Source organism: Heteronotia binoei, chromosome 6 (assembly GCF_032191835.1).
Source record: "Heteronotia binoei isolate CCM8104 ecotype False Entrance Well chromosome 6, APGP_CSIRO_Hbin_v1, whole genome shotgun sequence".
Classification (NCBI taxonomy): Eukaryota; Metazoa; Chordata; class Lepidosauria; order Squamata; family Gekkonidae; genus Heteronotia; species Heteronotia binoei.
In genome coordinates this window covers 112,179,046-112,250,465 of record NC_083228.1, presented here as the reverse complement: position 1 = coordinate 112,250,465, position 71,420 = coordinate 112,179,046, and the positions used below count along the sequence as shown (strand labels likewise).

Below are 71,420 nucleotides of genomic sequence, written 5' to 3'. Positions count from 1 at the left end.
CACAAACAGTTGCAAGTATCTTCTAAGCCTGCTGAAGTTTAAAGGCACATGGTAGCTGGTGGGAGGGATTTTTTCCCCTGCTGGCCAGCTAGCTGATGGTGGGGAAGAGCCTGCCAAACTGAGGACCTGAGGACTGGGCAAGCCTAATGATGTTCCCAGTTCAAACATCACCACCATTTGCTGGAACTTTCTAGATAACCTTATACAAGCCAGTCCCTCTCAACTTCTGTCCTCCCAGTCTGTAATATAGGAATAACAATACTATCCTTACACCAAGATAATGTATATGCTATATAAATGTTAAGTATTACATGGGAATCCGCAAAAGCTCTGGGAATGGCTTGGTAAGGGAACACTATGTTTCCAACAATGCCTCCCCCCCCCCCAAAAAAAAAAAGATTGAAAGGTGTAAAGGCCAATATGGAATACTTCTTCCATATTTTCTTCTGTACCAAATGTAGCCTTCTGTTCTTTTACCTTTATAAAATTTTATTAGAATGAAGTTTCTAATAGAAACTTTCTAATAAAAGTTTCTAATTAGAATGAAGTTTCTAATTTTTATTTTATTTATATTCCACCTTAGCTTGGAAGTGGGCTCAGGACAACTTACAATACATAGAAATACAGTTTTAAAAAGGTAAAGATAGTCCCCTGTGCAAGCACCAGTCGTTTCCGACTCTGAGGTGACGTCACATTATGACGTTTTTACGGCAAACTTTTTACGGGGTGGTTTGCCACTGCCTTCCCCAGCCAAAAAGATTATAACATAATACTAATGATGTGTTTTAAAAAATTTTTAAAAAGAAGAAAAACCCAAAATACTATAAAAAGTTAAAATTCAGCTCTAAACAAAAAAAATTCACAAGATGGAGACAACATAAGTAAAGTGCTCTCAGAGATTTTCCTTTGTATGTGTGCTCAGTTGCATTGGTTATTAGCAAGTGGCCAAATTCCCACCAGTCAATACATAAAATATCTCTTCCTTGTGCAATGGGTAGAGAAGGAGAATAGATGGATGGGGCAGGTGGGTAGGGCAGCAAGGCCAATCTAATATGGTGTCCACCACCTCAACCAAAGGCCTGGAGGAACAACTCTGTTTTACAGGCCCTGCGGAATGATTGTGAGTCTTGCAGGACCCTGATCTCATTTGGTAGACTGTTCTGAAAAGGCTCTGGCTCTGGTTGAGGCTAAGCAGACACCCTTTGGGCTGGGATCACCAGTAGATATTGATCTGAAGACGAATGCAAAATTCTCTGGGGGACATAGCAGGAGAGATGGTCCTGCAAATATGATGGACCCAGACCGCACAGAGCTTTAAAGGTCAATACCAAGGCCTTAAACTTGATCCAGTACTGAACTGGAAGCCAATGCAGCTGGTGGAGCACAGGTTGTCTATTTGCTCCTACTGAAGTCCCTCTAAGGACACACTCAGCTGCATTTTGGTTTTCAGATCAGTCTCAAGGGTAGCCCCACATAAAGTGAGTTACAGTAGTCCAGCATGGAAGTGATCAATGCATGGATCACTGTAGCTAAGTCATGGGGGGGGGAGATAAGGGGCCAATTGCTTGGCCTGCCAAAGGTGGTAGAAGGCTGATCTGCCAACGTCCATGATCTGGGCCTGCACGGAAAGTGAGGCATCCAGAGTCACACTCAAACTCATTGTTGACACTGGCGCTAATGGCACTCCATCAAGAGTGGAGAGCTGGATCCCCAGTCTCACTTCCTTAAGGTTCAGGTCCTCTGTCTTAGATGGATTTCATTTCAGTTGACTCTGCTTCAACCAGTCAGTCATGGCCTCCAGTGCCCTGGCCAGAACCTTTGGGGCAGTACAGGAACTGATGATACCCCAGGCCAAACCTCCAGACCAGCTGGCCAAGAGGGTGCATATAGATGATAAATAACATAGGGGGAAGGATTTAAATCAGTTTAATGTCTGAATCTTTTTTAAAAAAAAATCCCTGACATCATAATTTTGTTCCAGAATTTTCCAATTTGTTGTTAGTAATATTTTTAAGAGCTGAAAGTATGAATTTGTGTTGTTCAAAGAAAAGAATATACTGGTCCTTGCCATAATGGCTTACAATCCCATTTATGCTGAAGTGGGCTGCTCAGTTGAGTTTTACAAGCATATTCATGTCTGTTGAAAAGCATTACCCCATTTTTGATTATCTTTTGGGAGCCCACAAAGAAGATTCAAAAATGGCCATGAGAATGATTACTGCATACTGATGGAGCTTAAAGCCTTTTAAGGTACATTACCCCCCAAACTACAGGATTCTAAAAAGAATTGTGCACATCAGATCATAGTACCATGGGTAAAAAGAAGAGCTTCAGGGAGCAAAATGGGAGGGGGGATGAAAGAAAGCAACTGAGGAGGAGGAGCAGTGACTGCAAATATTTATGAACAGATTTTCCCAAAGACCAAAAAGTAAGTTTTTTTGGTGTGTGGATCTTTTCACGGTCCCTGAATTTCACGGTTTGCATAAAAATCGACATCACAAAAATGTGGTACCACACTCTTGTTTAATGGACATGTTATTAAAGAAAATGAGGAGTTACATAATCACTGGAAATCAAACCACACGTGACCCTGGACATCTGTGACTGGTTTCTCTAACATCTAACTGGAAAGCTCATAAAGCTGTATCACCTTTCCCCATGTAATGATTCCTATGCAACTTCCTGTGGAAATTAAGGGGCCATTTGTCGTTATCTTATGGCAGGGTTTCCCAAACTTTTCTTTCTCGTGGCCCAATTATTTTTACACTTCTCCTTCATGGCCCACTAAAATTTGGGGGTGGAGCCAGGAGACAGAAATTATGTCATTTCCTGTGGTGTCAAGGACCAAATGATGTCACTTCCGGGGCACACTGAACCAAAACACCACCTTTTCCCGTGATGTCACTTTCAGGGCACTGCCCCAAACCTGCCTCTTCTTTGGAAGTAAATTCATTTTCAGAAAAATCTCTAAAACTCATGCTGAGCCAAAATGTGGGTGGAAAGTTGGCGGTGCTCTCTTTTTACCCCCACACCTGCATGCACCTATTTTTTTGTGTATTTTTCTCCAGCTTGCAAGCACTCCTAATGCCCATGTTCAATTGCCTGCACCACCTACACATCCCTTCCTCAACAGCACTGGCCACTGTATGCATTTGGGAGTGCTGTTGCCATTGCCATCAGGAATGCCAGCACTGTTGTGCAGATACTTAGCCAGTGAACTACTTTCATCCTTTTTAACATCTACAGGAGGAGTTTAATTTTGGTGTCAGACAGCTGTTAAAAGCAGGACCAGTAAAAAGGTGCCAAGTTCATAATACCATCTCTTCCAGTGCTGTTGAAATATACCGCAGTAATCTCCAATAATCTCTTTCTGCCCCACATCTCTTACTCTCACCCACTCACACAGAAATATCATAGAAGGCCACCTGGCTACAACTGGGGGTGCCAACTTTTCACTGGCAGAGCTCCTAAGTCTGCAACAACAGTCTGATGAACAGAAAAGTTTCATCCAGCAAAAATGGAAGGAAAGAAAGAAAGAGAAAGGGAAATAATGAAATGGAAGGAAAGGAAAGGAAAAGAAAAGAAAAGAAAGACATGGAAAGAAAGAACATAAACATAAGAACAGCCATGTTGGATCAGGCCAGTGGACTACCCAGTCCAAAATTCCCTCATACAATGCCCAAAAAGCACCAGAATGTCCACCAGTGGGGCCAGGGCACCAGAAGCCCTCCCACTGTTGTTTCCCACCCCCAGCACCAAGAATACAGACAGAGCATCACTCGCAGGGAAAGAAAGAAAGAGGGGGGGGGGACAAAGAAAAAAAAACCTTCCTCACCATCAGATGACCCCAGCCAGCAAACATTCTGCCCAGGGGTTGTTGGGTTAAAAAAAAAAAGCTACTGGAATGCCCACTCCTCTCCCCTCCTGGCTGAAAAAGACACACACACCCTTCTTTGCCACACACCTCCCCAAAAGAACATACTGCAAGGCACATGAAAGCTCATACCTTGAAGAACACTTCATGGGTCTAAAGTGCCAATGGATGCCAGCTCTTCTCTCAAACACTGGGAGCGGGGGAGAAGAAAGGAGAGGCAGCCCAGCTCCTCTCTGCACAACACAGAGATGGGACGGGGCTAGCTTTGCTGGGGGTGGGGCTAGCTTTGGCTTTTCTTGTGACCCAGTAGTGAGGCTTCCGTGGCCTGGTACCGGGTCACGACCCTGCAAATGGGAAACACTGTCTTATGGGATCTCCAGAGCTGTATTCCACTGTCAATACAACTGATTCATCTCTGGTCATGTTAGTTTCCAGTGGTATCTTTAGTTCTGTGGGAGTACCTTTAGAAACAAGTTACTTGATGGAATCCATATTTGTAAGCACATTTCTGCAACTGCTGGCAACCAGATTCATGAATGTTATCCATTCTTTCTGGTTCTTGTATCCCATCTCACAAACATTGATTTTATATAAGAAATTACATTAGTGGCTATTGTGTTTCCCAAGGGACAGAAATCCATCATAAGAAAGTAAATCTTTCCTGTCTGTATGAACAGATCTATGGTCACTTAAAAATCATGGTTTCTGGTAAAAATTTGAGGCATTTATGGCTTCTTCTATGTCAGCATCAACACTGGGCCAATATAAACCATCCTGCTTTTTTATACTTTTCTACACTTAAAATCTCTCTTTGTATCATGTTTTTTATAATGATTTGGGCACAATTAATCTTTTAACAAAATGCCACCTGGTAAAGTTTTTCCTTAAACTGGTAAAAAAAGAGTATGTGAATATCAGATCAGTGATTGCCAATGGCTTAAAAAAAATTTTTTTCTATTTTTTATCTTGATTTTCGGACCTGTAAAATGTCTGAGTACATTTTATCCAAGACTGGAATTAATTTTTGAATCAGATTAATAGCCTCCATCTGTCCCAGTAATCTGTCTTTCTGTTCTGTCAAAAGCTCTGGATAATACATCTGCAATCAATAGATCCTTCCCAGGGTTGCTTTCTATAGTTAGGTCATTAACTGCATTCACTAGAACAACCTCGGAGGTTTGTCTGTTAGTCATTTATTTTCTATTGAAATCAATAGTCTAAGATAAGTTTTAGCGAGCAGATAGCTTTCATAAATGAATAAATGCATTTTCTTGCACACATATGCCAAAATGTTTATTTCTATTTGCGTGCATATGTTTCATTTATTTATTTCATTTGGCTTCTAGCCTGCCCTCACCCACACAGCAGGCTCAAGGCAGGTTACAACAGTATTAAAAACATACAACATTTATAATGAAATATATGGATTTTATTTCTATTCTGCCCTTCCCACAAATAAAACAATTTCCAAACAGTATTACCTTATAAAAACCATAAGAAGTGCCAGCAAAACAATGTGCTGAATTGGATGAAGTTCCCATTGTTATATATCTGCAGATCTAAACAGTACAAGGGAAATGGGAGATGGGGTGAATAAGCAATTCTGATGAACCAAAATGCTGCTAGACAAAGCTCAGCTAAATAGGGCAAATCAGAGCAGGGGAGGCCATCGTAGTTGGATTGTCATCACCCTGACCATAGGCCTGGTGGAACATCATTTTTTTTCAAGCCCTGCAGAACTGCATTAGACCCCTTACAGCCTGAATTTTATTAGGCAGAGTGTTCCACCTGGCTGGTGCCAGAGCCAAGAAGACTCTGGCTCTGCTCAAGGCTAGGCAGACATCTTTGGGGCTGGAGATGACCAGTAGATGTTGAGTGGAAGTGCGCAATGCTCTTTGGTGGCAGTACAGAGCTGGTCCCACAGATAAGTTGGTTCCAATTCACATAGGGCTTTAAATGTAAAAACCAAGACCTTGAACTTGATCTGGAATTCTGGGAGTCAATGCAGCTGGTGCAGCACCAGATGTATATGTACTGTCAGGGGTGTCCCTGTGAGCATACACCACTACATTTTGGACCAACTGAAGTTTCCAAATCAGTCTCAAAGGTAGCCCTGCATAAATCAAGTTGCAGTAATCCAGCCTGGACGTGACCGTTGCATGCATCACCTAGTTTGTGGGGGGAAAGGTTGGGATCTGTTGCTTGACCTTCCACAGATTAAAATATGCAGTTAAATGTTGTGCATACATAAACCACTTGTCTTCAAGGATCCCATATTTCTGCATTAAACAGCCTCTGAGCCTTGTTCGGAATATTTCCTTTCCTTTCCAATTTTGCCACCATTGAAATTTGGAAATGATTTTAAGGAGAAGGTGAGAATGTTTGAAGTCCGATGGACTGTCAGTCTTTTGGAAGCATGAACCACCTTTGTACGCTTGCTACATTTATATGTTTTCATCATCCAGTTGTTCTGGTTTGACAAACAGTTCCAGAGCTTTGTTAAAACTATGAGCAGTCTTGATCACCAATGGAATATCCAGGTAGGGATCAAATGTATCAGAATCTGCTTTGCAGTTCATGCACTTAGGGCTGTCAAACTTATTTGTTATGAGGACCGGATTTGACATAAATGAGACCTTGTCGGGCCTCATAACATAATGTCAGGCAGTGGAGATATAAACTTTATAAAGGACACACAAACACTATTAAAGATTTTTTTTAACATGCATGCAATATTTTGTTTATTTAACAGTCTTTGATAACTGACACCTCTTGCTCTGAATTATTGCATCAAAATCTGGAGACAGTATCTGTGCTGCAGCAATCTACAGTATGCTGTTCAGATGTGTATCTGTTCAGGTGTGTATCTCTAAGTTGCAAACCTGCTTTTGACTTATTAACATTGATTACAGAAATCTCATGGTCAACGCATTGAACCTAAGACCCAGGGGGAAACATGAAATGGCTGGGCATTGAGAGCTTTCATACATAAGTTGCTTCTTGTGCTGGTTAAGAACATGTGAAGGCACCATGACACAGAGGGCTATGTGTTTTTCTACAAAACTATAGTCTTCCCCGGAGAAATTACTACAACTCCTATATGGCAGTGCAAGAAGTCAGCAATGTGTAGTGGTCAGTATCTATCTATATTGGGAAGTCAGAATCCCCAGTCTAAAAAGGAAATGTGCTGGGTGAACTTTGTCTGGACACACATTCTCAGCCTAATCCACCTCACTGGCTTGTTGTTATTCCTCATCTAAACAGTTCACATTGCATTCCTACTGAGAAAGACTGGATCATATAGGCATGAACACAGTGAAAACCCAGTTGCACCCAGGAAAGTCCTGTCATAATGAGCAAACAAAACTCTCTTTCTCTGTGGCACAGCAAAAAGCTCATACCTTGAATAAAAGGTCTTAAAAGTGCTTTGTATCTCTCCCATGAAATTGAGGGAACTGGGCAAAGGAAGCTCTTGGTCTTTTCCTCCCTTTCTCTTTCTTCCTCCTCAGTGGACAAGGAGGGGGAGGAGTTTCAGCCAATAGAAGGAAGAGAGGCTTGGCTCAAAGCAAGCTCTCCCTCCCTCATTCCTCTCCAACGGAAGAACCTCAGCCAATGGAGAAAATAGATGCTTTGCTTTGTGATGCAGAAGGAAGCAAGAGAAAGGAAGAAGGGAGCAGACAACAGTTAGTTGCTCATGGGCCTGATAGGAACGCTCCAGGGGCCTGATCCATCCCTCAGGCCACACATTTGACACACCTGCTCTAGATCTCAGGTATCCTCCAAATATTTGATAAATGAGAGTAGTGGCATGTGTGTATCAATCCAACTTGATGCTTTCTGCATAGTATCAACAGTATACTGGAAGAATTCATGTGCATCTTCCTAACTTCCAAAACAGGAATGCTTTACTATTCATCTGAGGTCATTGATGAGAGCCATCAGTTTGATGGTGTTGCTAGAATTGGAAAGGGCTAGGTTGATGTGAGATTTCATGATACATATCATACAGAATCCTTGTTGGTGACAGTTTTTGGAGGGTTCCAGAGAAAGCATGTAATTGGTTGTGGGGAGGACATATAAGTCAGACTGCAGAGCAGAATTGACAAAACATGTATCACCATGGTTTTGGAGACCAGTTTTGACTTGGTGCATTTTTTGCCATTTCATGCACAGCTTCTCTGATGGAAAGAGGATCTTCTGTGGTGGAGTGATGTCATCACTGAGAAGTCTTTTGAGCAGAGGATTTGGATTTATCTGGAACTGATGAACTGGAATACAGGGCAGCTCTTGGCAATAGTTTCAAGGAGATCTTGCATTTCAGTGCTTCTAGAGAAGACACAGCACTCCATCCTGCAGAGCCTGATTCCCTCTCTCCAGAAGCCAGCACCAGATGTTGTCAGGCTATTGGTTTTTATATGACTGTATTTAATCCACCGTTATAAATCACCCAGAGCCTGACACTAGCTGGGATGGTGTCCTATTAACATTCTTCAATTTCAGATTTCCGGATGCTGCATGAGGAGAGGGGGAGAACCCCATAGAGGTGGAAGGTATACCAGCTTGGCAACTGTTGCTGTCCTAAACAAAAGCCCGGCAGAACACCTCTGCCTTACAGGCTTTGCAGAATTGCTAAAGATTTTTCAGGGCCCTGATGTTCCCTGGGAGAGAATTCCACCAGGTCGGGCCAGGACTAAAAAGGACAGTCGGACCTCTTTGGGGCTGGAGATCACTAACAAGTGTGTTCCCAGTCCACATCCACTGGTGTAGCAGGACTACACAGTGGTTCATTACTCTTTGACACGCCATTTGTAGCTCTTTGCACTGTTCACTAATGTAACACCACCCCATGTTTGAAGGGAAGTAGGCAGAGCCATTGCCAAGTGGGCCTTGTGGCTGCTAGGTGGATTCCACTGGAAGAACTGGAGGATGGATAAACTGTGGGCCTCATGCTAGGAATGGCATTAATGTGCGTATTCTCTGCAACAACCCCCACCATTCTCCGTGGCCTCTGTGCTCTAACCCCAGAGGTATCTGCCAAAAGGAGAGCAGGCTGGCTGCAGAGAAGAGAGAACAAAACCACCACCACTACCATGGCAGTCACCCAGGAAAGAAGCAAGCCAGCCAGCTGTGGGATGAGTGGTAGTTTTTCTCCCTAGTAGGGAGAATGCCCATGGCCTGACCCAAGCAGGTCCATGAAGTAGGAAGCCTGAGCACCCTTTACTTCCATTTCTGCCCTCTTGATCTTTATCCTGCAGAGCATGCATACGATGGTCACATGACTCTTGTTGGTAATTATGAACATGGCTCTCCATGAGCCATGCAGTGAATACCAGTGTTTTGCAGGAATGTTTTCTGACTCTGGGTATAAACTTCCATATGAAATTAACCATGTTGAGGATTTTTTTCATCTGAACTAGTTCTGTTAACTTTTCTTCAGTTTCCAGCCACTCTCAAATTCTTTATTTATTTTTAAATAGACTGTATGACTATAAGAAACTACCTTATACTGAGTCAGTATAATACCATGTTGCTCACCACAGCGCTCGAGGATCTCAGGCTGATAAGACTTCCAACATTTGTTACCTGAGATTCTTTTTTGCCTGGAGGTACTAAGGATTTAATCTGAGACCTCTTGCATGGAAAGCAGGTGCTTCCTCTTCTTTAAAGACTGCTGGGACTATGTTTTATGTCATAAATGGCACTGAAATCAGGAAAATCCAACAAGTGATGGTTTATTAACAGTTCTTTAGGGTTACAGAAGGTGAGCACTTCGTCGTCTTTCTTGCAATTCTTGGAGCCTCTGTCTACTGCACTCAAAGGGTGTAGGTTGATCCTGGAGGGCTGGGAATAATTAACTGAGCGTCACCTGTTGACTCAGGGCTGGAAACTGTCAGTGGCTCTGCAGCAGCTGTTGGCCGTAACTCCTACTCAGCCTGCAGTTTTCCTACTTGCTAGCTTCTGCTGGCTCAGAGCTGGTTGTAGGTGGCTCCTCTTCTGAGGAGTCCTCACTGGACCCTGACTGACCCACAACACTAACGGCTTGCCAAATCAACTAATTCTGCCAGGCTCCTCCTGTTCTCTTTTGTCACAAGTCCTTGTTCTCTCCAAAATCCTGAATAAAATGTGCTAATGTAAATGTAATTAACTGTGAACAATTCTTAAAGCTAGTTTCAGAGGGTAGCCTTACTAGTCTGCAGTAGAACAGCCAGGTCTGAGTCCAATAGCACTTTAGAGGCCAACCAGATTTTCAGGAAATGAGCTTTTGAGTCAAATCTCCCTTTGTCAGATAAGCTCACACCCCAAATATTTTGTTCATCTCTAAGATGGTACTGAGCTTGAATCTAGCACTTCTTAAAGCTGTATCACCACACTGGTCTTTGGTACAAAAAGGACTACAATCATCCCTCAAAACAATGCAGGTTGATACCATATCATTCACATGCTTAATCTTTTTGCAGAAATAACAGTATGGTTGGGCACAAATTGGGGAGTGAATGAAGCAGGCTTAATATACTAAGATTACCAGGAAACATGCTTAATATACCAAGATTAATTAGGAAAAAATAATAGTTCCTGGGATGTGCTGAGGATCCTGGGGCATAACTGATGAGAGTGCAGATGAAGAAATCCTAATAAAGGGGGTGGTGCAAAGTGCCGTCAAGTTGCAGCCAACTTATGGTGACTTCACATGGTTTTTGATGCAAGAGACTAACAGAGGTGATTTGCCACTGCCTGCCTCTGCACTGAAACCCAGGACTTCCTTGCTGGTATCTCATCCAAGGACTAACGAGGGCCAGCCCCACTTAGCTTACAAGATCCGGCTAGCCTGGACGATCCAGTTCAGGGCAAACAAATATATATTATCAGGTCAATAAATACAATATGGTTAATCATATATGCCGTTTACTCTGGATTATAGCACTGGAATTACAAAAAGCAGGTACTTTTGGGACTAAAAGCATTTCAGGTTAAAGACATGCATTCTATTCGTGCATTTCTGTGTTTACTCACTAGAGGCTGCTGGTTGTCTTATTTTCAGAGATGGAAAAAATCCTCTCATATTGTTTCCTTCCCCTTCTTCCAAAAAAAGCTCAGTCAGAATACACTATTTTGTCTCCATTTTTGTCTAGATGATGAAAATGACCCCATTACTGTGTGTGGTCTGTACATGTACATGTTAAGACATGTTTCCCATGTGACTGAACCTGCTTCCCAAAATGGACTCAGAATAACACAAAATAAAAATGGAAGAGAAAGCTCTCTTCTACTTTCTCACTTCCTGTCATGGCAGGAGCTGCTGTAGGTCTCAAACCTGGACTTTTTCCACCAGACAGAATCATCAAAGAAAGTTCCTTGACAGGAAACCAAAGTACAGTCTCAGGGTCAGAGCAATAGTCTTGCAGTACAGAAATATTAAGGAGCCCACAGATACCTGTACCCAATCCCATCACTCACAAGATATCTGCACTGTGCAGCACGTACCTCAAAGCACAGAGGGCTAAGAGAGTGAGGGAGAAAGAGATGAAACAGCAAAGAGAGTGGAGGGAGATACTATTCTGCATGGGGTAGCTTATAGTGTTTTGGGGTCTAAAGATCCACAAACCAGGGATTTAACATTCTAGAAGGGAACACTTGTCAAGGGACCCAATCAAAAGTTTATGGGCAACAGTTCTTGTGGTAAATAAGGGAGAGCATGTGAAACAGGACTAGAAATGACAAGCCAGTCAGGACGCAGTTGAAGCTGAGCCGAGCCTGAGTTGGCAGGCAGAAGGGCAGCTCTTGCTAAAGGGAGCAGAGAATCATAGAACAATGCTTTGGTTTTCATGGTTGGAGGGAGGCAGGAAAAGGCCAAGTGAAACCAGAAACCTTTACATTGTCAAGACTAAGACCAGAGAACAAGGAATTGTGCTTTGGATTGAAATGTTTAAAAAAGCAGTCACAGAACTGACCATGCCTAATTGAATCATTCCTCTCTAGGCTTGCCTTCCTGTGCTGACTACTCCTTTCTGCAGCCAAAAAACTGGTCATTATGTTCTGTGATTAGCATTCAATTCTGCCTATTCAACTATCAATCTAGCCTCCTTTGTCTTGTGTGCACCTCCTCTGACAGAGGCTTACCTGTGTGTTTCAGTAAACAGCTCTTAGGTACTGGTGGGTCAGAATTTTCTAAGACGGCAGGACAGGTGGTCTAGTTACAGACCAAGGGCAGAGACTGGGGCCAACAAAATGGAGGCCAGATGGTCTTGGCTGTGCTGTAGTTGAATTGGTAACTGGTGGCTTTTGGTGCTTGCAATAGATTCAGGTGGATAGCCGTGTTAGCCTGAAGCAGCCAAACAAAGTTGGAGTCCAGTGGTACTTTTAAGACCAACAAAGTTTTATTCTGGGTATAAGTTTTCATATGCGTGTGCATGAAAGCTTATACCCAGAATTGAATTTTGTTGGTCTTAAAAGGTGCCACTGGACTCCAGCTTTGTTTGGCTGCTTACAACAGTTCATGTTGACAGAATAAGAACCAAGGGTAAGGCCACAAGACTGAAAAAAGCTAAGCACAAGCAGGGCTCATTTTGTAGAAAAACAGGCGGTGGAGCTCATCCAGGGATTGTTATGCAGCTGCACATATTATTCAATAGACAAGGAGGTGAAACTCTCAAAAAGGTTCAGGAGCTGTGCTCCTGTGAGTACCCACTGAATCCAAGGCCTGAGCACAAGTCTAAATAAAGGGATTTTGTCTGTGCAGGCAGAGGGAAGGCATGGCTTCAGAACCTTTAACAGTTGCACGAAAGGAAATTTCAGGACGTGAACTTTTCTCATCCCTACAAGCAAGTTGCACCCTGAGACCCTGTTGGAGGGACAGCAGCCCTACCCACCTTTCCATTAGAGCCTATTTAGCCGCCTCAAGCAGTTCTTTGGAGGAATGCCAGGCCCATTTTCTGAATAAAGAGTCATAAACATTGATTTTTAGTCTTCCGAGTGAGATGGAAGAGGAACAGCGTTGATACAGAAAGGCCAAAGACCAGAAATTGTGTCCGTGGCTTTTGCAATGCAAGCCTGCTGTTTTCTCAGCTTTATAAACTCTAGTGCCAAGCAAGGATTTAGCTGAAACGCTGCTGGACAGCTCAGTACTTAAATATCTTTTCGAACAAAGAATACCTAGCACAGCCCACACAGCAAGGCACTGATGAGATGATTCCAGAAAGCAGCAGTCACCAAGGGAACGCAGTTGGGACCTTCCCAGGCTCTACCCCCACAAATACACTCTGTGGTAATTGTAATCCATGGATACAAAGCTTGAGAAATGGTACTGCAAACCACTTATTCTGGATACATTCCATTAAAGAACTAGAAGAGAGCCAGTGTAGTGTAGCATAGCGGTTAGAGTGATCTGAAGCAAGGAGCTCCAGGCTGAAGTGTCCTCTCTGCCATGAAGCTCCAATTCTTAACCTAACCTCCCTTATAGAGATGCTGTGATAAAAGGGGGAGGCAGAATGGGAAATTAGCATCAGCCAAAACTCCTTTGGGGCAGAGTGGGATAAAAATAAACCCACTACTCCCCCCCCCTATTGTGTGTGTGTGTCTACATGTGGAAGCCAAGTTGACCTCTGGTGACTAACCCCTAATGGGGGCCTGGAGGATATTCAGAGAGGTGACTGAATAAAGCCTGCCCCTGTCCTCTTGTCTCCCATCCAAGTACTTGCCAGAGTTGACTCTGCTTAGCTTCCAAGATCCGGCTTGCCTGGGCTATCGAGGTCAGGGCTAATACACCCCCTACCTTTGATAAGGATGTATTTCATTTATGCCCCACCTTTCTATGGAGTATAAATTCTTCTCCTGTCCCCAGAACAGCTCTGTGAAAGTAGGTCAGGTTGAGAGTGTTTGACTGGGCAAAAGTCACCCCGTAAGCTTCCATGGCACAGAGGGAATTTGAACTGGTTCTCCCAGATCTTAGTATAACACTCTAACCCAGAGGTGTCAAACTCATTTGTTATGAGGGCCAGATCTGACATAAATGAGACTTTGTAGGGCCAGGCTGTGTGTGTCACAAAATGTAATGCCAGGTAGTGGAGATATAAACTTTATAAAGGACAGAGACAAACACAATGAAAGATTTTTAAAAAACTTAAAATATGCTTAAAAGATTAGTGCTCTTGCATTTTTTTATTTAACAGTTTCTGATAACTGACACCTCTTACTCTGAGTTATTGCATCAAAATCTGGAGACAATGCCTTTGCAGTAGCAATCTTGAGTATGCTGTTCAGGTGTATGTAAGTTGCAAACCTACTTTTGATTACAGAAATCTCATGGTCAGTGCTTTGAGCCTAAGACCCAGGGAAAACATGAAATGGCTGGGAATTGTGAGCCTTCATACATAAGTTGCTTCATGCGCTGGTCATCCAATGGAGAAAATAGAGGCTTGGCTCTGTAGTTCCTGTGCAATTGAGCAAGCCCGGCAAAGGAATCTATGATGCAGAAGAAGCAAGAAAGAGGAAGAAGGAAGCAGATGACAATGAGTTGCTCATGGATCTGATAGGAGCCCTCCAGGGGTCTGATTTGGCACTCAGGTTGCACATGTGATACCCCTGCTCTATTACATGACCCTGTCTCTCATGACTACCTAGGTTCATTGATTTTCTGGGAATTATATCCATGGTTAACATTACAGATATAGGAATTTGTCAGCTGTTTCAAGATCCATGGTTAGTTGTGATTCAGTGCTATAAACGTTTCCCTGAGAAGGGATTCTTGTATGGGAAAACACCTTTATAAACTTTAGATTCAGGTAAGTAGCCATGTTGGTCTGAAGCAACAGAACAAAATTGGAGTCCAGTGGCACCTTTAAGACCAACAGTTTAATTCTGGGTATAAGCTTTTGTATGTGTGACGGAACCGGCCCGATTCTGCCTTCAGACCCGGTCCCGTCAGCTCCCTATTGAGTCGCCAACTCCTGGAGGGAGCTATTTCTCCTCCTGCCCCTTGGGCTCGCTGCCACCACCTGCTCAGTCCCGGGGTTCAGATTGAGAGGAACAGGACTCCCAATCCCCCTCTCCCGCTATGAGGCCAGGCCTCAAGGTCCTCTGCCACCCTGTACTTGGGTTTCACAGAGACCTCAGCACTTCTTTGGGGCACCCCTGGAGGATTGGCACCTTATCCAACTGCACGCCTTCCTCCTTCCCCGGGGCCCCCTTCTTAACACAGCGTGGTCTAAAGCGGTCTGGGGATCTATGTGGTACAGAGATTGACTGCCAGTATTTAAAACAGAAAAAACATTTATTTAAAAGAGAAAAAGATAGGGAAAGAAAAACAAAACAAAAACAGTTGCCTTTAAAAAGTTAGCACAGCACAGCACACGCACAGCATAACAAAATAAAGGTGGTTTTTAAACGCATCGTATTGTCCCTGGTCTACACTTGCCCTGTCTATGAGAATGACTTACTTGGTCTGACTGCCTGGGGCCTCCCAGGCAGGAGCCTCCATTGCTCACCACATGCTCGCTCGAGCGCTGGCTTCCAACTCCCCTTCTCTTCCTGCTAACACACATGCCAAGAACAAAAGCACTTCCTGCCTCTCTAGGAGATTTCCCCCCTAGCGTTGTTGGTTTGGCTCTGGAAGGGAGGGGGGGAGTGAGGGGAAGGCTACAAAGCCTGCTGAGGGATTTACTGACCCCTGCCAAATGAAGCACCACCCCTGACTAAAATGGCGTTTCTCCACAGTATGCATTAATTAAACTTTGCTGACTTTCAAGGTGCCACTGGACTCAAATTTTGTTCTTTATAAATGTTTTGGGAGACCAGGAAGAGAATAATTAAGTGGTGTGTTTCATAGTAAATGAATAAGAATACAAAATCCCACAGGGGAAACTCTTTAATCAGAAACAACAAGCCTTCTGCTGTATATAATACAAAGTAAGACAACAATATCATCCATCACAAACTTGCAGTTCCTGTGCATGAATGAACACATTATTTCTACATCACACAAATCTAGCCTCCTGAGTTAGACTGTCATGTTTGTTTACTGGCTGGATTCCTGTATCTTCAAAAGCCACATGTTAACAGAAAATGCAATGTGACATTTTATCAGTCAACTTCCACATCAGGAGAATGCCTTATATCTGTATTTATTAAATATGGGTCTGTCAGGAAAACTGGCTGCCAATCTGCTTGGTAAAGCAGATGTACATGCAAATTTGCAGTGGTTTTGTCCTGCAATCTTAACCAAAAGTTACTTGGAAGTATACACTGCTGAAATCAAGGGAACTTATTACAAAATAATATTGACTTCAGGTTGAACTTTCTCTGTGCTCTAAACAACTGGAATATTCCTGGAACCAATCCAGTGTAGGAGACCAGGGTTCAGATTTGTATGCAGCTATGAAACTCACAGAATGACCTTGGACTGGTCTTCTCTTTGTCTAGTCTGCCTTACAGGAAAATTGTGAGGATTAATAGAGGCAAGAACCAAGTGTGCCACCCTGAAGTCCTTGGAAAAAGAGCAGGACTAAAATGTGACAGTAAGCATGACTAGAGTTGTGAACGTCACAGACTGGGAGAGGGTGAACAAAGAGAAAGCTTTTAGGTGGAAATAATGAACAGGTGAGACACATGAGTCTGCCTTATACTGAATCAGACCATTGGTCCATCAGGATAATTACTACCTACTCAGTCTGACAGTGGTTCTCCAGGATTTCCAGCAGAGGTTTTTCACATCACCTCCTACCTAATCCTTTAAACTGGAGATGCCAGGGATTGAACCTCAGATTGCTAGGTTTACCACCACCCGGCCACTAGCGGGGGCAGCAGGGCTTGGGTGTGGAGGAACCTGGGGAAGACAGGGACCTCAGTAAGGTACAATGCCATAAGGCCAACCCTCCAAAGCATCCATTTCTCCCCAAGAGAAGTGTAATTCTAGGAGATCCCTATGCCCTTCCTGGAGGCTGGCATCCCTGGGAGAGTGCAACGAAAAGGTTGCAAGCTCAGTCAGAGACGGTTACTTGGGCATGAGCACCGACGAACTAAGTTGGATTTGCTTCTGGGGAAACAAAAGAACCAACCATACACGCATAAGAAAAAGATGTAAAGGACGGCAGCTCACAGAGTCGGAAAATATCGAGCATTTCGCTCTTTCTCTGGTTCTACCAAGCCCCGCAGACGACGCACGTTCCTACGACTCGACCTTAAAAACGACTAGCACCAGAGACAAGTCAGCGCTGCCATACAACTTACATTTCCGGCTTCCATGTGCTTGTCTCACTTTGCATGGACCGGAGCACAATACCGACGCTCAGAGGCTCTCTGGCCTCCAAAGCTCTATGGCGCCCCGTGCTAACCCTTTGCATCTCTTGCCCCTTGCCCGCGCTGAATTGGAAACCGGAAACGTGAGTCATTGATTCCGAAACCCTTTTGCCCGGCTGAGCCCTATTTTCTCAGCCGGCCAATACTGTCCTTTGATAGGGCAATCTCTTCATGACGAAACCCCTTTTCTGCCAATAGGATAGGACCACGGCTACCTGGAATTTTTTTGGAGGCTTAGCGGACCTTATGGATGAGTTCTTGTTTCCGGTAGGGAAGCTTTTACAGGTGGACTGGCCCGGATTGCGAGGGACGAAGGACTGAACATTCTTGCTACTTGAATTCGGGACTTGGGTGAGGCGAAGGAAGTTCTGTGACAACGAGGAAGAAGCCGCTTCGTCCTTCTAGCGCTGGTTCGTTTCCCAGCCGAGGTTTGGGGAAAGCTTATCAACTCCGAGCGGCGAGGTTTACCCAGCAGCGGAGCCTTGGCACTATCGCATCGCCTCGTATTCTTCGTCATCCCAGGGCTGTGTCGGTCTCAGCTGTCCTTGAAAATGACAAGGGCCGGAGACTAGTTTCGAAGCAGGGAAGGCTGCCACATGGACAATTTCCCTCTCTTTCAGGTGACCTGCCTTTAATGAGAAGTTCCCCTTGAGGGCTTGGCTGCTGCTGGGGCTTGGCGAGGCAGCTTTGGAGGTGTGAAGCAGCTACTGTGGAAGGACAATCTGTTCCCCAAAACAACGGCGGCGGATTACGTGTGTGACATGTCACCAACTATCTCACTCAAGGACAGTAGTCGACAGCGCCGGCCTGGAAGCTACCAGCATCCTCTGGATGTGATGAGGAGTGAATCTCCACCCTTGGACCTCTATGAGGATAGCCATGCTGAGACATTTGGTGGAGATGACAGAGAAGCTCTGCTTCAGGAACCAAGTTCTAGGCCCATTGGGTCTCCCCGAGGCTATCGGGCCGAGCTGGGCAGTATTTTGCTTCTCCTTTTCCTCTATGTGCTGCAGGGTATTCCTCTGGGACTTGCGGGCAGCATACCCCTCATCTTACAAAGCAAGAATGTTAGCTATACAGACCAGGCTTTTTTTAGTTTTGTTTTCTGGCCCTTTAGCCTTAAACTGTTTTGGGCCCCCATGGTGGATGCAGTGTACTTCAAGAGATTTGGTCGCCGCAAATCTTGGCTTGTGCCCACTCAGTACATCTTAGGTCTTTTTATGATGTACCTTTCCCGGCAGGTGGACTCTCTGCTTGGGGAGACAGAAGGCAAAAGCCCCGATGTGATGGCACTTACTGTGACTTTCTTCTTATTTGAGTTCCTGGCAGCCACTCAAGATATAGCTGTGGATGGCTGGGCATTGACTATGTTATCTAGGGAGAATGTGGGCTATGCGTCCACTTGTAACTCTGTGGGCCAGACAGCTGGTTACTTCCTGGGGAATGTCTTGTTCTTGGCCCTTGAATCTGCTTCCTTTTGTAACAAATACTTGCGCTTTGAGCCTCAACCACGTGGGATTGTTACGCTTTCAGGTATCACCTGTTAAAATGCAAATATCATGAGAGCACCCTATATTTCTTTTGCAAGGTTAACTGTCAACCCTGTTGAATGTTGGTCACATGTAGAATTATGAGAAGTGATGAGAACTCCTAACTTGGGCAACCTTGGATAGAGCCATGGTGCAAAATGGCTATATCCCTGAGTAGCATTTAGCCTTCAATACTGTCATACCATCCCAGCTTGGTAGGGTCATAGTTTGTCAGATCTTTTAATATGTTCTTTGTGGAAAGGCCAGCTTGGTATAGTGGTTAGATGGGTGGTCTCTTATCTGGGAGAACTGGTTTTGATTCCTCACTTCTTCACATGCAACTGGTGGGGTGACCTTGGTTTAGTCAGAACTGTCCTGCTCAAGAGTGTCTGTTGTGGGGAGGAAAAGGAGATTGTAAGCCACTCTGAGACTCCCAGGGAAGGGTGTAAATCCAGTCTTCTTCGTCTTAAAAAGTAACTGAAGAGGTTTTGACATCTGCTTTTTTGCCATTTTTCATTTCTTTGAAAGGTAGCAGTTCTGCACTTGCATATTTCTCTTCATGTTATTGTGAAGCTGTTGTAATATTTCATAGGTAAATGTTCATTAAGGAGCAACGTAAGGTAATTGCTCTTGTCTGAGCTTGCTTACTTATTGCTAATGAGAGAAGAAAAATACTTTTCATGCGCAAGGTGCAACGTCTTAAATCCAGTAGTTTGATGTTTTCACTTGTTTTAACCATTTAACCTGCTTCCTGTGATTTTACTAAATTTATGATGGCCAATGGCTATTCACAATAAACTACTACTGTATAGAGCAATTAGAGCAAACTGTGAAATCTGCGAACAAATAATGTTGAAATGCAGTGCTGTCATAGAAAGGTCTAATACTAATTGGGAAAGCAGTTGCAGTCAAGTCAAGTTTCAGAACTGGAAGTGTGGGGTGATGAGTTAAGTCGTTTTCTCAATTTCTTCTCTCTCCTTCTCCCAACTTTCTGTTTATCTTATGGACCATTGTATCAGGCAGAGAAAGGATATAGCCTGGCCCACTTTGCCAAGGCTGGCCCTGCATCAAACTGAGCTTCAATGAGATCATAGCAAATGGTTCCTCCACTCAGTGTACTCTTGTGTCTTCCACATGCTTCCTAAACCTGGCTTCTGAGGGAGGGGGGGGGTGCGGGAATCTTTCAAAACTCTCTTCAGGAGACATGGTGCCCCCCCGCAATGCCTTGTGGTCCCAGTTGATGGAGTCCAAGCCACTCAGCGCCAGGGTGGTAGATCTGTTTTGCTCATGCCAAGTGGTAGAACTTTGACTTTTCCAGCATGAATTTGTGACAACCATTCACTGTTAGAGGAAAACATAAAGGCTCAGGGACTCAGCTGGAATGGAAGTTGTACCTCTTCTTTATTCTTATTCTAATGTTTCAAGTGCAAAACAGGTTTTTCCTCTTCCTCATTGTGTTTCAGACTGCAGCTGAATGAAAGGTATTGAAAACCAAGTTGGCACTTGCTTGCTTAGCTCTCTAAAGCAGCATTAATCAGACTATAGTGCGCCCAAAAGTTGGGAACTGGCCATGTATTTTTATAATCAGTTTTCAAACAGTCGGAAACAAATGTGAACAATGGCTTATGTCATGTGTTGGACAGACTTCAGAAGTAGAATTTATATAGCAAGCTGATCCCTGTAGAAATAGTATGGTTTTTTGCTACTGACAGCTTTCTCAAGTAGAGGAAGTTTACTATGAAGTAAGCCCCAGTACATTAGTTGGCATTTACAACCAAGTAAGTGGTTACAGTCACCAACTAGCTTGAACTTGTAAGGAGCTAAGCATGGTCAACTATGGTTATTACTTGAATGGGAGGCCACCAAAGAACTCCAGGATCATGGTGCAAAGGTGGACAGTATTAAACTACCTTTGCTCATCTCTTGCTTGGATAACCCCAATGAAGGGCTGCCATAAGTCAGTTGCAACCTGACTACATTTAATTGTTAAGTATGCTTAAGACCAGAACCTTGGAATCCAGTATTCCTTCTCTTCGATTGTTGTGCAACTTTCTGTGTTTTAATCTCTCCTCCCTTAACAAAATTAATTGGCTTCCTAATAATCACCCTACCATATGTCATCTTATTTTCTTTAGTAGTTTCATTAGTATCTCCATCTTAATCTGCTTAGTTAAAGGGATCTGTGTATATCGCTAGCAATTTCAATATTTTTCCCAATACTAATTAATTCAGTTGGCAAAGCCGCTATCTAATGTAATTTTTGTAGCCTTTGAAAATCAGTATTTACATAATTAGATTATGGGGACACTTCTGCAGCAGCATTGTATTAGCTTTGAGCTTTGTTTTAATCCTAAATCTGTCCAATATCAGTGCACCTGCATCAACTCTTTTCTATTATTGTATAACAGTTGCAAGTGTGGTCAGATTCCAGTAAATACTAAGGCCATTTATATGTGTAACAGGAAAGCTGAAACTTCTCAGGACAGGCAAAACCCTTAAAATATCAGAGGAAAATGCGAACAGACATAGTGTCTTTTGCTTTTGTTGTTGTTCAGTCGCACAGTCGAGTCCGACTGTTTGCGACCTCATGGACAAAGTCACGCCAGGCCCTCCTGTCTTCCACCATCCTCCGAAGTCTGCTCAAATTCGTGTTTGTTACATCAGTAACGCTGTCCAGCCATCTCATCTTTTGCCGTCCCTTTCTTCTTTTGCCTTCTACCTTTCCCAGCATCAGGATCTTCTCCAGTGAATGCTCCCTTCTCATTTGGTGGCCAAAGTAGTTGAGCTTCAGTATTTGAGCCGAAGGTGCCTTTTGCTAGGACCAAGTAGAATCATAAACTGTGAGCTGGCTTGCAAACATCACAGTACTCTTCATTAGGCTTGATATTAATGTAAAAAAGGGCAGGGAGAAAAATATAATCCTTGGCCCATAAAATTTGTGTATTTGAATAATAACCCCTTTTTTCCTTAAAACAATACGGTCGATATGACCTGGTCAAGGCCAATAAATAAGGTTCAGGGCTAAGCCAGGCTTTGATGCAGACATCCCTAGTGAAGTCCACCATTCCATTCACTGCATCTTTCTCATGCAAGGCCTTGCACAATGTAGCTGTTTTGCTACAACTCCAGAGTTTTGTGGCCTTACACTGTATGGCATGTTTGTGGTTGATCCGTATTGTTTGTTTTACTCTGCTTGGAGGTTATACCATGCTGGAAATAGTGTTTTAGTCAAGCTTTTGGTGCCCGAGAGAAAATAAATGGCTTTTTCCTGTGGATTGATAACACAGAATTCTGCATAGTTTTGGTGGTCATTTGCTACCTTGTAAATCCAGTGGGTTCAACTTATGAAGGTTATCAAAATGAGTTGTACCTGGGATTTCTTGTGTGAACTGAATGGGAACTGTACATTTGAGGAGAACTGACCCTCCAGAATGCTTGTCTTGATTCTTCTGACATATACAAATTATGAAGGCTACACTTTATTGTGATTTTTCATTGTATGCATTTTGACTTGTGCATTAATGCAGCTTGTTAACATAGGCATTGTACACATCGCATAGAGTTGGGTTTTGAGTAGCTATGTCTCTTGCATATATTGTGAATTTTTTGTAATTTTTTAATATATGGATTGAATTGCTGAGCACTATTACAGTAATTTTTCTTGTGAGTTTTTACATTCTGTATACTGTAATCCTTGTTATATCCACATATATTAGACAGCAAACAAAATCTAGCTTTCTTTTGCTAAATTTTGTTTTTATACTAGGTTTTATACTCCCGAGCAGGTTCTTCACTTGTGCTGGGCTGATTTTTATTTTTTTAAGTTATTTTATTTTTATTTTGTGAGATTCCTTGAGAAGTTCTCTCCAAAGACACCATATACATTTTCATTAATTTGCTTAATGAGCCTCTCTGGAATTAACTAGGGTGTGGATTACAGCCTAGAATAGAAAGGTAGCTGGAGATAGGGATCATTTTTGAAGAGGATTTTCTGTGTTTAGATAGAATGACTGACTTACAACTGATGGATGTTGCTGTCAGTGTATGTTTTAATTAGTGTGATGTTGGCAGAAAGTGTCCTTCATGATAGAAAAAAACTGAATTGTGAGTGGAGGTTAATGTTTGTTTTTTCCTCCAGATTTCCTGTTTTTCTGGGGTGCCATTTTCTTAATAACCACCACCTTGGTTGCGCTCTTGAAAAAAGAAAATAGGGAAGTAAGCCCATCAAGAGAAGAAACAAAAGGCATCATGGATACATACAAGCTGCTTTTCTCCATCGTCAGAATGCCAGCAGTTCTTACATTCTGTGTCCTGATTTTAACAGCAAAAGTGAGTAAGTGGGTTGTGGATACAGACTACCTCTACAGGTTTCTAATTCATTAGCATTTGAATTTATGGACCATTCCCATAAGTAGCAAGTAAATAGTAATAATGGGGCCTTGTGGTTGCTGTGCACTTGGACTTCTCAAGAGTTGTGCTGCTGTAATGATCTCGGTGTCATGTTGGTGCAGTTGCCTGTCTCACTACGGGGAGGGATGGTGGCTCAGTGGTAGAGCATCTGCTTGGGAAGCAGAAAGTCCTAGGTTCAATCCTTGGCATCTCCAAAAAAGGGTCCAGGCAAATAGGTGTGAAAAACCTCAGCTTGAGACCCTGGAGAGCCGCTGCCAGTCTGAGAAGACAGTACTGACTTTGATGGACCAAGGGTCTGATTCAGTAGAAGGCAGCTTCATATGTTCATGTGTGCTGGGCATCCAACCAGTTAATATTGGGTAATGACCTTTGCAATAGGAACTTGCGGTTGATTGTCAGCAGAGCACAGCTCCACGTGTCAAGCCCTGGATACCCCTGGCCTTTGTATTAATACAGCCAATGTTTGTACCATCTTTGTTACATATATTTGTATGAGCAACAGAGTGGCTTATGTAGCAGTCTCTATGCATCTTCATCTGTTTTAATGTTGCAGTTTTTGTAGGGACTCACCAGTCTAAACACATCCTTGTGGACTACAGATGGTGCCTTTTGTAGATTTATCTACTAGAATATCTTTTAAACAACATTTCCCAGAAATTAGGGAAAATATAGTGCTGGAATCTTTCCCTGAATAATATCGATAATTGCTTGCCTGTGACAAGTAATGACTGTGTAACGTGGCATATTCCCACAGTCCGGGCTTTATAGTTGTTTAACCTTGGCAGAGAATATAAGCCCAGTTGCTTGTGTTAAATTCACTCAAAGAGGGCTGTGCTACTTCCCTTTGTCTTACCGTATCCTTTCCCCAGATTTGGTTTTTGGTGGGTGGGGAGTTTCCTGTTCATTCTGCATAGTGCTTGCCATTTCTTCTAGAGGTAGCCTCAGGAGATCAGTGGTACAATTTGAAAATCTTGCACCATTCTCCTGTCCCCTTCTACAATTCTCTGTATTTTCTTATTTCTTCCCCCATTTTTTTTCTATTAGTGTTGCACAGTGCAGGGTCCACAGTGTGTCACTTGTGAGCACCATGGTGTCCACCAGTGCTTCCTCTGGCTTTTCAGAAAATAGGCAGGGCCTTCGTAAGTAAGGGTTTGTTATTGGCTGCCCTCATTCAAATTAAAACTTTTTCCATGGATGCAATAGCAGCAGCAGCTGCTACTGTGGAGCATCAGGACTAATAAGCATCCAGGATTGTGGTTCCATTACACATTCAGGTTTTTAAAATTTTCCCTTCTCTTTCTCTCTCCCCCACCCCTGTTTCCTGTTATTCGCCTTCTGCAATTCTTTTGCAAAGTGAGGAGGGAGAGATCCATGGCAGCTGGGCACCCCATGGCAGCCATTTTGACTTTGGGTCTTCTTCCCGTGATGGCCATTTCAGGGTGATGCACACTACCCCTCTTAAAATTCCAAGGGTGCCCACAGGCTTGAAAATGTTGGGGACCCCCGGCGTACTGATTGCTACAAGTACTAGGAGACCTAGGTTGGAATCTCCATTTTGCTGTGAAACTCACTGGGGGTTACTTTAGGCTGGCTTCTGCCCTCCCCCCTTCATATTCTCTCCTGGAGCATTTTCAGTCTTCATCATGCCATGTTCTTAGCCTTTCTCTCTTTCTATTGTGGGGTGGGGGGGGTTAATATACAAAGGCATAATTGTTTTACATAGCTGGGGAGTCTCCCACGTAGGTAGAAACCCCTACCGTGTCTGTGGGTGCCCTGATCTTGTAGCTTTCATTATAAGCACAGGGCTTAGCCAGTTTACTCATGGATGCATTAACAGTACATGCTCTTGTATTGCAGATTGGCTTCTCAGCTGCAGATGCGGTTACAGGACTCAAACTGGTTGAAGAAGGAGTACCTAAAGAACACTTGGCTCTGCTTGCTGTTCCAATGGTTCCCCTGCAGATCATATTGCCTCTGATCATCAGCAAGTACACAGCTGGCCCGCAGCCTCTGAACACATTTTACAAAGCCATGCCGTTTAGGTAAAAAAAGGCTTTTCAGTGTACACTTGTTCATACCTTGCATCATCTGTCAGTATGAAACTATAATTTTACAGCCTTTAAAACACTGAGATGCCGTGTCAAGATTTTAATTGGTAAACATTGTGTGGTGATTATAGACTTGAAATCCCTCCGCCTGTCAATTGCGATTTCTCATGAAATGAGGTAGCTTTTCTTAATTATATCGCACAAGAACTCTACTTGATCAAGAAAGCACCTATGACAGAACATTCCCGCCCCCCAAAAAAACATCTTTCACCATCAATCTTCAGCTGAAATAGGTTTACCTTTAATATTTATGCTGGGAATAATTTGGGACTACTGGGTATGTTCTGTTTGGCCTGTGAAGCTGATTCTATTTAGTGATTCAGGCTGAATGGGCTTATCAAGATTTTTATCTGAACTGTAAAAGTTCTCTTTGTGTAAGGGGTTGAGCTAACATCTGTCTTGTGTTGCTTCTCTTTCTTGAGTTTTTAAACTAGAATCCAGGGTGTCATGTTTGCAAAGCTAGAATGCATCCTTGGAGCCTCATACCAGTGATTTTTACTATGCATTGCTATTTGAGAGCAAAAATAGTGTTTGGCCAGAGCAAATCAAGTTCCAACAAGGCTAACATGCATAACAACCAGGAGGATTTAGATGGGTCCAGTTGGCCAGTGTTAAGCTCTTTTCTGATAATGTATTTTTTTTTAATCATAAACCCTGTTAGATCCTATTGCTGCAATACTGGGGGCACGGTGTTGTTTATTGAGTCGAGATGTTTCCTCTCATCCCTCTTTTGCCCTCTCTCCCCCACAGATTACTGCTTGGGTTGGAATTTGCCTTCTTGGTTTGGTGGACTCCCAGAGTAAAAAATGAAGGAGGATTTCCCATTTATTATTATATTATATTATTGCTGAGTTATGCTTTGCATCAGGTAATGTTACTATAATTTTTCTGTCATGGGTGTAGATTTTTCTGCATCAGTGTAATTGGGTTCATTTTATAGCGATTTCTTGTTTCTATGTGGGTAATATATTATGCTTGGGAATTGTTCAAGAATGCAGACTGTCCTGTCTGTTCCTCGTTCATTTTTATAGTTGCTGTTAATTCCAGGCTTCCCTAAATTATTAGATAGATTTTGCTGACAACCATCAAGAAAACATGCTATCAAAAGTAATTGTATAATATAAATTCCTGCCTTTGGATGTATTGTTTATTGAGTGGAGAGAGAGCCAGTTTGGTGTAGTGGTTAAGTGTGCCTACTCTTATCTGGGAGAACCAGGTTTCATTCCCCACTCCTCTACTTGCAGCTGCTGGAATGGCCTTGGGTTAGTCATAGCCCTCACAGAGTTGTCCTTGAAAGGGTAGCTGCTGTAAGAGCCCTCTCAGCCCCACCCACCTCACAGGGTGTCTGTTGTGGGGGGAGGAGATATAGGAAATTGTAAGCAGCTCTGAATCTCTGTTTCAGAGAGAAGGGCGGGGTATAAATCTGCAATCTTCTTGTAGCTTGTTGAACTCTCTAAAAAGAATTTTGAGTGACCAAATTACCAGAGATTTTTGAAAACCTAATAGAGCACATATTATGCCCAAACCAGACTGACTAGGAGAAGCATAGATTCAGGTGAGGTAGCCATGTTGGTCTGAAGCAACAGAACAAAATTGGAGTTCAGTGGCACCTTTAAGACCAACAAAGTTTTATTCAGGGTATAAGCTTTCGTGAGCAAGTACACTTTGTCACAGCTAACAGAATGAGATCTCAAGCTTAACTCTCACTAGGTGGTCTTAGCCAAGCCACTTTAAGACTCACTCTTCTCCCCTGCCCACCCTGAGAGGAAGCACAGGTAGCTCCTGATTAGCTGGTTAGTATTGCCTTATTGGATATAGTTGGGATGTACTATGGATCATAAAGGTAAAGGTGCAAGCACCAGTAATTTCCGCCTCTGGGGGACGTCACATTGTGATGTTTTCACAGCAGACTTTTTACGGGGTGGTTTGCCATTGCCTTCCTCAGTCATCTACACTTTCCCACCAGCAAGCTGGGTACTCATTTTACTGACCTCGGAAGGATGGAAGGCTGAGTCAACCTTGAGCTGGCTACCTGAACCCAGCTTCCGCCGGGATCAAACTCAGGTCGTGAGCAGAGAGCTTCGACTGCAGTACTGCAGCTTTACCACTCTGTGCCACAGGGCTCTTATGCTATGGATCATAGAGACACATTTAAAACAGCAGTCCTTCGCCCGGTTCCTGGTTCCTCACCCCAATAATGCTTACCATAGAAAATGCTGTGACATCATAGAGATAGGGAAAAGGAAATGTGCAATACAGTGATATCACATTCTGTATGTTGTTTACTGAAGATTACTGAAAAGAGGGGCTCTGAATGCACAGTTGGTGTTTCAGGTTGCAAGCCTTTGATCCAAGTGCTACCTAATTCTATATCTCTCTTTGTTTTGCCCCAATAAAGTGGTTGCAAAACAGCATTTATTTTATTTCTGCCTCCTATTAATGTAAAATAATCTATGTGTACCTGTTGGCATAACTTCTGAACCCACAGCAGCTCTCGGACAACTGGAACCCTTTGGCAACTCACTGTTCTTGACCAAGTTCCACCATATTTTTAAGGGAGTAGATTTAGGAAAGCTAGCTCATTTGGGTCATTTCACTAGTTCTAATCCTAAAGCAGAATAACTACTTTTTAAAGCATTTTGTTGTTAGTTTGTTGTGGGGAGATGGGACTTGCAAGTCCTATTTCTGCCCTCATGGAAATGAGAAAGCAACTCCACCATCCCACCTCATCTGCCCCGAGTGCCTTCTGCCCCATTGTACTCCTAGGGTCATTTTGATTTGTTCTCCCAGTTCTGCTGCTACCGTCAGCCTGATTATTTGGGCACCTTCAGCCTGGACATTTGAGCCCAGGCACCTTCTGCATCTGGCTGCTTAAAGGAGTAGCTCCGCTTTTTCCCCCCTCTCCTTTGCCCTTTGTATTTGCTAGTGGAGGGGCTAAGTGTTCTGACTTGAGCACTCTAGGGGAGTAGGAACCAACTGCTTCTCCCTTTCCACTCTTGGTATGTGTGCCTGAACAGAGACTTTATCGTGGAACACAGAATCCGAACAAACCTCATTCAGAATGTTAAGAAATTGAATAAGAAAATAAAAAGTGTGCACATCGTAGTTAAACAGAACAGAATGAGCAAGGATCAAATTAAAAAAGCGATAAAAACTGGCATTTCGTAATCTGTGAGGTTGTGTAGAGTGCTAACCCTTAATACACATTTTGGAATGGGCAAATTCTGGGGATTTCAGTTAATCTACTGTTTAAGCATTCTGTCTTTATTATGTTTGTGTCCTTGGTGGTTCTTCCCCTAGATTACACTGTACAGCATGTATGTTGCTGTAATGGCTTTCAATGCCAAAGTGAGTGACCCACTCATTGGTGGAACCTACATGACCCTTCTAAACACAGTCTCAAATTTGGGAGGAAACTGGCCTGCCACAGTAGCTCTTTGGCTTGTGGATCCACTTACGGTGAAAGAATGTGTTGGAATTCAAGGGCATGACTGTGGAACTGCAGCTGCTACTGAAGTAAGTTAGAGGAATAGTAGGTTTTTCATTCAAATGCTAGACTGCTTAAATATGGGGACTCTTTTAACAGTGCCTTTCTTTCAGATCTTGCAGGCAAGAGCTAGACGTATTAGTGAAACAGACATTAATTGTGCTTACTGTTGAAAAATATAATCCTGCTGTACAAGCTACTTTCTGTTTTTTGAAAGCTTGCATGCTAATAGCCCTTGCTCTCAGGGCTTTTTTTGAGCAGGAATGCAGTTCTAACTGGCTTGGCACCAGGGGGTGTGGCCTAATATGCAATGAGTTCCTGCTGGGCTTTTTCTACCCAAAAAAGACCTGCTTGTTCTATGTATTTTATGGGAGTTTAGTATATTCTTAGAACTTTGGCTGTGCCTCCACCTCTGGCAATAGCATGGCATGGCCCTATTGCATCCTTGTGGACCCATATAATGGCAAAGCTGGGCACAGCAGCTCCTGAACAAGTGCATGAACCGAGGAGGGCTTATGCAGCCCAACAGAGTGAAGAGAAAGACTGAGGCATTGACATTGGGAAGGGCTGCTGGCACTGGGAGCGAGAGGTCTGTGATGGGAGGGGGATTAGGGGTGGATGGGACCTTCATGCCAAGCTCAGGGTGGCAGCCCACCAGGAGCTTCCCTAGTAACTTATATGGTCAATCCATTGGGGGGAGGGCACCCAGTGAACTTTTCAGCAGCTAGTTGGTCATTTCTTTTGTTTCTGGTTACTTCACTTGGTAACAGTGTCTTAAACAATCCTGCAAGCTGTTTGACATTCAAAACAGTTAAAAACCATGGTCAGGGCAATCAGTTTTTAAGATACTGCATTTTTATCTCAAATGTGACTTGTTTTGGTTGTGCATATTTTAATATCTTTTTTGTTGTTGTTTCCCTCTTTGATTTTGTTGCAGCTTTGTACAAAAGAAGGTGGTTCATGTGTAATTACCCTTGACGGTTATTACGTGGAGTCTATCACATGTGTTGTTTTAGGATTTGCTTGGTGGCTCTTTCTTGGACCAAAATTTAAAAAGCTGCAGGATGAGCGACCAACTTCTTGGAAATGCAGGAGGACCAGCTAATGGAAATCACATACCAGAAACACTAGCAAAGTTTTGGCTTAGTCCTGGGACAAAGACGTCTTTCCTAAAATGAGTCCACAAGAGAATAAACTGTGTGGAAAAACAGTCAAAGTACACATGCCAAATAACTTTGCAAAAAAAGACAAAAAGTAAAGCCAGGAAAGTAATATATGGATCTGTGATAAAGTTGACCCTCCCCATGCAAAATTATCTGTAAGGTGAGAAAAAATCACACTCAAATAGCATTTTCAGACTATGAAGCTGTTTTGTCTAAAGAAAATCAGTGTCATCTCTTAGTGTAGATCTGTGGATATGATGCACTTTCACCTTACAGTAATTTAATGTAAATGAAAATGTACTGTAAGCAAGCTATAGAGAAAACAAATGGTACAGCACAAATTATTCCCTACTAATACTTTGTATGATAGAAAACAATTGAGTATCAAAGATTCTCTTGAGTATTTTCCTGGCTTCTGTAAGCTTTAAAGATTCATTCGAGGAATATTTTTTATAAAGGTAAAAATGTAGCTTTTGAAACATGTACAGACATTTATTTCAAGGCACTTTTGAGTTTCAAACAGAATTTTTTTTTTCATTGCAGAGTTGTTATGAGGTGGAGTGAATTTACTGGGCGTTATGAGGGTGGTAGCCAGTAATAAGGCAGGAATCTTATTAAGCTGCCGAAGAAGCAGCTTCCAGAATATTAAAAGTGAATGTGAAGTCAGTGTAGTCAGTCTGTATGGGTGAGATCGCAGTTTTTCAAGATGTGAGCATACCTTTTGGTAGGTTGTATGCAGAATCCAAAGAACACCAGACAAAGGAGGTATTTCACTTCCACAAAATTCATTGCATGATAATGATGGATTTGGATCCCAAGGCTTACTTCAGTTAAGTGAGTATCTTCTTCTGATGAAGGTAGGGTTTCACTTAGAGTAGTAAATATTTATTTGGATCCAGCATAACATAAGGTAGTCATTCCTAGCCAGTACCCCATAATTCCTATAAAGGTATTGCTGCATGACTATTAAGAGGAAATGGTCTCTTTAGTGCCTTAGAGATGTACAGCATGTTGTATTTCAAGTGTAAAGGGGGTGCTGTGCAGTTTGTTGGACGTAAGTGGTGCATCTTTCATGATACTAAAATACCTTCCAAAGGTATAAGTGGTTAGTGTGACTCCTGCACAGGATTGTGTGAAATACTGGTATTGGAGGCATGTTCTGTAGCTGCTTCACTAGTTATTTCCATAGGTGACTTTTTGCTGGAATATTTGTGATTCAAGTAAATCAGGGTCCCCTACAGTGCAAGTTTTCTTTTACATCTTCCTTCAGTGGCACATAAAACTTAAGTTCCTAACAGGAGGTAGCTAACACAGAGCTCCTAAGTACTCTTAATTGAGTATAAGTGCCATTGAAGTTATTGGGACTTGTTTCCAAAGAAACAGGTTTAGAATTTGGGTGTCTGATGCTATCAACATTTTTCTTTAAGACTCCCAACACAGTGTGACCATGTCCCAGATGCCTTCTTACCTCATAGCTTCCACAGCCCATCTGAAGAGCACACCAAAGAAGCAGCGCTCAGTTAAGCAAGTTGTAACCTAAACTTGGTTAGATAGGAATTTCTGGACTGAATCCAATTTCAGTTAAGGGATTCAGCTAGAGTTTTGCAGTATTAACTGCAACCATCAATCTATTATCAGCTTTTTGAAGCAGTTCTCTTTGGGATGGCAGGATGTTGGTATGTTCCATTGGTTGAACCATACATTTGGTCTTGTAATCTAATTTTCTATCCAACAAGTTTTGCTGATCCTTTGTTCCTGTACAGCTTGATCTGTAAACTTTTGGTGGTGACGCTTGTGTGCATATTGTGAAAAAGCATCATACGTTCTCTTCCGCAGATCAGGTGGCTATACAGGCTTGGTAATGGGCTGTATTGGATTCCTTTGTCAACCTTAGACTTTGAGCGTCTTGGCTTTCCCTTTCCCATTATGTCGTTCCAACATAATGATACTATCTTGTAACATAGTTTGGATAATAGTTTAAATAATCCTGTTTACTTGAATGGAAAATCTAGTGTGCTCTTCAAACATTCTCATTTTCAATAGTAGTGTACAATAAATTGATTTTTGTCTGCCTTAAATTCAATATCTTCTGGTAGCCTGGATAAGCACAAATGAAATAACATTTGTTTTAGTTAATTACCATGTATTTATTTGCCATTCCCTTGATTTTTGGCGTCACAGCATTGATAAAAACCTCCGTTCTTAATGCAAAATTTTATCTAGGCAGCATTTGGAGGGGGCTACTTCTGTGGATTATCTAGGTTGCAGGATACGCACAATACATTTCTGGTTAGCCTTTTTACATTTTACGGTTTTGTATTATTCTGCCTACCATGTGCCAAGATAAAGATAAATAAAGGTTTATTCATTTTTTTAAAAAATGGCTGATGCTCTGGAGTAAATTCTGTGAATATATAATTAAAACTAAAACCCAGAATCAATAGCAAAGCGCAATCCAGAAAGTCCATGAGGCAATAAGATTTTCCAGGTTGGCTCAGCATTCCCAAGGAAATTTAGGCTTGTCTTTCTTAAATAACAGTCTGCTGTGTCTCATATTAAAACAAACCTTTTGGCTAGGGGGCCCTGCTATATGATGGGAAGGGGAGACAGTCTTACAGGGCATTCCCATGTACTTGTGCTCAATTCAGGTTAATAGCTCTTTGGATTCTGATGGGGGGGTAGTAGCTGTTTTCAGCTCAGCTTAATTTTTTTCAATTGATTGATCTCATCTGGTAGGTAACTTTCTAAAAGCCACAGTTGTTGATTCTTTAATCTGGTTGTAGACACAAGAAACTGTAGTTTTAAAAATCCTATTTAGATATAGGTATGCTATATCACACATGCTAAATAATGCAGTTTCAATCCACTTCAGAAACTGCTTCCAAGTGGATTTTGCTATTTCACCCAATGAAATCCAGTTTCAAAGTGCATTGAAAGAAGATTGAAAGTGCGTTATTTAATATGTGTGGAAGCACTTTCTGTTGAAGGCTGTCTAGAGTGCACTACATGAAGATGCAAATGAATTAGGCTAATATTGGTGGGGGGAAATTTTCTAATTAGAGTCTGAAAGACATTCACTAAGGCCTGATTTCTACAAGGTGTTCACATAACTGGAATAAACGATAACACAATGTAGTCTTAGCACTTAATTGCTTGTCAGGTTAATGAGAGATCCTAGATAGCAATTCTGAACATTTCAGCAATTTAGTACAATTTGCTTATTAAAAGTGAAACGTGATCTTGCTCCACTGGTGTATTATGATAGATTCCTTATGCTGGAAGAAAGGCATGCTGAGCTGTGATAAGAGTATTATTTGATAACTGCAGCTTGAATTTATTACCCAGTGCTGTACTTAAAAACATTACCTTGACCTTTGTTGGATTTTAAAAGCTTAGCTACTGTTTCTGGGTATTTGCTTAGCTGTAAAGTCGCTGGTTATTTTTGAGAGTGCTGTTTGCCTGGATTTTAATTCCTTGGGAATTCTATTTGTATCTATGAAGTTTCATCAGACATATCCACAGTGGTATTGTATAATATATACTATTACCTTCTTTTGAAGAAGACCAAATCTCAAGTTACTTGACGTGAATTAACTATACAATCAGCTTCCTTTTATAATACTTTCTAAGTAATTCACTACTTGGAAAAAGGCATTATAATATTTGCTTAAATGGACCATATGAATAGTTGGCATTACTGAGAAATAATTCAGTTGTGACCAGGGACTCTCTGGAATTATTACTTCTGGTGGGGAATAGAGGTATAATGTATATGCTGAACTATTTTTAATAAATTTGGTTTTTATATCTGTTACAATATGCTGTAAATTAAAACACTGCTAATTTAAAAAACAAACAAGTTCTGTTTACTTTGAAGCGGCTATTAATCGTATTAAAGAACAGAACAAAAATGCTGGTTCATTGACAATTAAATGGCCAGCTTCTAACAGACAACATAACGATGTTTAACATCCTGTTTTACCATAAGTGTTTGCTTCTACCATCAATTTTCAATGTAAAGCTTTAAAATTATGTAAATCCTTGTTAATTATCAGAGCACAGTATGGTTTCTTTGCTATTTAAAGTGCTAAGTTCATGGAAATGCCTTATTAGAAAGTCTTGGAAGTTCTCCAGTTTGTTTCAATAAAGCAATATTCCAATTGTATTTGTTTGTATATTTTCTTAGAAGTCTGGTTGAGTTTGATCAACATTATTAAGAAGAATTTATACACTGCTACCATGTAATTGCTCATAGCAATCAAATCCATAGAATCAGAGAGAGGTTCTGCATTTTTCTGTGCCTTCTCTTCTTCTTTCTGCTACCTCAAGCACTGTGCTTTCAAAATAGCTTATATCACTCTGAGATAAAATAGATGATTACTTGACTGGGAATATCTCAGTTACTTGTACTGTTGAACTGGAAAGAGAGTTGAAGGACTGACATATAGTTAGTGAAACAGTTGTGAAATTAGTGAACCAAAATCCTGTTGTTAAATTAGCATGGGCAGGACTTTTTTTGAGCAGGATCTCACAGAAATGCAGTTTCAGCTGGTTTGGCATCGAGGGGTGTGGCCTAGTATGCAAATGAGTTGCTGGGCTTTTTCTACAAAAATATCTTCACAAAACAATAGTGATGTCAGGGGGTGTGGCTTAATAAGCAAATGAGTTGTTGCTGAGCTTTTTCTACAAAAAAGTCCTGAGCATAGGTGAGCAGAGGACCCTAGAATATTGCAGGTTTTTAAGGCCTAAGGCATTGCCTGAAACATTAGAGCACTTGTGATTGTGCATAAACTCAAGTCACAAAGACTGTGCCCTACAGATTTTGATATACAAAGGGAGAGTATTTGCTTTTCTACACAGAGAAAAAGCATGTTCCTTATCCCATGGGAAATGTGGCATGCATTTATTTTCCCAGGTACATAGAGCAACATGTGCCTATGAGTTCCTGCTGGGCTTTTTCTACAATGGAGCCCTGTATGAAACAATGGTAATACCAGGGTGTGTGGCCTAATATGCAAATGAGTTCATGCTGAGCTTTTTCTACAAACAAAGCCCTGGAGATACATGTTATCAAATTCAAGTTGTCAGCATATACCCCATATCACAGCATCCTTCCTATGAGTGGTGCACACAAAAGGCACACACCATAGTGATCTCAAATGTTTAGTTAAGATCTGAAAGATAACAGCCCCTACTTAAAATGCTTTACATTTAGAGTTTCTTCCCTTCCCCTGGAAAAGAGGCGCTGGAACAAGAAGCACACAGGAGCCCTTCAAGAACTTTTAAACATTTTTGGAGAATTTTGTTACCATGAAGAGATTCCAGAACTCCATTCTGCAGCGTTCCCACAGGGGAAAAAAGCCCTGTTTACATTGATGTTGATCTCGACCACAGTTCACAATCTTCGGTGTAAGTGGCTTGTTTATGGGAAGGCTATTTTTGTCTGGGAACAATAGTTGTTTTGAAAATCTTGCAAATATTTCTGTGATGGTCACTTAATGTTTAAACCTTGGTGTCTCAAGAGCGTCCGTGGATAAGGCTTAAATACAACCGCTGTTTCTCTCTGGTAGCTAAAAACCCAGTAGGACTACTGGGTTTTAGGAATACCTAAAATAACGAGTGTCTTTGACTAACTGCAATCGCGGGGTTGGATCTGAATCCACTATTTGAGAACTTTTACTTGGTTAAAAGGGAGACGAGCACTCTGCCTTTTTCAGTGAAAGCTGTGAATCAACTCAGCTGCCACGTAACTCCTCGATTGGCCAGTAAGTGGCGCTGCGGCCTGGCCGGATCGTCAGCGCCGGCAGAAGAAGGACAGGCTGCGTCTGCGACTAGGCCATGGCGGGGCAGCAAGGCAGAGAGCCCGCGAATTATATCGCGCGCCTCTCGGAGTGGGCAGACGCCCACCTCACCCTCATCCGGGTACGTCGAGGGGACGATTCAGAGGAGGGAGCGTGACAGGGCGGCTTGGCGCTCTTTCGCCGCCGTCGCGGGGGGGAGGCAATGCGAGTGCTAGAGGCGGGCAGCCCGCCCTGCTCTTGAGTTAGGGTGGCCTGGCTGCAGTCCTGTTCTGGGGGCGTCATTAGTGCAAAAGCTTCTTGTTCGTGTCAGCCCTGTGTCCTCGCACTAAACAGTAGTGTCAAGGGATGGGCGCTCTAGACATGTTCAGAGGCACACTGTTCATTGATCCAGGTAGATTTGAGTCCAGGAGACCAACAGGATTTGGGGGGTGTAAGCTTTGGAGAATTAAAGCTCTCTTTGTTAAATACCCCTAACGAAGGGGCAGTATCTGATAAAAGGAGCTTTGACTCTAAAAAACCTTATACCCCCCCCCCCCCCCCGAATCTTGTTGCTCTCTGAGGTGCTTCTGACCTCAAATCTTACTGTTCTGTTGCAGACTAGCACTGCTACCCTCTGAAACATGGATCCAGGATTTTTTTTTCTTTTTTCGCCTTTAATTTTTTAATTAACGTTTTTATTATATAATCCCAAAAATGTAATACAATTAATAATGAAGCAAAGGGATATAGCATATCAAATATATGATATGTTAACCAACAAATGTGTAACATGTATATAACATTAGTAAAGTGACTAAAAGAGTCAGAAGAGGTAAAACTGATTGTATTAAACAGAAAGAGACAGTTATTATATCCCATCTCATTCAGAGATTTAATTATATATCACAACCATGCTTGAAGCTGAGACCAGTTGTGGGATGAACTGTTGGTAAGATGAATACTATAGTAATGTAAACTATTTTCCATTTAAAAAAGAGTATCTAGGGAAGTTAAAAGATCTATTAATTCGATCTGTGATGTTTTCCACAATATATTGGCCCCAGACCTTATGGAACAGTTGTCTAAAGTAGGGGCCAATGTATTCCTCCAAAGAGATTGGCCTATTTTGGGACACCTCTGGGTGGAAAAGCAGGGTAGAAATACTGAGCCTGAGCTTTCTAAAACAGTGGCTGGGGACAAGCATGGGAGACAAGGTTAGTTCTGGACGGTGTCGCGCTCCCACCCTGTGCTGAGCAATTGGCAAAGTGCCTTTTGGGGCTGACTGGCTTTCCTTTATGCCTTTCTTTAGATAAGTTATATGTGTCAGTTAACAAAGGGTGTGCTCATTGTGTAGTGGCTGAAGAAAGGTTTTGTCACATGAAGTTAAACACCCTACTGTGGGGGTTTGGAATATTAACTGTGAAAAAAACATCTTTAGGTGGGCAAATGTGGTTTTTTTCACTTTGCAATATAACAAGTCAGTCATTCTTTAAATACTAGCATTTCCAGGTGGGAAAACATAGGACAACCTCTCTAAAACACCCTAAAAGAGCAGACAGATGTTAAATTGGCAGAATCAAACAGAATTCGGAAAGCAAACTACTGAATGTGTTCAGGGACAATACGGTGTTCACTATAGTCATAAAAGGATACACGCAGTCAGACAAACCTCCTATTGAAAAGACCCTCTGTTGTGCAGACACCTGTCTTCAGGTAATCAGGGACCACTGAAGAGGGCTTCCGTTGAAGATATAAGTGGATGGGTAATTTATATTTATTCCCAGTTTGCTGGGCAAACACAGACCATAGTTTATTGGTTTGTATTTGACAAACAGATAGTTTTCCATACAAATCTAACTCTTTTGTGACACGGGGGAGGGTGTGTGTGAATTTGAGGCTCCCAAAGGATTGTGAACATAGAAGCACATCATGATTTGGCATTTCTTCTAAACCATGTCCCTGATGCTGGTGGCCAAGATTCAGGCTACACAATGTGAGTAATTGGCTGAAGATTTAAATGACTCATGAACTCTTTCTTCTACAGAATATCAGCACAGGAATGGCAATCACTGGAGTAATTTTACTTGCAAAGAGTGTTAGGTTGGTAAGTTACAAATGGATTTCAGTAGTTCTTCATCAGATGTCTACAGAAGCTATGTGTTATAATAGAAGTTTAGTAATGAACGGTTGGCTATTTTACATACTTTATATTTTTAGTTAAAATAGAGCATGTGTGTTGATACGAGCGGAATAATTAATTATTTAGGTTTCCAGTCTGCCCAGTTTCTAGAGCTTGAGTTGAGCTGAAATGCATTGAGCTGATGAAACTAAAAATCAGTCTAATGGCTGTTTACAGCTTTTGTCCTGTACACTCAAAGTCAGCTGAAATAAAAAACTTGCTTTGCAGAAAAGCTCCAGCTTTCTAAGTTGCCACTAGTCCTTAAGCTTGTTGAGAGCATATTTCTCCATATATGTCAATCTACACAATTGCTCAAATGTTGAGAGCAAAGTTTTATCCAGATATACTGTGGCAGGCAGATAAAACAGGCTGAGACATGGAACAGTGGCTTTTTGATAGCGGCCCCTGCAAAGAGGCTTCCCAAAGCCACTAGTCACTTTTTTCAGACACAAGTGTAAAAGCTTCTTGATTAAATAAGTCTAAAATTAATCATACTCTTTTATACAATAGTATAATTAATAGAAATCCTGATAATTGTATTTTCAAGACCCCGTTAAAGTCAGCTGAAGAACATATACAAGTCTGCAGAGTCAAGCATAGTTGCTTAAGACAGTTGTCCCCACACAAACAGAATTAGCTGGCTGCATTCTGGAAATGGTTGTTTTGATGAGCATTTTGCATCAGTACAGTACAGGGATTATTGTTTTGTAGAAACTGTGTTCATGCCCTACCTCTGCAGCTAATAAAATGTTCTCTGCTCCCGTCCTGTGACAGGGGAAGAGTCTCTCCTTGGCACTCAGTTATTAATCAAATCATTGTGGAAACAGCATAGAAGGATTTTTCATTTGTTTGTAATGATCACATGTCTCTTCTTCCCATTTGATTTTTTCCTTTGTACATTTTAAAAACCTAAAGAAAAGACTAGCTGAAAAAATGGCAACAGATGTCTGAATTTGCGACTTTGCCTAGTTGGCTCCAAGGGAGCTTTACTGGAAGAGACATTGGGAGAGCCATGCTCAGGACTCCACTGTAGTAAACAGCAGCCATTGGGGCTTCCAGTTTGATTGGGATGCAGCACAGAAAAACTGCTTCCATATGGAGGTTTTTCTCTACCTTGGCTTCTGAACCAGAGCACACTTTTTGGAGGTTTCACACATGACGTCATGCTGTAATTGTCCTCCTTCCAGGTTATCCCTATTCTCAGTATGCTGTTTCCTAAACCCACTTTACTGTGATTTATTTCTGAAATGGCATAAATAGACCCTGTTATAGTAATAGCTTGCAATCAGAGCTCTCAAAAAGAGTACCCTTTGTCCCCTGTTCCCTTATGCTTGAATCTGTCAGTGCCAACAGAAGCAGCCTGGCCATGGGGTGAAGCTGTAGAGCGACTGGTGTAAAAATGTGACTTGCATACCCAATGAAGGTTTATTTTGGAAGAAGGTGCATTCTGTCCTGAATTCTGTTCTGTCTTGATGCTCTCTGCCATTGAAACCTTTATTTCCTGCCATGTGCTAGGTTCCTTCTGTTGGTATATTTACCTGCCCTGATTAGTAACTATCTTCTTCTGGTTTTCTGCATCTCACTGGCCTTCCCTTGTATCTTTCCACTTACTTAGATTGTGAGGGTCTCTTTGCTTTGTTTAAAATGTACAATGTCAAGTGCTTCCCCTGGGAAGGTGCATGAACCCCCAGAACAAACTTGAGTATGTAGTGTGTCTTAACAATGTTAATTTGAATGGATGCTAAATCCATTCTGCTGCCACAAACATGGTTTTTGAGCATTTTTGTACGAGCACAGATAAACATGTCAGTCAGTTAGTCCTTGAAGCACCAGATGGATGATCACAGTTCTCAGACATGTTCTGTTCTGCTTATTTATGGGACCTTCAGGCTTGTTGTTTGCAAGACACATTTCTCCAAAAAGACCTTGCAGAGCAACAGGAGTGAAGGTTTGGTAAAGAAGCTAAATCAGGGCTTAAATTTCCCAGTAGTACAGACCAGATATGATAGATGCAGTATAGTTGTGGGGCACTATGATGGTAGGCTCTACTTAACTGGTCCAGTTCCACCAACTCTTCCATCTGTATATTGTTGTTTCAAAGCTGGGTTCCCATAGTACTGTGAACCACATTCTGTCTCTCATACACACACTCCTTTTTCTTTTGGTGATGGTCTGAGGTGAGGACCAGCTCTCTCGGCATTCATCTCACTTGGCTGATGCAGGAAATAGAACAGGGTAGGCAGCCTTTTGGTGCAAGGATCAAGGGTAAAAAATGCAGCATTTACCTGTGAAGATGTTGATAATGTGCCAGGAAACATAATGGGGATGGAGATGGGAGACAAGGGTTATGCAAGACTAGATGTGCTTGGAGCAAGCCAAACCCCTGCAAGTGTCCTATTACTTTGCCTTGGACTGAGTTTGGTGACCATACAGATCTTGTGGGGGATGATTGTCCTCTGCTGCATTACTGGCCCCAGTATTGCTGCCAGTGCCTCAGTTGCCTAGATGGAATTCTGGTCTGGGTATGCCACTGTAGGCATATGTGCCAGGGGGTGGCTACCCTTGAGGCAAACAGTACATGAAGCAAATATTTAAAAGTTTGCTCTTCAAAATAAGTTGTGAATGCAATATAAGTTTGCAGACATGTACAACAAATTTGCATTGTTGTAGAGCAAGGAAAACAAGTAAAACTGCCTCAGTCCAATGGCCTATCAAGGTCAGCCTTGCCTATTCTGACCAGCAGTGGCTCTCTAGAGTCTCCTGCTGAGGTCTTTCATTTAACCTGCTAGTTCATCCTTTTAACTGGAGATGCCAGGGATTGAACTTGGAACCTTCTACAAGCAGACCAGAAGCTCTATTGCTGAGCCACACCCTGTCTATTAATCGTTTAGTTCCCTGGGTGGCAACCCAGATGTTCTCTGCATAATGTGTGAAATAGCCCAGTTAAATAAGATTGAGGAAGAGGATGTTTTCTTTTTTCTTGGGACATGATTTTGTTTATTTTAAGTGTATAGCCCATCCCAACAGTTATACTACTGTTACAAAGTTCTGCACTTATTTTTTTTGTTGTTTCTCCTTCCCTTTTCTGTGAATAGACAACCAAATTCTCAAATGCTTTGGAAATACCAATAGAATTTATAGAGAAGAATGTTAAGCTACGGGGACGGTTACACCAGATAACTGAGCAAGGATTAGAAATCGAACATGTTCCCATTATCCTTCCGATAATTTCATCACTTCAGAGGAGATGTAAGTAGGATTAAAGAGAAGGTTATGCCAGTAATGGAATTCATTTAAAATAGGTTTTAAAGCATCAAATTGTAAAGAAACAGCTTACAGGAACAATTCTACTTTTTTCCTTCCTCAAGAGACAGCTGTTCTTTCTGTGGTAGTTAAACCTTGTAAATGAGGCCTGCCTCTCCTACTATAGAATTTTTGTGTTTATGTGCTCTTTAATTTTTTATTACCCCATATAGCACATCCTATGGAAGTAATGTCAAGGAGAGCCAGTTTGGTGTAGTGTTTAAGTGTGCGGACTCTTATCTGGGATAACCGGGTTTGACTCCCCACTCCTCCACTTGCACCTGCTAGCATGGCCTTGGGTCAGCCATAGCTCTGGCAGAGGTTGTCCTTGAAAGGGCAGCTGCTGTGAGAGCCCTCTCCAGCCCCACTCACCTCACAGGGTGTCTGTTGTGGGGGAGGAAGGTAAAGGAGATTGTAAGCCACTCTGAGACTCTTCGGAGTGGAGGGTGGGATATAAATCCAATATCTTCTTCTTCTTCTTCCTTGTGGGGGATTTCCACTGCATGCTGAAGGTTAAGGAAAATAGTAAAAAATGCAAGAGCCTTAGGTGTTATGTTTCTGTCAGGCACACCTTTATGCCTATTTAAAATAGTGAACTGCAAAACAGTACGAAGTTTCTGTTTCATTACTTCTGATCCTCTGACTACATTTTGAAAACTGAATTAGGCTTCAGGGAGGGTGTCTGTTTCTAGTTCTCCTATTGACAGCAGAGTAAGGCTATGCAGCCTGAATAGGCCGGACTAGCTTCAGGGTCGGTAATGGTTAGTACTTGGACAGGAGACCACTAAGAAAGGCCTGGGTAGAGGTAGACAAATGGCAAATTACCTCTGCTCATTTCTTGCCTTGAAAACCCCATTAGGGATTACCCTGAGTCAGCTGTGACTTGACAGCACTTAATTAAGACGAAGCACATTTTACAATGAAAGTATATATTGTTGGGGTGGGCTTTCCTGTAATGAGTTGAATGCCTGCGTATTGCCCTTGGGTGGAGTTCCCTCCACTCAAAAGAAGCTTCCCCACTCCCATTTCATCTTAACAAATGCATTGGGCTAATAATACCATTATTTACCAAGTAGTTCTTAGATCCAACAGTCTGTAGGGAATTATTTTAAAAAATCTCACTGAATAACTAAGAATGTTTTGAAATCTTCTTTGTAAACCTAGGATATATCCAGTTGCTGTACATCTTCTTAGGTATAGTAAGTCAATAAAATATCTGTAATAATTCAGTTTCAAAAAAAACACCCAAACCCTTTGTTTTCTGTGTCGTAGGGCATACAGATGGTTTACTGCTGGTCAGGCTTGCTGGTGTGGAGCTAACACCAGATGGTACCGTCTGGTTAAAGAAAGAGTTAAAACCCTCCCAAATGATGTGGTTCCAGCTTCTTGGAAGGAAGGATTCAATACTTGATTGCTATGTGGTGGTCAATAAGGTAAGTTAAGACACAGGAGCAGTGGGTAATCTTTCTTCCATTTCTGTCTGCTTTAAATGCTTATAAATCTGATTGCTTTTCTTGTTGCTTTTAAAAATGGTCACAAAAGATGCATGTCAATGATCCTAATGTCCTTTCTGACCAGGGCAGGTTTTCAAGCATCTGTCTGAATGAAGAAATCCTGAGACAAGGGCTTGGCAGGGCTGTTCAGGTTGAAGGACTGACTCATGAATCCCGGATATACTGGAAGCTCCACAAGAGACTACTCCAAGCTGAACTGAAAGCCATGAAGAGAAATAAAGGGATCTGGAAAGAAGCAACATTATTTGAGAAACTTAGAGAGCATATAAATAACAATAAATACATGCAGAAGCTAAAACAGTTTGCAACATGGCTAAAAATTCGTCTCTGAAACCAAAAGGTTTCATTTGGGGGAAGAAGACACCAGATGGACAAGGCAGTGACTTGTTACGTTTTTCCTTCTGCCACAATAGTATTCCAAGCTGATGTCTGACCATCTGTTGGTGACTCCTGTCTCATGGGAAAAGAAGACAGAAAATATCACAGAAACATTCCTGGGGGGGGGGGTGGTGAGAGTGGGAATAGTGGCATATGATCTGGTTAGATATCAGATTGATGTGGTGTGAATATGAGATTTTTTAAAACAAAAAGAAGCGCACAAGGCTAGGCTATGTAATGGCCCAGTGAGAGAAGAAAAAGCCTCACTGAACAGAGGGAGAGATATAAATAATAACCTACAACACCACAGATTTCTAGGTGCTGTGCAAAAATGAAAAATAAAACAAGCTTAACTGTTAAAGTTGAGGAAGTGTTGTCTGTAGACAAGGCTTTGTAAAGAAAAGTCTGTCCTCTGAAGTGCTTAAGAATATGGACCTAACTTTACTTTCCAGAAAGTAATTCTATACTAAGCTGCTTTGGGCATTGTGGAAAGGTGAGATATGAGTATTTTAAATAAATAAGTACAAGCAACCTGTAACAGGAGCATGTGGCACACCTTCCTAGCAAGATTGCACTTAGATCCCAGGGCACTTGACCCTCTTAGCTTGTGGCAGCCACAGTATATGCATAGAATCTGCTTGTAATGGCATCAGCCTTTAGCTTGGTGGTAATGTAAGTAACTGTCATCGCCTTGCCGCTCAACCCTGAAAGGCGTTTAACTGTCAGAGCTAAGTTCAGTGTGTGGGAGCATCATGTACAGAACTTTGTTGCTTTTGGCTGATGTGGGTTGGAAAACAACGCTAGCCGAGTAAACAAAATAGCAGCTCTCCCTTGGACATGCTGTATGGGTTGGCCCTCCAGTGGCCATGCTGCAATGTTGTTGTGAGAGTATTAATTGTGCCATGCTAAAGCTGCACACATCAGTTGCAGCTCTTGCTTTCTCTTGGATCTTCCCATTTATGTTGCTAGGTTAATGCCAGTACTCTTCCAGAAGAAATGTAGGTGGTGATAACTCACCTAAGTGTGTATTAGAGCTTATGTTTGGCTTGGTCTAAAGCTTGTTTCTCATGTGACTGTATTGGAAGCTGTCCGTTGTGATTCCATAGTTGAAATCTGTCTCATGGTATGTAGAAACTAACTTCTTTCCTGGGGTGCCGTTTTGTGTGGCACCCCTTCCTGGTTGCTGACATTGCAAAGCAAATCTTACTCTTTTCAAAGGGACTAAATAGCTTGCAGCGAAAGTACATCTGATATTCGGTTTATGGACAAACTAATTTTAGATTAAAACTTTCCAAAGTACACATATTTGGAAGCAAGTTCCCTTGAAACAGAAGACTTGCATCTAAGGCACTGTGTACTGGATTGAAGTGTAAGTTTGTTTCTGTCTAGACCTTCTTAATGTACTCCTGCCAAGGTTAATTGGCCCAATCGCAAGATCTGAGCACAGGGGTATTTGTGTTTACTTTGGAGAACATTATGTGCTTTGAACCATTTATTTATTACTTAGCTGGAACCTAGGAGCTTGATGATTAGGTTACTATTTTAATAATTGTGTCTAAAAATCTAGACAGTAGTAACGTTCTACATGGAAACTTAAACCTTAAAAACAAAGCAACTCATTCCAGTACTTCTGCTTCTGTTCTGTGGCATCTTTGCAAATTAGACCCTTTCAAAGTACCATATTTTGTTTTAAAGATTAATGCAATCCTACACAGAGTTTTGCTCTTGAAGCCATTGGACTTACAAGGATTTAACTCGACTTAGCACTGCACTGTTTATTGCTTCTTTTTCAGTCAACAGTAATTTTTATTGTTTCTAGTAACTGAGCTCATTTCTCATCTAACAGTATCAGAGCTAAAAACACATGGTCTGTTGGCATTGTGGCTGGAGCTTCCCTTGATGATGGCAGATGGAGCTCTGTGAATGTGCAAAGTGTGAAATTGCCAATAAGGGAGCGCCCATGTGTCTCTATTATATTAATAGCATTATATCTAAACACTGTAGCTGTGACCTCCTCCCCACCCCCCCATCCACTTCCCTCCCTCCCTCAGAGGCACTTCCCTTCGTTTTCCTTTCCCTGTCTGACTAAGCTGCCTTAGTAACATGTCCTTATATTTTTGGCTAATGAGAGTTTCTTAAGCTATTAACAGTTACTTAAAATCTTTTATGTTGAGAGGCTTTCGCTCCAGTTTTCCCAATCACTGTAGTACACTTTCTTTGAGTAGTCTTTGACTCTTTTGTTTTCCAGAAGGCTGGTACACTCTTTCCAATACCCAAACCCCTTCTCTTGAAGCACCAGTGCCCATCTTGAGTTTTTAACTAACTCAGGTCTCTAAAGGCAGTTTCAAATTACACCAGATTAGGGATCTCTGCACTCTTCAGGGCTAACTCCTCATTTTGACTAAGTAGGGAAATTCTTCCTCTCAGTATAAGATGTGTCCCCTTTCTTTGGCCCGAATGGGAATCTCCTAACTACCCACTCATCGCCAGCTTTCCCCAGTTCTCCTGTCTGTGTTAAACTGTTCTCAGTCAGGACTGAATTTCAAAACGGACTGTACTTGACTAGTCTCGGCTAGGGCTGAAATCAGACTGAATTCTCCTCAGTATCCAGTTCAGAAGTCTTTCTCTGCTTAGCTGATGCTAACAAATCTATTCTCTTGGAACAACCTGTCACTCAAGGCTAGGTGGCCATCTGACAGCAATGAAGATCCAGAGGCTAGATGGCCATCTGACATCAATGAAGATCCTGTGAATTTAGGGGGAGGTATTTGTGAGTTTCCTGCATTGTGCAAGGGGTTGAACTAGATGAACTAGAAGTCCCCTCCAATGCTATGATTCTATGAATGCTCTCTGGCTCTGTGAATAATTAACTCTCACAGTTCTTCACCTGTTTATGCTATACTCCTAAGCCTTTAAAAGTGCACTCTCTCACAGTAGCTTTCACCTTGTCAAGGGAATGTATCAAAAAGTTGATGGTATAACATTCTGCAACTCATATTGCTTATGAGTTAAAATAATCTCTACTGTGTATATATGAGTGCAATTTAAAAAAACCCCCACGGATGGTGAGGCATTGAAATGGATCAAAAGGAGCCCCTAATACTTTGGCACAAGGCAGTTGTAATACCACCCCAGCCTTTGGCTGTATTATGCCTTTTAGTAGACAATCCCTCCCCCCTTAGCTTGCTGGCAACTTCTCCAAGTGTTACAGCATTAACCTAAGTAGAGCTGCAGCCTTCTAAGGCCCTTGAAGTCAATGGGCTTAAAAGGATATAACTCTATTTAGGACTGCACTGCTAGTCAACAAAAGCCACAACAGGGGCTTATTTTGCAGAGCAGTTGGCTAAATTTCTCTGCCTGGAGGAATGTGAGCACCTCACAACTCTATGGTGTCCTTGTGGCTTCAAATGAGGGCTGGAGCTGTTCTTCAGCAGAAGTTGGGTTTCCAAATCCAGCAAGAAAGGGAATAGGTTCCTTGAGAGAATTTTCTCTTCTGTTCATAGAAATGGCTGCTGTTGCAAGTAGGGAGGAATGGACTCCAACATTAATTGCCTGGAAAGGTTTGGACAGTTCTCTTCCACCCAACAGCTGGTCTGTGCTGATCCACTGGAGGAAAGCAGAACAAAGAGTAGCCTTCCATAGTACTTTGTTCACTGCCCATCCTTTGTAAGCAATTAGAAGCAACAGCGCTGCCACCGCTTGTTCATAGCATGTATCATTATTGTTTATGCCAGAAGTGATCCCATAGTCTGTTCTGTGATTCCTTCCTTGTTTTGCATTGAATGTTTTCTCTTGTAATGACATTGACTAATGCAATTTCAGGCAAAGTTGTTATCTTAAAGAATTTGTATCTGCCAGCATTTTATCCATAGGAGTGATTTTTTTTAAAAAAATGAAATAATATTTTATATATGCTGGGGTCCTTTAAACATCAGTGAAATCTGAAAGCAACACGAAAAGGTATTTCATTTGTGTACACAGACTTTGTGTACACAGAGACACAGACTTTGAAAGGCTAGATCACTGTAATTATTTCGCCTCGTCTCTGAAACTCTGAAAGCCTCTAAAAGTTGCCCAAAGGTGAAGTGGCAGGTCAGGTCAGAGGATCCCCACCCCCTGCATAGCACTAGTCCTGATGTAACAGATGGAAAATTGGCTACGTTCTCCTCCCTTTGCTAGCAGAAATGTTCTTCCAGGGCCCATAATATTTTCTAATAATGCTGCTGAATAGTGACCCAGGAAGAGACCATAGCCTCTGCCTGCAGTAGCTTGCAGATGCCCATGGTGGCATCTTTGGAGGCACACCAAGGCTACAACTGCAATGCATAGACCATGAATCTCATCTGACTACTGATCCTCCCCCCCACCAGTTTCCCTTAGGTGACCATGGTGGCTATTGCAAGTGTACTGACACAAGGACCGCTGCTGCTTGTATATTTTCTCCCCTCTGAAAGCAGGGCAGCCATTTCACTATGTAAGCGCGATATGTCCCAGTTTTTGTAAAGGAAGCCTTACAATTAGTAGCTTGCTGATAAGAGATTCAGGATGCAGTCCCCCAGAACCATTGCCTGTGCAACTCCCTTAGAAATAAATTAATTCAAAAATTAATTTGGGCTAATGTACAGAGTCTATCCTGTTATCTTCTGGTTAGTATGACCAGTCCTGCTGATAGCCACCATGGCTCCATGGTTAAAAAATCCACCTGGTTTTCCCATATGACCCTGATCCAAATCAAATTTTGTAAGTAAAGAAATCACTTTGCTGGATGTTTCCATGGATCTGTAATACTAATATCTGCACATCCATCTATCTGTCCATTTGTGGCAGCTGTAAATAATAAGAAAATAAAGCTGGAAATCTCAGAATTGCCCACCAGCTTCAGGATGCTCATTAGAGTTTCAGGGCCAATGAAAGGAACTAGGTTATCTCCAGATTTCCCCCACCACCACCACCACTATTTACAATGGAAGGTAAGTTCTAACTTTTGCTTTATATTTTATTCATTTATACCCTCCCTTTCTCCCCCAACAGGGACTCAAAGTGACTTTACATCATACTCGTCATTCATTTTATCTTCTATTCCTCATTCATAAACACTAAAGTAGATTAACATTCTGTTATCATGCATGGAAAAGTGAGGGGGGTCTTCTACTACTTGGATAGATCCTGAAGAGATACTAACTCTCCCATTCTGTTCATAATATTAACAAATATTTGCTGCTGTGCTACTGTTAGATACATTCCAAGTTGCTGACTAAGATGGATGAGAAGGAATTGAGACCAAGACTGACACATAAAAGAGGTTGTGGAAAGTGTGGGAAAGAGGAGGAGAAATTAAGGAAGGATTTTTAAAATTTTGCTACAACACACTAACTGCCACCCCTTTGAAAGATCTGGCTGTGCAGACAAAACTATGGAGGTAACCATAGGCTGATGGATATAATGACCTGGGAATAACTATTTTGTCCTGGCTGGCCTGGCCTTGCTGTAATGCTGGATTGGTTGATGGCTTTAGCAGCATCTAATCATTAAGCAAGACTTTCCGTCAACCTTGCAGTAAATGTTATAAAGGCCTGGCCAGCAGAGCCTGATTATCATGTTTACTGTTCTCAGCCTTCCTTGTGCCCCTTGTGGTTGCAGTGCAGAAACGCATTAGAAATAAAAATGCAGCATGACATTGGCTTCAGGGGCCCTCCAGCTGACCTAACCCCTGGGAATCTTGCCCCCACAGTCCCCTCACCTTGTCAGCCATCTCCCATGAAGACTGCACTCTTGGGGAGATAATAGCAAACTGAGGGATGAAATGATGCTATGGTTAAAAGTGGGTAGCAGCATTGGGACCCATACTGGGGAGTGACACAGGCGAATGAGGTCCAGATATGAAAAGTCCAGAAATGGTAATGGAAGGTTTCTGGCCATATGAAGATTCTGAGACTGAGTTCATAGTTTCGTCTATATATGATCTAGTGAAAATTTCAATATATCATTAGAACAAAAATTGTTCCATAAGTACTACCAAATTCAATTTTTATTTACTTCATATATATCCCACTTTTTCCTAATAGGGACCCAAAGTAATTTGCATCATTCTCCTCTCCTCGGTTTTATCCTCACAACAACCCAGAGAGGCAGGTTAGGCTGAGTGTGTGAGTAGCCCAAGTCACTCAATAAATTTCCATTGCTGAGTTGGGGATTCAAGTCTGGGTCTCCAGATGGTTGTAGAATAGTAGTTTAACCACTATACCATACTGACTGACCATATATATTTATAATCAGAAGTATGGCATTGTTGTATTTCTCCAGAGTCCACCTGCTATTATGCCCACAGTTAACCCTGCCCTGAGGTCTTACCAGATATTAATCAAAATCATAGAGTTGGAAGGGATCTCCAGGGTCATCTAGTCCAACTCCCAGCACAATGCAGGACATTCATAAGTACCTCTCCCCTATACACCCAGTGACCCCTGCTTCAAGCCCAGAAGATGGCAAAAAGAAGAAGGTGGGGGGAGGACTCTTCAAGATCCTTGGCAGAACTGGCCTGGAGAGGAATTTCTGCTAGACCCCAAAGTGGCAAATGGCATTTCCCTGGGCATTTAAGAAGGGGCCACGAGAACTAAGAACTGATGAAAATCCTCCTGCCCTCATTCTCATGATCTGCCCAAGTTCACAGAATCAGTATTGTTGTCAGATGGCCATCTAGCCTCTGTTTAAAAACCTCCAAAGGAGGGCAGCCCACCACTTCCTGAGGAAACCTGTTCCATTGAAGATCCGCTCTAAATGTTAGGAAGCTCTTCTTAATGTTTAGTCGAAAATTATTTTGCTTTAACTTCATCCCAATTGTTCTAGTCCACCCTTCTGGGGCAACAAAACAACTCTGCATCATCCTCTATATGACAACCTTCAAGTACTTGAAGATGGTGATCAGTCATGACCTGCCTTACAACTGGTCTTATGAAAGTCACAGATGGGTTAAGGTAGGCCCTTTGAAACCTCTCTCTTATACACCTGGGAATGGTCAAAACTGTAAGCTCTTGAAGCTAAGCAGATATAGACTTGATCACTCTTTGGATAGGAAAACCTTGGCGCTTTGTGTAAGCCGCTAGGAGCTCTCTAAAGAGGATAAAAATTATAATAAAAGGAAATACATAAGGGAACGCTCAAAAGGCTCCACGGAACACTGGCATAGCCATGTTCACTTCCTGTGGCAAAACAAAACAGAAGTTCAGTTGCACCTTTAAGACTGGCAACATATTGCCAGTATGAGTGTTCAATAACCTCGGTTTTGAGATACAGTGGGGAAAGGCATTTACCTCACTTTACTGCCCCCTGTAGTTTTCTGTAACATTGAGGTAAAACAGCTTTCTTCTCACTGTAAAGAAGTGAGCTGTGTTTAACAAAGTTCATTCTGGAATAAATATGAGGTGCCATGCTCTACTGTATAGCAGCTGTGTTCCCAAGTACCAGTGCAAGGAAGTTGCTTATTTCAGTGTTGAAAACAGATCCCTGATCATCAATGTTTAATTGTTTATCTTCAAAACAATATCTGGAATTGGAACTTTGGGAATAGATTATCAGAAATGCAAGAATGTGCCAGCTTGTCTTTACAATCTAGAGCCTGATATTTGATACTGTTTGAATTTGAGCTACACATTCCAACAAATTGGTTGGGTGCTGACGGCTTATCACATCTGTGCTTCAGTTGACTACAGAGGGAAATGAGGGAAAGCATAGGTTAATCAGAATGTTTGTTGGGTTTTTTGGAATAGAAAAGCTTTATTGGTAAAAGTTCAAGGTACAAAGGTGGTAGTACATCAGCAGATGCATAGCATATACCAATATATAGTGAGGAAGTGGATACATACAATGTTAACCATTAAAAAACTAATTACAACAGTAGTTGGCATGACATTAATATAGCATGGTGTGAGTCATTAGGGTTTCTGCTGTCTTTTGAGACTTTATCAATAAAGGGACGCCATTTACACACAAAGTCCGAGGAAGCGGTCCGGGAGGAGCAACGAGGATCTAAGTCATAGGTGAGCTTATCTAAGACAAAATAATCCCATAGTTTCAGCCACCATGCCTGTCTCGAGGGAGGGGTTTGTTGCTTCCAAACCAGGGCAATTGCAAATTTAGCTGCCACGAACATATGTGAAATTAGTTCCTCCATGTGCTCAGGAATGCGTGAGGTGCCTACAAGGTTCAGGAGAGCGTACTCCGGCGTGAAAGGTGGGGAGTATGAGGTGAGGGCATGTACTTCTTGGTAAATTAGCCTCCAAAAGCTTTGTATAATGGGGCAGAGCCACCAGGAGTGAAAGAATGTGCCTCTCTGGCCGCAGTTCTTAAAACAGAGGGGCGAAGTAGAGAAGGAGTGTGATAATTGCACCGGGGTCTTATACCAGCGCGTGAGAACTTTAATGGCTTGAAGTTGCACGTTCATTGCCTTCGTTTTATATATGGAAGAACTCCAAATAGCCTGCCACTGCTCTTTGGTTAGCTCAGTACCCAGATCTCGGTGCCAGGCCCCTTGATAGGAGTGTGGTTTTATGTCAATGGAGTGAAGTAGCAGTTTGTAAATTTTCGATATCAAACCTTTAATAGGGGCTGAGTCATTAAACAAAATTTTTTCAAAATCACCAAGATGAATCCGCAAGGGAGGGCTAAAGAGATGAGTATCTAATAAATGTCTGAGTTGCAGGTATTCAAACCAAGAAAGTCAAATTTCAGAGTTTGCCTCTAAGGTCACTTTATCTTTCAGTATCCCCTTGGAGAGGACATCAACAAAGCGAGTCAGCCGCAATTGTCTCCATTTTGAGAAAGAGTTTTTATACAAACCTGGAGTAAACCAGGGTTGGCCGACAAATGTGGCTAGGGGGGAAGTTGGAGGGGCTAGCAGATTGCAGTGTTTGCGCCAAACTTGTAGGAGAGAAGCTAGAAAGGGATTCGAGGAAAGAGAAGATTTAACTCGTCTAGAGACACCCCAGAGCTCCTCCTGAAAAGAAGAGGTCTTGAGATAAGAATTTTCAATCAGCTTCCAGTCCGCCACATAGGAAGGCCTGTAATATTTTATCAAGGTAGAGAGGATGATAGCATCGTGATATCTGGAGATGTCAGGGACCGCTAAGCCTCCCATCGAAGTAGATCGCCTGCAAGACGCAAAGTTGAGTCTTGGCTTCCGGTGTTGCCATACAAATCCGTTCACTTGAGCCTGCCATTTATATAGCAAAGGGGCCGGGATACATAAAGGGACAGCGCGTAAATAAAACACTATCTTGGGTAAGATCAAAGATTTTACTAGATAAATGCGTTCCAACAAAGTGAAAAATTTTTTGTCAGAGAGGGTTAGAAGGGAGTTGATAGAGTCAGAGATTTCAGTCTGGTTGATGGAAGAAAGGGTATCAAAATTTAGAGGGATGTAAACTCTGAGATGCTTCCAAGATTTTGTGACCCATTTGTATCTATAGTGTTTTCTGATAAAGGCGATAGAAGCAGAGGATAAAGAGATGGGATGTAGAAGGGATTTATCAAAATTTATAGTGAGGCCAGAAGCTGCGGCAAAATCAGACAAGTGAGAGTGGATTGCAGGGAGCGATGAGGAAGGACTGATGAGGTATAGAGTTATATCGTCTGCGAAGAGGCTTAGCTTAAAAGCTTTAGACATTACCGGGACGCCATAAATTCGAGAGTCATCCCTAATTTTAATAGCAAGGGGCTCAATTGCAAGAGTGAATAGGAGAGGTGAAAGAGGGCACCCTTGGCGAGTACCTCTGGACAATGTAAAGAAGTCAGAGTTAAGATTATTAATCCATAGCAGGGCTGAAGGGGAGTCTATAAGATTACGAAATTTGGGACCAAAATTCATTCTCTCAAGTAGGGAGTGGAGATACAGAGGCTTGACCGAGTCGAAGGCCTTCTCTATGTCTATAGATAAGATGCAGGCATCACGAATGGCCTTAGATTTGCAGTGGTGAATTAAATTCAGCGTTTTTTGGGTGACGTCGGTTAGGTCACGATTAGGAATGAAGCCTGACTGATCTGGAGCGATATAACTTGCTATAAAGCTATTTATCCGTTTAGTTAAGATACTAGCAAAAAGCTTGTAGTCAGTATTCAGGAGGGATATCGGTTGGTAGGATGTAGGGTCTAATTCATTCCTTCCCTTCTTGTGCAAAACAATAATCTTGGCAAGGTTCCACGACTGTGGAGTAGAGCCAGTATCCAGGATATGGTTAAAGAGGGACAATAAATATGGGGAAAGTGAGGGGCCATGGGCTTTGAAAAATTCAGAGGTGAAACCATCAAGGCCCGGGGATTTATTTGTACGCAAGGATTTAATGGCTTCAGCAAGTTCCAGTTCATCAATGGGATGGTCTAGATAGCTTCTATGAGGTTCTAGTATCGTGGGGAGAGAGTAGATAGATTGAAAGAAGGTAGAGATCGATTCTGAGGATGGGTTTTTGGATTGGTATAGGGAGGAGTAAAATTGCTTAAAGACTTTCAAAATGGATTTTGAGGAAGTGCATAAAGTACCGTTGCGGTCTCTAAGACCCTTTACATCTAAATTAGCGGCTTGATGCTTGGCTTTCCATGCCAAGAGCCTTTGGAATTTAGGGCCTCTGAAGCAATAAGCCTGTTTAGTGAATAATAAATTGCGTTTGATACCCTGCGTTTCCAAAGCTTCTAGCCGTTTCCTTTCTTCTTGTAGATGAAGGCAGATTTTTTTGTTACACGTCTGCTTATGCTGAAGCTCAAGGTCTCTAATTGTGGCAGTCAGAGTGTTAATAAGACACTGTCTTTTTTTCTTTCACGCAGCAGTTAATGCAATGATCTTGCCTCGCAAGACAGCTTTACACGCGTCTCAGATCGTTTAAAGATGGAGATCATCAGAAAGATTATGTCTAAAAAATTCTTTAATTTCAGAATGTTTTTAACATGGACCTAAACAACAAAATGGACCTTAAAAAATGATTAAGAGCCCCGTGGTACAGAGTGCCACAACCTGAGTTCTATCCCCGGCAGAAGCTGGGTTTTCAGGTAGCTGGCTCGAGGTTGACTCAGCCTTCCATCCTTCTGAGGTTGGTAAAATGAGTACCCAGCTTGCTGGGGGGGAAATGTAGGTGACTGGGGAAGAAGTCTGCTGTAAAAACGTTGTGAAAGCAACATCACCCCAGAGTCGGAAATGACTGGTGCTTGCACAGGGGACCTTTCCTTCCTTCCAAACAACAAAATGGTGAAAAAATATATAGCAAGTGGCATGAGGTGAGGAACATGCTGGAAGAGTTTTGAGCAGAGAACTTCACATTCCTTATTCTTAGTAGTGGCAAGGGAGGCAAGGGTTTTTTATCTGTATAGAAAATCCTGGTTTTTAAAAGGGGGTTTTAAGGTAGGGTCTGAAGATCTGCTGCTTTTACAACTGATCTCCAGGGGGCAGAGATCAGCTACCTTCGAGAAAATATATCCTTCAAAACCTCACTGGTTGAATTATCACTCATACACAAAAAGTGTGTAAACAAACATTTAGTGCACAGTTTATAATAAGTCCATACAGCAAAATAATACAACGAACACCCAAGCAATGCTCCCCCAGACTGTTTTCTAAAGTCACGTCTCAGAGACACTGCCTTTAGCCACTTATTGCAGTTCAGAATCTGGGTGGAGACAGGGGCGTCGTTCTGCACCACTTCTCACAAAGAGATCAAAAGACCGTATTTCCTAGATTTCCTACGGTTTCGTTAGTTTTACCCTTCATCAGTCTTCTCTCAATGCTGTTTTAACTGGAGCCACAGTACAAAGAATTCAATCACAGATCAATGCATACATGCTCAAGTCTCTGCTACCAGCTCTCCAGTAGCAGAGACTTGAGCATGTATGCATTGATCCGTGATTGAATTCTTTGCATTGAGAAGAAGCATTGAGAAAAGTTACACCAGCATTGATAGAAGACTGATGAAGGGTAAAACAGCATTGAGAGAAGACTGACGAAGGGTAAAACCAATGAAACCACAGAAAATCTAGGAAATACGGTCTTTTGATCTCTTTGTGAGAAGTTGTGCAGAACGACGCCCCTTTCTCCACCCGGATTCTGAACTGCAAGAAGCGGCTGAAGGCAATGCCTCTGAGACATGACTTTAGAAAATAGTCTAGGGGAGCATCGTGTGGGTGTTCGTTGTATTGTTTTGCTGTATGGACTTATTATAAACTGTGCACTAAATGTTTGTTTACACACTTTTTGTGTGTGAGTGATAATTCAACCGGCGAGGTTTTGAAGGATATATTGTGCTTAATACACCGGTACCTGTGCTATTGTATGCCCTCAAGAAAATGGCTGCTTCGAAGGGTGGACTATGTGGCATTATACTATGCTGAGGCCCCTCCCCTCTCCAAACCCTGCCCTCTCCTGGATCCACCCCCAGAGTCTCCAGTTATTTTCCAACACAGAAGTGGCAGCCCTAGGATTGGTTTGTGTGAAGTGCTGGCATTTTCCAGAATCAGAATCCTATGAAGGGTGAAGGAGTTCTTATCTGTCAAAGCATTTATTAAGTGCTGTCAGTAAATAGGGTTGCCAATCTCCAGATGGTGACTGGAGATCTGTTATTACAAGTGATCTCCGGATGACAGAGATCAGTTCACTTGGAGAAAATGGCCACTTTGGAAGGCGGACTCTATGGTGTTATACCCCACTGAAGTCCCTCCCCTCCCCAAACCTCACCCTCCTCAGGCTCCACCCTGAAAATCTCCTGGTATTTCCCAACCTAGAGATGGCAACACTAGTGTTCAAAGTACTTCATGTATGTGATTACAAAAATTTTAAGAGCCATGGTAACAAAGTTAATATTATTACAAGTGAGGAGGACCTGTAAGATTTCCAGGGGGTTCCTTTATCCCTCTTTTCTCTCCCTCTCACTGCTGTTAGGCTTGTTGCAGCTCCTGGCTTCAGTTCCCAGGCCTGCTGTGGCTTCTCTCCTCACCCCCCTCCCCAGCTCTCACGAAGCATGCAAGGCACAATGACATCACCTGGTAGTGACGCCATCGTGATGGCGCACTTTGTGCAAGTGTTATTTCTTGGCTCTGATCACTCAGAGCCAAGAAAGAATGCTTGGTCAGCCCCTTGCCCAGCCCTCTCCGGCTTCAGAGGGAGCTGGGCAGGGGCTGCATCCTTCTTTCTTTGCCCTGAGCCATCAGAGCAAAGAATGGCATGGAGTATCAGGGTCAGAGGGGACAGGGAGGGGGTGCCTGCCCCTGCAGTGAGGTGGTGCGCTAGGCATCTGCCTACCTAACCCACTCCTATGCACTGACCCTGCAAAGGAGGTCCTGCCACAAAAAAAGTCCTATTTTCCCCACACACACACATTGTTACTGTTGCCTAGCCCTAGAAGAAGTAGGTGTGTTGTCTGGACATGCAGAGAAAACACTTTTGGTTGGGGGGGGGGATTTAACTCCCCCATGTCTTTTTAATTGTTTTCAGATTTATTTTTTTGCAAAGCTGAGGTGTCCCCCAAGTTTACAGAAGTATCTGTTTTCTTTGTCTGTGGCCCTGATCCATGGATTTAGATATCCACATATGAGGCCCCCACTTTGCTATTAGAATATAAGGTTATTATCCCCATTTTACAGATAGAGGATTGTGAGTAATACACACACACACAGGGGGCTTTCTAAATGCAGCAGATTACATTTTGATGTCCACTTTACTAAACCAGCTTACAATATATTACTTCTTTAATGCTTAATTTTTTATGGTTCAGCTCTGCTTTAGGTATGGCCTTAAATAATGATTTCGGCGTTAAGAGTGAAATGAAATCCTGACCTCATGGCAAATTGTTGTTGACTTCTATTATTCCCAGGATTTCAGTACCCCCTCTCCACTTTTTTAAAAAGGTAGTTTTTCCTTCTTTTATTGTCTTTTTTTGTCTCCTCTCAGAAAGACTCTTGACTATTGTTGCCCAGGGTCTGGAACAGCTGATTAACGTTACTTTAATGGGGTATAGGAAAACCTTGTATGCAGCAGGTACTCTAGAAGTCTCGCAATTTTGTTAGGATAATAATGCTACAAAATTCCAATGGAGAACTGTTTTCCTTGTCTCTTTTGTTGGCATTTATAGGTTGGAGAGGGGGTGCAATTCCCCGACCATGTCACATCCAATTACCTTTGGATAAAGTTTCTTCATCTGGGGCCCACGATGCTTTACTATGAAATTGCAGTTACTTTGGTTGAATTGAATAACATCAATGGCTTGTTTCTATGGTTTCAGCCAATCTGTTGCTGAACAGTGATGAAAAGGTGAAACTTAAGCTGGTTGCTCCTAGAGGTCACAGTCCCCCCCCCCACTCCACCTCCCCTCCTGAGCACTGTCTCCTGACAAATCGGACTGACAAGAATCCCCTCTCACAGCCCCAAGAGGAAAGAAGAGAGACCAGAAAACACTTCAGAACTTCCCCATTTCTTGGGATTTTTCAGAATTGCTTGAACATTAGTAACAAAGAGCTGGTGTAGCATTGCAGCTGGCAGCACATGTGTTTGGAAGGGTGTGCTTTGAACAATATCTCAACTTTGAATTCTTTGTAGCCACAATCCTAAGCACCCTTACTAGTGATCCAGTGTGGTTAAGAGTATAGGACCAGGAAGTAAAGGTAAAGGTAAATCCCCTGTGCAAGTACCAGTCGTTTCCAATTCTGAGTTTTCGTGGCAGACTTTATACATGGTGGTTTGCCATTGCCTTCCCCATTCATTTACACTTTACCCCCAGCAAGCTGGGTACTCATTTTACCTATCTTGGAAGGATGGAAGACTGAGTCAACCATGACTCCAGCTTTCGCCGGGATTGAACTCGGGTCCTGAGCAGAGCTTGGACTGCTAGGTGACCAGTTTCTTATGTGGAAAACTTATGAGGCATGTTGTCCAAAAGTCCATATAGCCGAATTCAAAATAAAACAGCAGTGCATACGCCCTGGAAGCACTCAGTGGCAAGAGTCAACATCAAAGAGCCGAAGAAAAGGCACCAATAAAAAATTAACTGGATGCTTGGGCAAAGATAAGATTGTCTTTCACGTGGCACTAAAAAAGGCTGGGCTCTGCCAGGCAAATTGCCATTGGGAGGGCACCACAGAAAAGGGCTAGTGGTGATCTCATGACCCTTGTAGACTTAAAAATCAGTAAGGGGTGTCCTACTGAACTCAGTGAGACTTATTTGGAAACAAACCTGCTTAGGATTGCAGTGCTTATGGAACTGAATTCAGCTGGCATATCTCTGAAAAACCATGTCATTCTTTTTTGTCTCTAAACTTTCTGAATCACCCACAATTGCATATGTATCTGCAATGATTATCCCCTTTCACAGGGTGCTTCTCAGGTTTACTGAGACAATGTATGGATGTGTTTTGAAGCCTACTCGAAATGCCCTCTATAAATATGCAACATAAAAATATGTTATGCTTTACTCTTTTGCAAAAACGTGATGTAAACTGCCACAGTTACACCCCTCATTTACAAGGAAGAACGGGCTGAGTGTTTACAGGAGTTCTTTCCCATTGATAATTTTTGAGAGCTTTCCAAGCAATGCCTTTCTCAATGGCCTGATCCCAGTGTAATTTCTCTGGGCCAAGTGGCAGTTGCTAACAATGTGCCCCAAACTTTCTCGGCTCTCCCTTATTGGAGGAGAATTTGAAATAGGTGAATGAAAAGCTGCTTAGTTCTCCCAGCAGACTTTGAACGGGCAAACAATAGAGGCAGGTTGAATTGGGGAGGAAGCAAAAATATGCTGGAATTCCTGGTGCTGGATCGCAAAAAGCAGCTCTGGAGTTCTTAACATGAAGTACAGCCATAGAAAGGGGAATCTTCCCTCAGTTTTTAAGCATGCAAAATGTAACTGGAATGCTGTTGTGTGAACAAAATTACCCTTTTTGTTGCAAATTTAACAGAAAGATTATAGCTAAAATTAAATAGGAAGTTGCAAGCAGCCAGAAACCAGATTTTTGCGGCAGGTGGAGTGTTTTGGGCAGCTGCTATTTGGGAGCCAGGACTGCTCTTCTGAATAGTGTTACCTACCTGCATGCTTTCTTGCTTTCCTATAATCTATATGTATTGATTGGATTAATATCTTGTCTTTCAGCAGAAAAACTCTTAAAGGTGATGCAAAAAAGTAGATCTGTCTTTTCTCTCACATACAATTTGTAACAAATGTCCCCAGAATTTCTGACCACTTCGGGAAGTAGAAGGCTGCATGCATAAAACAATCCATACAGATCACTATTTATCCCCAGAGATATTAAGATGATGAAACCCAATCACAGCAACTGTGTTATGTAAGCTTGTGCACTCAGGGAAATTTACAGTCCCAATTTGCTGCACTGCATGATCAATGTAGAGTCATTTTTATAAGGGTGTGGAGTCCTTGTAATATCACAAAGGATGCTTCCTCTGTTGCCCTCATGGCTGGTGACAACAAAATGTGTAGGGTCAAACTGAATGCTCAAGTGCATTGCAAAATACACATTGACAGTATCCAGAGTGTGTGGAAGGGAATCAGGCAATTCTATAAAAACAACTTTCTACACCCCTGTTCTAGTATGCTTCATGTAAGATCCCTAAAGAGGTCTCTTGTAGCACTTTAAATACTAACAAATTATGCTAGCATCAGTTTTCATTGACTAGAGCCCATGGGATTCTATTCCACAAAAGCTCACACTAGAATATAAACTTGTTAGTCATTAAGGTGCTGCAAGAGTTGTGTTTATTTTCACTGCAAAGAACTAACAGACTGGTACTCTCTGGATTCCTTTGCCTCCTAACCACCTCATCCTCAGCTAATTCAGCACTTCTTTCGCAGTAGCACTTGGAGAGAACTTTCTTCAGTTGAATAAATGAAGTTCTGACTTATACTTACTGAATCAAACCCATTGTCCATCAAGGCCAGTATTGTTCAGTCATATTGACAGCAGTTCTCTAAGGGTTTCAGGCAGAGGTCTTTCACATCACCTACTGTGGTCCTTTTTAATTGGAGATACCAGGGATTGAACCTGGGACCTTCTGCATGCAAAGCAGATGCTCTGCCAGTGAGCCACAGCCCCTCCCTTGTACTCTGCATATTGGTTGTTTACCAGGAAGGGCAGGGGGAAGGAGGAGGATGTTCTGGGGAAGAATAGGCTTGGGGAATAGATGGGATAGGTCATCATAATTAGAAGATTAAAGATCAACAAGGGTGAACATCTGGGTATGAGGTATGAGCAGGTAAATAGTGATCTAGTGGGATTCAAGAACTACTGCATGATTTTGTTATGTAGGTGGAGTTGGGGCAACTCTATTCTTATGCTGGGACCAATACTCCCTCTAAGCTGTGGAGTCTTGTGAGCAAAAATTCTAATTTGTGAGCTACTGGCATTAAAGTTTTGAGCTACTGCATAAATTAGGTTGCTCTGGGTCCATTTTTCCTGAGCCAAGACAAAAAAGTGTGAGCTGGAGGCTAAACAACTGTGAGCTAGCTAACACTCACTCAGCTTAGAGGGAACAATGGCTGGAACCTGTACAACCTCTTGGGAATATATCCTCTCACTGCAATAAAAAGGAATGCTTGCACAACTCGCAGATTAAATGAGCAATTTGCACTTATAGTGAACAACTTATGTTAGTGTGTTTATTGTCCCAATATAGATTCCTGATTTTATTATGCATTTCAGCATTGGCTTTCTTTTTTGCTATCAGTTGAATGGGGAGAGTCAAAACATGTACAAAATTTTAAAAAGCTTTTTTATTTCATTATGGGCTTTCCTTCCTCCTCCACAAAGTGTATCTTGACTTGATAGGCATAATCATTTGGTAAAGAACCTTTAGGTTTTACTCTAAAACAGTTTCTCTTTCTATGTACTATATTAGTTTAACCAAAGAAATCATTAAACAAATGCAATTAATAAACCAGCAACTAAAATCATAATTCATACAAAGTTCTATAGCTCTATAATTCTTTAATCTAGTGATGACTGAAACAATAAGCTAGAACTGTATGGTCATTAAATTTGCAAATAAGATATCATTTATTCAAAGTTTAAATCATTTCACCTTTATTTATGAATTAGTGTCAAGGAATTTGGAAAGAACCTTAAGGTTTTACCCTAAGGTAAAAAAAATTGAAAAAATTGATATATCACTGCAGCTCTGTTGACTATCAAACAAAACCAACATATTGTGAAGTTTATAGGTGTGTGCCTGATTGTTTTAGAAGTCTCGAGCCCAAAGGAAAATTTGAAATGAGGCTAATACATAGTGTTTTGTTCAGATATATAAGCAGAAAATCTAGATGACATATTGATAAGATTGAGGGACATATTAATAAGTCATAGGTATGCAGCTACTCCTTGAGATGGTCTTAAGATGTACAGGGAAGTGAGTGGAAGACTAAAGATCTGACAAGGGAGTATCAGTAGAAAATGTACATCATTGAAAAGAGATTTACTTTGGAACTGTTTTAAGCCATTCCTTATGGAATGAACTCAGAGAGCTCTAGTTCAAGACAAAATATAATCAGAGAATGGTCTGTCCCATGGGGTTCCATAGGGCCCACTCCTATTTCCCCTGCGTTTAATCTTTGTGCAAAGCCCTTGGGAAAGATCATCTGTGCTTTAGGAGTTGTGTGTCCTCAATATGTCAATGACACCCTGTTCTATCTTTCTTTGTCTAGACCTCCTGACGCTGCTGTTGTTAGCAATCATGAGCCAGTGCCTGGTTGCTGTGGTTAAATGGTTAGCGGTGAGCAAATTGAAACTGAATCTTAACAAGATGGAGGTGATTCTGGTTGATGAGGTCACAAGGGTACTGGACTTCCAACATGTGAAGCAGTTCAGCTGATCCTGGGTGACAGTTAAGAATATAGGGGTTGTACTGGACCCACTATCATTGCTGGACGCACAATCTAATTCAACTGCAAAAAAATATTTTTCCCATCTCCATTTAGCAAGGACGCTGGCTCCCTGTCTTGATCCAACTGTTCTTAATAACCTTGAGGCTGGACTTTTGTCAAGGGCTCTGCGTGGGGCTTCCCTTGAAGACTACTCTGAAACTTTATCTAGTACAAAATGCCACAGCTCAATTGTTTATTTTATATTTATTTAGATTTTAAATTTATGAATCACCCAATCCCCGAATGCACAGGAGTTTTTAACAGGAGTTAAAAACATCAATATAACAGTGTTAAAATCAACAAGTCATAGAATCACAGAGTTGGAAGGGTCATCTAGTCCAACCCCTTGCCCAATGCAGGAAATTCACAAATACCTCCTCCCCCCACACCCAGTAACACCTGCTCCACACCCAGAAGGTGACAACCCCCACCATCACCTTCAGGATCCCCGGCAAAACTGGTCTGGATAAAAATTGCTGCCTGACTCTAAAGTGATGAACAGCATTTCACTGGGCATGTAAGAAAGGGACACGAGAACTAAGTATTTCCTTATTAAATAGTCTCTAGATGGTCTCTGATTTAGTCCTGAACCCACTCTAGACTGTGTTGCCACCTTCAAGCAGGGCAAGGAGGAGGCTGAAGTGAAAAAGATGGGGGAAAAGAGGAGGGTGCTGGCCATGATGGAAACTGTTGCTGTCCTCAACCCAAACCCAGCACTGCCTTACAGACCCTGCAGAATTGCATTAAGTCCTTCAGAGCCCTGATGGTATTCAGCAGAGAGTTCCACCAGGTTCCACCAAAAAAGCCCTCGCTCTGGTTGAGGATAGCTTTGTGGCCAGGTATTACCAGTAGATTGTTCTCACTGGAGTGTAACACTCTCCTGAAGACAGTCCCAGATAGGACTGCCAAGCTCCAGCCAGGGGCAGGGGTTCCCCCATTTTGGAGGGCCCCAACCTGCTGGCACAGAGCAGGTTGCTGGGGGGGGATCCCAGCCCCCAAAGAGCCCCATTGTCGCATGATGTGCCCTGCTCAATGACATCACCTGAAAGTGACATCACACCAGGCACAATCTAGGATTCACAAAAAAACTCTATGGTACCACAGAGATTTTACTGCAAATCCTACAGCATTCCCGGCGTGATGTGCCCAGAGTGATGATGTCACTTCTGGGTGACATCATACACAAGAGGAGTCTCCCGCCGCAGCAGGGAAGGGACTTGGCAACCCTATTATCAGAGGAGGTAGTCCAAAAGGTACACAGGTTCCAGATGGTTCAGTGCCTTAAAGGTCAACACCAAAACCTTGAACCTCACTCAGTACTCCACCAGGAGGCAGTGTAGCTGGCACAGCACAGGTTCTATATGGTGTTCCTGTCAGGACTCGTGCCACCGCATTCTGGATTAGCTGGAGCTTCTGGATCGGTCTCAAGGACAGGCCAGCAAAGAGTAAGTTACCGCATAGACCTGGCAACCCTAACCATAGTGCCCACAGGAACTATATTCAGGAACCCTGCCTTGGGTTGCCATGTTGGCTGTGACTGGAGGGCAAAGAAAAAAAAGACTTTGCAGATATATGTTTTAAAGTTGTGTATGATTCTGCGTGACATTAATTAACTTGTTGTTGTTCAGTTGCACAGTTGAGTCTGACTCTTTGCAGCCTCATGGACCAAGTCACACCAGGCCCTCCTGTCTTCCACCATCCTCCGAAGTCTGCTCAAATTCATGTTAGTTACATCAGTAACGCTGTCCAGGCATCTCATCTTTTGCCGTCCCCTTCTTCTTTTGCCTTCTGTCTTTCCCAGCACAGGGTCTTTTATAGTGAGTATTCCCGTCTCATTTGGTGGCCAAACTATTTGAGCTTCAGCTTCAGCATCTGACCTTCCAGGGAACAGTCAGGGTTGATTTCTCTTAGGAATGACTGATTTGATCTTCTTGCAGTCGAGAGTCTTCTCCAGCACCACAACTCAAAAGCAATTGGGGATTGGGCGATTCATAAATCTAAAATATAAATAAATATAAAATAAACAATTGAGCTGTGGCATTCTGTACTAGATAAAGTTTCAGAGTAGATTTCAGGGGAAGCCCCACACAGCAGAGCTCTTGACAGTAGTCCAGCCTCAAGGTTATTAAGAATAGTTGGGTCAAGGCAGGGAGCCAGACTGCTTGCTAAATTAAGTTACCATTTCTAACTACTGAGATCCCAGAAGTTAAAGCGAAATTTTGTCCAACATTTTATGTCCAATGTTTGTTGAAATATTCATTTTTCCTGGCCTTCGCATATTCTGGAAAGGCGCATATGAAACAATAATAGAGTAACTCTCATAAACTACTTGCAAGCTGTAGAGAAAGGGCAGAATACAATGTAAATAATATACTAAAACAGGGGTGGCCAAACTTGCTTAACATAAGAGACGCATAGAATAAATGCCAGATGTTTGAGAGCCTCAAGACAAGGAAGGAAATAGGAGAGGGAGAAAAGGTAGAAATAAAGCAACCTTAAATGGCTTGGACAGCTGATTTATAGAGACAAATGCCTTCTTCAAGCTGGCCAATGTGGTGGGGGTTCGAGAGCCACACAATGTGTGTGAAAGAGCCATATGTGGCTCCCGATATCTTCAGATATCTGAAGAAGTGTACATACACAGGAAAGTGTATACCCAGATAAAAACTTTGTTGGTCTTAAAGGTGCCATTGGACTCAAAGTTTATTCTATATAAACACACTTGTAGTCAGCTTTATAAAACAGTATGTCTCTTCTGCTGGGTTATTGACTATAGGCACCATGTGCACAATGTATATTTAGTGTGTAAGTACAGCTCAGATACTCTGTGTATACAAACTTGGCGCAGCGTTTCAGACAACCGGTGTTAATTGAGTAAACTCGACATGAAGCAGTACACCAGCAATACTCTGAGCACGTCCAGAGTATTTTTTGTCCCCCCTGAAACCCTCCATTCAGTCTTTACATGTGGGCTTAGGAGCCAAGCCTTGCCTTGAGTGAAGGTGGCTTTCAGGGGAGCTTTGAGGCCCCCTTTAAAAAGGAAATTAAGCTCTAGCCACGTAAGACTCTCGCAGGAGCCAAATACCGGCCAAACGAAGAACTCCCTTCCGGCGGACTCCACGCCGGGTTTGTCAGGCGGTCAGCGCGCCGTCGGGGGTGGCTTGTGTGTTTGAATGGGAAAGCAGGTTGTGGCGGGCGGCGGCAGCCCGAGCGGAGCTGGTGCCGGGCGAGCCGCCTCGTAGGCAGTTGGGCAGAAAGGACCCGGGACGCGCCTCCGAATGAGGGTGGCAGCAAAAGAGGTGAGTAGGCGAGCCCTGGGGAGATAGAAGGGGGCTTGTGAACTTTGGGTGGGAGGGAGGAGGAAAGCCTCGAGTGGGGCTCCCTCCAGGCAGTGGTCTAAGGTTCGAGCACGGGAATAATCCCCCGTATTCATTTGGTTGAGACTTCCCGGTGGAGAGGGGTCTCCATCCTGCTGCGCTGCGCGTTTTCTGTGGCCAGCAAGTAACTGCAGCGGGATCTCCGGCGCTCCAAGCACGAGTGCTTGAGGTCGCTTGAAGTGGGTGGGTGGGTGGAGGGCTTTGCTCTTTCCAGGGGTGGGGTGAGGAAGAGGCGGCTCTGGCGCGAGTTCTCCAGCGCCTTTGGGAAAGCCGAAGGGCAGCAGCCGAAAGGGTGGAGGGGCTTTATTGTCTTCTGCCGATTTCCGCAGATGATTCCTGGCTCTTGCTGGGGAAGGGTCATCGCGTGGCCTCGTGGGACGCGGGAGCTCCCTCTGTCCCTCCTCTTAACCCCCCCCTCCTCCTCCTCCTGACACCATCGAGGGAAACGCGCCTCTCTCCCTCCCTCCCTCCCACCCAAGTCCCAGTTCGTGGCTACCCCTCGGCAAATCCCGGGTCTCGTTCCTTTCTCAAAGTACTGGAGACTTCTCTTTGTGCTGCAGAAAGACAAGTGGTTAGACTCGGAACTTCCAAGCGAGAGCATCTGTGTTGGGTAGGGCGGACATCTTACTAAAATGCTGTCTTCCTTGATCCCCGGGGTAGTGTACGGGTTACTGTTGGAACTAGGAATGGAGAGATCAGGGTACAAATCCCCGCTCTGCTATGAAGTTGCGGAGGGAGGTGACTTTGGGATAGTCACCCTTTTTCAGTTTAACCTACTTTACAGGGTTGTTGTGAGGATAAAAAGCTCTACCTGCAGTTCCAAGCTCCCTTAGAGGACAAAAACGCATCAGGCAATCCATTCTGAAGTAAAGGTCTCTATTCTTTGTTTTCAGATGCTAGCTGCGAGCCTCTTAGAGGTATTCCCTCCACTGTGTGAGAGAGAAAAGGGTCTTTCTTAAGGCAAGACTTGCCTTCTGCAGTTTTAATAAATAGTTACGTAAATATTTGACTAGGTACTAGGGGCATTTGTAGGGTTGATTAATAGAACGTAATCAATTAGTGGATTGCCATAAGTGCTTTTTTTATAGCCCCGCTTTTTTAGATGTGACCACAGATGCTCATAACTTTTTCTAAGATAATAGATGACTTTCCTGAGACTAAGGGCTTTTTGATCATTTCAAAAACTGGACCAGTTGGCGCTTTGCCAGCTTTTGTGAGGCTTCATACAGTGGCAGGAGCAGTCACTGGCTTCCAAAACCTTTCTCTTTCAGCTTGCTTTTAAGACAGAACCTGGCTAAATTGACCTGTAGCCATCTAGCCATCTTATGCATGATTGTGATCTATAGCACCTTATAGCACCTGTTTTATCCATTTTAATTAACTTATGTAACTGAATTGTATTTTAAATTGTTGTTTACATTGTATTTTATCCAAATCATGGTATTCCATGTCTGTGAGCCGCCCTGAGCCCGCCTTTGGCGGGGGAGGGCGGGATATAAAAATAAATTTACTTTACGTACTTACTTACTTTCACCCTGAGTTTTTACATCTGCAAAATGGAAGAAATTAGTTACCCACCACACAGATTTGTTGATAGGGAGTGCTTTGCAAACTATTAAGTGCCATTAGAGTCAGGTGGGTAGCTGTATTAGTCCGAGTGACAGGATCTCAGTTAATTACTCTCAGCGTCACACAGTTAAGGATACATCTGCCTATCAATCTCCGATTTTGACATATTTATTTTCTTCACTATGTTTTCACCTTAATTAAATCCAAACAAATGGTAACCATATAAACAAAGCTTGTTATTATTTAGTCCTTGGATCTGTTAAACATCTTCATTATGCTGCATGCTTACTGCTCACCCTCTGTATATATGTATTGACTGGTAATTTCCATTCCATTGTATCTGAAGAAGTGTGTGTGCACACGAAAGCTTATACCTTGAATAAAACTTTGTTGGTCTTAAAGATTCCATGGGACTCAGACTTTGCTTAGAAAGTGCCATGTGGTGAGACTGAATCCTACTTACTTAGGAGAAAGCACCATTGATTTAGATGGGAATTGATCCCAAGACAGTGATTTCCATGAGCTTGTATGAAATGGATTGAATAGTCAAAAATGTTGAAATGCTGAGGATTATTAGTATTATTGATATTAATGACAGTGCTGCTGTGCCTAAAAGAAGTTAAGCAGCAGTGTTTAATATGGTACTCTTGAGTAATTCTACTTGGGTGTAATATTACAGCAGTTTCACATGTGTAGTTTTACAGTTCTTTGTAAGACTTATGAATGCAATAAAGAGCCACTTCATGGTCACTTTTTTACATAGAAAGCACTTGTATCCTTTTTGTGCCTTAAATTAGGTGCTCTTAGCTGTGTGTCAAAATAGGCTGTGTGATAAATGCATACTTGGTGGCAATGTTCCCTCTAAGCTGCAGAATCTTGTGAGCAAAAATTCTACTTTGTGAGCTACTGGCATTGAAGTTGTGAACTACTGCATAAATTATTGTGTTCTGGGGTCATCCTTCCTGAGCCAAGACAAAAATGTGTGAACTGAAGGCTAAAAATCTGCGAGCTAGCTCATGCTAACTCAGCTTGGAGGGAACACTGCATGGTGGTGGTCATTTTTCCTGCATCCGAAGCTGGTGATGCGCTAAGCAGTCCTCCTGACTGCAGGCTTAGTTTTTGTCTTGATTTGTATATTGAACTTTTTAAAACTTAACGTTTGAAGATTGGTTTTGCCAGCAGTTTTAACAAGTTGATTCTTTATGAATCCTATGCACATTCTATGGAATGCAGTGAGACTTAGGTCTAAGTAAGCATGTATATCTGAGCTGCAAGTAGCACTTTTTTTAAAAAAAGGCATGTCCTAGAGACTTGTTAAATTCTTTTATCTTCCCACTGATAGCATAGGCAAAAATGAAATGTTTCAGAAGTCACTCTCCTAACTCTTTCATTTTGATTATGCATAAAGAAAACCAGAAAGAGATGATTATTTAGGTGTAATAGGATTGCCCTCTTTCCTAGAGATAGGTTGAAAGTAATTTCCAAAGACTTTCCTTCTGCAACGTACACTTATGTATTAAACAGATGAATCAACGTATGGGAAAGTCAGAACAGAAGGTTACTCTTTGAAGAGTGCTTGATAGCTTTTCCTGTTGGCCTTCTGTTTTTATCACCCTTCCACCTTAAGGCTCTGGCGAGCTGCCTCTAGAGAGCTGTTAAAGGCTCTGGCAGCCAGTTGCAGTAGCCCTATTTCCTTGACTTTCAAACGGAGCCTTGGTCCCTGCTAGCAAGGCTTATTTACCAACACAGTTTCATTTGGTGTCTATCAATACGCTTAGGTGCCTGGGTCAACACTCTTTGCAGAGTTTTTGAGCTTGGCTCAGCTCAGCTTCCTCCTCTGAGCTTCTTTCAAGTAGCTGGTACAGTCTTGTTAAGCACTGTGCTTGTATGGAAATCAAGTATCAAAACTTCTGTTGGTGGTCTCTCCTCCCTCCCCCCATGCACTGATTTGCAAAGTAAGTGTTGCAGGGTTTTCAAATGTAGTTGGGAGTTGTGGTCGTTGATGGTTTCCTGGCTTTGTGACTAAGTGCAGAACCCTATCGGTTGTGGGAATCACTGTGGTTGAACTGGAGAGTGTTTTTGGCATGGACACATTGTACTCCAGTTAAATCATTTATTTATTTATTTTCCTAAACTGTACAAAGCCTCTGCATCAACCTCCTAATATGGAATTAAGTTGTCCAAAATATCTGGCTTTAGTGAGAACCCTGAAAGTTTTGGGGACTGCAGTCGATTTTATGGACCAGATTACCACTACTTTGACAGGATCTGGATTCCCAGTTAATCCAGAAATCAGACAATTAGGTGGAGAAACCTGAAGTGGGGGTGGGGTGTCTGCAGAAACAAAGAGAGGAGAGATTAGTGCAAGCTAATTTGTAGGCTACCAAACTGATATTGAAAGAACAATGGATCTAGAAGTACTTTGTCAGGTTTTTTAAAAACCCTTTATTTGCACATTGAAATAAGTTATTCATGTGCAGCCATTTCTTAATGTTTACTTCAAAGTAAGTCTATTTGGAATTGCAGTTACCTAAGATAACATTGTTTTCCAGGAACTATATTGGCCTTTTCTAAGTCAGATACCTAAACGTTCTGCAGAGGCTTCATTCTATGACATAATCACTTTTAGCCTCATTCAGAACTACTTCAGATCACTTTTTTGCACATAGCTCAGTTCTGTTAGTTTATATCAGGTGTGAGTCATTAAAAATGGCAAAAGATGAAAATCCCTTGATAGGTGCTATTTCTTGAATTGTAACTATGGAAACATAGTGTTTATGTTATAGCAAAAGAAATACTAGCACTGTGAATGCAAAGATGAGGCTTTGTAGTGGAGACAGAGAAAGAAATACATTTTCTAGTGGTTGATTGTGTTCATTATTTGTTTCCTTTTTCTTTATGAGTTTGGTCAAAACTGGAATATCTCAGACTCCCAGTCCCACCCCCATTGGTTTTTCATATGCAAAAGTTTACTTTGTTTTCTGTTCAAGGAAGGTCTGAGAACTGCAGAACTTTTCTAAGAATCTTGTTAAAGCCATCTCAGCAATGAACTCCGTGCTCTGAGTTCAAAGGAGCAGTAATTGTTCAGGATTTCTCAGGTTCCCAATGCCTTTGCTTTTATGCTGGAAAAATTTCCTTCATTGAAATCAGTGGGAGTTCATCCACTGTCAAACAGACAAGACATACCACAGAACAATAGTGAGATTTGGCAAAATAATATAAATGATATGAGGGAAGAATGATGGGGCTGATTAAAGAGCATTTCCCATTACTTATTTTTTGTAGTGATGGGATCAGCTGGTGGCAATGGGTCTCTCCATGTAGGAGTCATTATGTTAACAATGCCAGCTCAGCTTGAGAGGTTGCCTAGGAAATACAGCAAATGCCTCTGTCCTTTCACCCTTTGAGGCCTACATTCCAAGTTGACTGTGGTCCAAATATACCTAAACTGGAATGTGTGCATGCACATATGTCTAAGGAAGCATACTGTCTCCTAGGAATAGTGACGTGTTTAACCACAACTGCTTTTAATGGTAGAAAGTTACCCAAGCATGCATTGATGCACAAGTGTCTTTTGCATAAATGGGCTATGGGAAAGGGGGGGGGGCTGTGGGATACAAACAATGTGATTAAAGATGGCCTTTTAAATATATAGATACAACCCAGCTATGTTTATCCTGAACACTGGGTTCCTGCACAGTTTACATTTATTTTCTAGACTTCAAATGGCCAACTTTGGCAGGTTACCTGGACAGGAAGCATAGAAATTTTCTAAATAAACAAACTTCCATTTGAGCAGGGGTCTCCAATGCAGTGCTGATGGATCTCATGGCACCCACCAACATCTTTTCTGGCACTTGCCGATAATTTTTAGAAAGTAGACAGAACCCAGCTGGGAGCCTTTGCCCAGCAGGGCTTCTAACTTGCTGTAACTTTTAAAAAGCGGTTTCACCAGCAGTTCCTACTACTGTGCTGATTTTATATTCTCTCTTAGCTCCCTTACCCAATGCATTTTTTAAAATTGCCCTGTCCTGTATGTATGAGAATGGATCAGATTTTCTTCCTCACCTTAAACAGAACTTTCGTCTGAAATACTGAAGAGCTATTCATGTCCTCAGTTGCTGACATTTAGTAGTTGGCTCTGACCCCTGTGACGGCCGTTTTGTTGTTGTGCCCACCACCCTGTCTTAGAATCCCAGAGAGTGCCTGCAAGCTCAAAAAAGGTTGGGGACCTAAGGATTAGAGTATTGGACTGAGCAGAGTATTGGCTTAGAGTACTGGCATCAGTTCCAACCCTGAGACTGACTGATGTGAAGATAAAATAAGGGAAGGGGGAGAAATATATAAGACACTCATGGTCCCTTGGAGGAAGTGTTGAATTTAAAATCATGTTAGATAACAATTTCTTTGTGTTTAAGCATCTCAAGGAAGGATTGGAAGTATATTTTGCCACACAAGTCAATCCTCTTAGTAGTGGTTAGGCTACAATAAAGCTGGTACCAGTCAGCTGTACGACCTTCACAGTGGTACAGCATATGTATTTGGGTATAGCTGGGGTATCGCATGGGA

General features: G+C 42.3%; 2 protein-coding genes and 1 non-coding gene across 3 annotated transcripts; 2 read left to right on the top strand and 1 right to left on the bottom strand.

The window, feature by feature from the left end:
- The first annotated feature begins 17,749 nt into the window (after window positions 1-17,749).
- SLC33A1 (solute carrier family 33 member 1) lies at window positions 17,750-29,823 on the top strand. Its single transcript, XM_060242371.1, has 6 exons — window positions 17,750-18,697; window positions 22,832-23,022; window positions 24,961-25,145; window positions 25,962-26,079; window positions 28,512-28,727; window positions 29,636-29,823. The coding sequence occupies exons 1-6, from the start codon at window positions 17,926-17,928 to the stop codon at window positions 29,801-29,803; spliced, it is 1,650 nt and encodes a 549-aa protein (XP_060098354.1). The 5' UTR covers window positions 17,750-17,925; the 3' UTR covers window positions 29,804-29,823.
- A 5,767-nt stretch (window positions 29,824-35,590) lies between these two features.
- Window positions 35,591-43,376, top strand: C6H3orf33 (chromosome 6 C3orf33 homolog). Its single transcript, XM_060242370.1, has 5 exons — window positions 35,591-35,783; window positions 37,686-37,745; window positions 40,916-41,069; window positions 42,396-42,556; window positions 42,702-43,376. Exons 1-5 carry the CDS (start codon window positions 35,700-35,702, stop codon window positions 42,966-42,968), a joined length of 726 nt encoding a protein of 241 aa, XP_060098353.1. The 5' UTR covers window positions 35,591-35,699; the 3' UTR covers window positions 42,969-43,376.
- A 16,634-nt stretch (window positions 43,377-60,010) lies between these two features.
- Window positions 60,011-60,082, bottom strand: TRNAA-UGC (transfer RNA alanine (anticodon UGC)). The gene has a single exon. It is a non-coding gene; the product is annotated as a tRNA-Ala (tRNA).
- Between the last annotated feature and the right edge of the window lie 11,338 nt (window positions 60,083-71,420).

Excerpts from the sequence above, each read along its gene's own strand:
- SLC33A1 (XM_060242371.1), top strand. The coding sequence starts at position 17,926 with ATGTCACCAACTATCTCACTCAAGGACAGTAGTCGACAGCGCCGGCCT. Across the intron at positions 23,023-24,960 it reads TCCTGATTTTAACAGCAAAA|ATTGGCTTCTCAGCTGCAGA; the intron begins GTGAGTAAGTGG and ends CTTGTATTGCAG. Across the intron at positions 26,080-28,511 it reads TGAGTTATGCTTTGCATCAG|ATTACACTGTACAGCATGTA; the intron begins GTAATGTTACTA and ends TTCTTCCCCTAG.
- C6H3orf33 (XM_060242370.1), top strand. The coding sequence starts at position 35,700 with ATGGCGGGGCAGCAAGGCAGAGAGCCCGCGAATTATATCGCGCGCCTC. Across the intron at positions 35,784-37,685 it reads CCCACCTCACCCTCATCCGG|AATATCAGCACAGGAATGGC; the intron begins GTACGTCGAGGG and ends TTTCTTCTACAG. Across the intron at positions 42,557-42,701 it reads GCTATGTGGTGGTCAATAAG|GGCAGGTTTTCAAGCATCTG; the intron begins GTAAGTTAAGAC and ends CTTTCTGACCAG.